The sequence below is a fragment of the Chiloscyllium punctatum genome, chromosome 19 (genome assembly GCF_047496795.1).
Source record: "Chiloscyllium punctatum isolate Juve2018m chromosome 19, sChiPun1.3, whole genome shotgun sequence".
In the NCBI taxonomy this organism is placed as follows: domain Eukaryota; kingdom Metazoa; phylum Chordata; class Chondrichthyes; order Orectolobiformes; family Hemiscylliidae; genus Chiloscyllium; species Chiloscyllium punctatum.
Genome location: NC_092757.1, coordinates 65,235,776 through 65,307,864, shown reverse-complemented (window position 1 = coordinate 65,307,864; position 72,089 = coordinate 65,235,776).

Here is a 72,089-nt window from a genome sequence, read left to right as displayed (position 1 = left end):
CTGTTAACATTTAAAACAATGAGATTAAGATGCCAATCCAAAAGCAAGTCAATACAGTGACCTGGATCAACCACAGAGGTGCAGTGTGACAGACCTTGATGCATGATATTGCTCTTACCCATCAGTGATTAAACAGCCAGAAACCAGTTATCATAATTTCAGAAGGATCTTTGGTCTTCTCAGAGAAGTTGACTATTGGTCTTGGAGTTGTGGTTTAACTTGAAAGAAGACCCAAAAAGTATATTTTAAGTAGGCCTTGTGATTTATTTCATGGAATTTTCAAGCCTTTAAATTTGAAAGGGTTCCTTGCTGTACTTAGCAAAACTGAAAGTGGGGTGAATGCTGCAGAGATAGGGTTTAAGGAATATATAAATGAGCCCATGATGTGGTGTGTTGGCCTCAGCTTTCATGAGCTAGTACTCTATGAGTTTAGAACCTGTACAGTACAAACATGCTGCTGTCTAGCCACCCCATCATGTACGGTCTGATCATAATTCTTGCTTAAAGGTAACGTAAATTCAGGTCTGAATCTTGACGAAGGTCTGAATCTTGACGAAGGTCTGAATAACTCATTCTCAAACAGTTGCCACAGCACAATTCTTTTTGAATTTGTTTGTGGAATGTGAATATTGCTGCCTGTGCCAGCATTTATTGCCCATTCCTAATTGCCCAGTGGGAAGATAAGAGCGAAGCGCATTGCTGTGGACTGGGGACAAGAGTGAACGGGAAGGATTTTTAACAACAAGCAACAATGGTCATCTGGTAGCCATTAGGCTATGTCCAGTTACTTTTTAAATTAAAATTTCACCCTCTGTTACAGGGGAATTTGAGCCCGTGACCCCACAACAGAAGGCTGAGTTTCTGAACTACTTGTCCAGTGATATTACCATAATACCACAACTTTCCCCAAGATGGAAAATATGTCAGACAAAGTATTTCCATGAAAATTCACTTCTTCCAACCGTACATTGTTGAAAACATTAGAAACTTCCAGCAGGGGAATCGCCAATTGAGTGTGGATGGAGAAGAGCCAGTGGACTGGTTTGCACAGTGCTGTTTTCATTTCACTGGAGTTGCTTAGATTTTACTCGGAGTTCACTGGCTCCAACAGAAAAGCTCGACTCCTGAGTCTTGTTTGGATTAGATTATTTTCCTGAATAGGTAGGAGCTACTTTAAGCATTGCCTTTTAATTGGTAATTAGCCATCATCCACAAGGGATCTCTTTCTATTTGGAAGAGTCAAGTGTTAGATACCTTGTGAGGCATCACTCTACATCAAGCATAGGGCAAGGCAAGGAGGGAGATCTTGAGCTAGCTCAACAAGGACGGAGATGGAACATGAACTGTAATTGCCATTCTGTAACACTGCCTACCTATCAAACTAACTGAGTCCAACATACTGCTCTGTATCTTATGCACATTTTTTGAAAAAAAACTTCTTTCTCTCTATAACAGGTACCCACATGTTCACTTAAATCTCTTTATCATATAAGGCTGAAAGGCATCAAAAAAGTTAATATTTAGGAGCGCAGCACCCACACCGATAATGTCATATAGATCAGGTGGGAGAACAGACTAGAATCTTGAAGGAATGAGATCATTCACTTGGTCTTTCTCACAATCTTTATAATAATGTCAATGTCATCAATATACCTTGTACATTATTGCTATCATGTAACAAACAACATCATGTTTAAGGGAAAAGCCTTTTCTCATTCAATAACCAATTGGTTTTCTGCCTATCACATTTGACCAAGCAGACCCTGTAGATCCTTCACCTGAAAGAGAATAGTGCTAGGAAATCTATAGTATTGAGTGCTCATACAATATAATAAGCAGGAGTCGGTTTGCTCGTATTAACATTCATCATTGCTAAACTTGCAATTTGGCCCATAGTATACTAGATGAAACCAGAAAGAGCAGGAATCATTTTAGCTTTATATCCAAAAATCATGGCACAAAGGAGATTTCTATTCCAAAATATTTTTTTTTAAATGAGATTGCATTAAAACAAAATTGAAGAATCATAAAACAAATGCATAACTCTTGTTCACACAACTGGAGTCTTGGCTGAAAAATAACATAGTTAGAAGTGGACCATTTACTTTTAGAAGTAGAATGGTTATATTATACATAATATTCACCCTGAGATGTTGATTGTTTACCGGTTTATAGTCTTGGAAAAGATCTTGGTTTGTAAGAATGAAAGGAGAGCTCAACTATCTGAAAGTTGAACTGTACCAAATGTTCTTCAAAAGAGATTCATCTTCAGTTTTATTTATATTCCCAGAGCTGAGAAGATGGATGCAAAAATAGGATGAGTTTTTCATTTTTTGAAGTTTTCATTACTTCAAATGATCTCCAGCTAAATAGGTAGCTAAATGGAGACTGCCCTCAGTAATAGATGTTCCTAACCTGGTATAAACAGACCTCACTTCACAAACAGGCCTGTGAGCAGTCTTATTGCTTAACTAGAGATTTGTTCATACCTCACCTTAAAACATTTATCTTTCATTCTGTACCAGAAATAATGGTCACTGAAGGTTAAGTAAGCAAGTACAAACAACAAACCTGTATCATTGTAAATCTGCGAGCCTGCCGGGATTCCAATTGCTACTTAGAACAGTCTGCTTTTGATAACAAAGGACAACTGGCCATTGACCAAAGGATTATTGTCAATATTATCTTCATTCCATTGTTTGTAGCTCATTGCATTCTTTTTTAAGAAATGTTTTACTTCTAAAGGGCTGAAATCATTAGTTTAGCTCATGACTACTGTCATTATAGCATTATGACTTCATTGAATTCGGGCCTTCTATGTTGAAAGGCAACCCACTGGAAACCTTTTTTCAATTAAATCTTAATTATGACACATTAAGTATCAAATGACAATTGGGGAAGAAACTACCTCCAAGGCAATAAAAGCCCAAAATGTACAAATTCACTTCATTTGCCAAGAAGCACTCCAAGCTTTGAAAATTCATGGCAATTCAGTGAGTTTACATATTAATACTTAATCTTTCACTTTTTTTAAACACAGTGTTTGCTCATTTGACCTGCTTCATACAGTATAAATTAATATGAGCAGCTGACTATGAAATAAGATTTATGAAGAAATATTAGGAATGGAAAAACTGCAGCCATTTATTACCTAAGAAAACTTATGATTACTGAATAAGAATTGTTTTCAGTAACTACTGGTGAGTTATTGCTATCAGGCATTACTTAGGCACTAAATTCAGAAATTTTGGGAACATATTAGTGATCTGTAAATTTAAGTTTTGCTTAATTGGTTGCACATATGTCAGAAGATCTTAAAATATTGGGTTGAAGCCCATTTTCAGGACTGAGTTTAACTGAAGGAGTGCTGCACCATTGGAGATACCAGTTTGGAGTGACAGTAATATATTGTCTGCCCACCTAGCTGAATGTATAATATTTTGTACTATAAAGATATATTCAAATAATAGGATATTGATATCTGAAAGAAAAATTAGGAGTAAGCATCTTACTTGAAGAAGCATATAAAAAGAGAGGTCTTAGATTACATCAATGCATTGAATTTCATAACTTGTAACGCAAGTTGTAAACAAATATTAAGTATGTCAGGATTGGAAGAACTTTACTTTGAGGTAAGAAGCCAAAAGCTTCATGGACAGTATACATAATTAGATTCCCTCCAATGTGGAAACAGGCCCTTCGGCCCAACATGTCCATACCAACCCTCTGAAGAGTAATCCACCCAGACCCATTTCCCTCTGACTAATTAGATTACTTACAGTGTGGAAACAGGCCCTTCAGCCCAACAAGTCTACACTGACCCTCCGAAGGGCAACCCACCCAGATCCATTCCCCTACATTACACTACAGACAATTTAGCATGGCCAATTCACCTAACCTGCACATTTTGGACTGTGGGAGGAAACCGGAGCACCCAGAGGAAACCCATGCAGACACGGCGAGAATGTGCAAACTCCACACAGACAGTTGCCCGAGGCGGGAATCGAACCTGGGTCCTTGGCGCTGTGATGCAGCAGTGCTAACCGCTGAGCAATCTTGTCACCCCATGCAGACTCCCACAGCCAAGAGATACTGAGAACAAGTGTCCAAATATGTTGGTAGTAGTGTTTACCAAGATGCATACAGTAAAGCAACTTCCATATCTTCAAATAATGTGGAGGAGATCGCCCAATGTCCAAGCCAATAAGTACTTCTTAATCAGTTCTCACAAAAACAGCTTGTTCATCTCATTGCTTTTGTTAGGTCCACTTTGCAAAGTGGCTGCAATGCATACAGACAAAACAAAAGCTACACCTCAAGAGTAATGAATGAGTGTAAAATGTCTTGGAAAACTGAGGAGGTGAAGTCACCATATAACTTCACATTATTTCTTCGAATTGAATCCAGCTGTGAATGACATAGCACACAGTATTGTGTTCACAAGTGATGAAAGTCTGAGGCAATTATTAGAGTAGGTGATCTGAGACCTGGCAATGAGCAGTACACATATCATGGCATAATAGAACATATAGCAGGAATACAGTGAGGTCCAACAATCGCCCATTGAGGAATAGGTATTGTTTGTTTAGATCAAGATATTCACTCACTTGCCATGAGCACGGGTAGGGGGGTAGGGGGGAGAGGAGGCGAGATGGGGGCAGGGGATGTTTTGCAAGCAACATGGAGAGTGTATTCCAGGGACATATTAGATGACTTAAAGGTATGGAGCAGCCTGCAAATTGAGAAATTATGGAGGATATTAAATGGAGTTTGGAATAATTGGCCAGGCTTGGACCTTGGCTTTGATCCACCTTAATTTGTTCATACAAAGTAAGCAATTACAAAATACAAAATCTTTTCTTTAAATATTTCTTACAAATAGTTCAAAATAGCAATCATATAAACATACAAAGTAGGAGCAGAAGTAAAAGGTTTAGCCCTCTGCCATTCAATAGGATCACGGCTGATTTGATTATTTCAGATCCCATATTCCAGTCTACCCCTGATTGTCTTTGATTCTGTTACTGATGAAGAATCTATTCTCCTCAATCATTAAGTATTTAGTAACTCCACTTCTACCATCTTCTGAGGCAGAGTTCCAAGTCATGCAACCCTCAGAAAAAAAAACTCCCCATCTCTCCCGAGAGAGTGACCACTAATTTTATAAGTGTCCCCTAGTTCTGGACTGACCCACAAGAGGAAACATCCTTTCCATGTCCACCTTGCCAAGCCCATTCAGGATCTTATGCACTCAAATCAAGTCACCCCTCAGTCTTTTAAACCTCAGTGGAAACAGGTCCAACCTTCCTAGCCCATCATCATAACACAACCTGCTCATTAGATATCAATCCAGTGAACTTTATCTGAACCACCTCTACTGTATTTACATTCTTCCATAAATAAGGAGACCAAAATTGCATGTAATATTCATGATCTGGTCTTACTAATAACCTGGATAACTAAAGAATAACATTATTTCTTTTATGTTTATTCCTCTCGTAGAAAAGGAGAACATCCACTCACCTTTGTGATTATATGATGTACCTGCAGGCAAACATTTTTGGGTTCACACACAAGAACACCCTCAATCCCCCTGTCCCTCAGATGTCCATAGTCGTTCTCCATTTAAGCTAACCTCTGCATTTTCACTTTGCTTGTTAAAGTGAACAGCTTCCTATTTTCCAGCTTTATATTCCTGCCACTTTTTTGCCTGTTCGCCCAGTCTAGCTGTTTGCAATCTCCTGATGTCTTCTTTACAACATCATTTCCTACCTACCTTGATGTGGCCTGGGAACTTCGTTACTGTGCCTTTACTCCCCTTATCTAAGCAATTAATATAAATTCTAAAAACTTGAGGCTCCAACACAGACCTCTGCAGATCTCCACTCATAATATCTGGCCAATCAGACAAAGATCCATTGGCCATGCCGACCAGACATCCCAAACCAATCTAGTCCCATTTGCCAGCACTTAACCCATCTCCTTCCAAACCCTTCCTATTCATATACTCATCCAGATGCCTTTTAAATGCTGCAATTGTACCAGCCACCACCACTTCCAATGGCAGCTCATTCCATACACACACCACCCTCTGTGTGAAAAAGTTACCCCTCAAATCCCTTTTAAATGTTGTAATTGTACCAGCCTCCACCACAATTTTTCCCCTCTATCCTAAACCTATGCCCTCTAGTTCTGAACTCTCCCACCTCAGGGAAGAGACAATGCTCTTCATGATTTTATAAACCTCTATAAGATCACCCCTCAGCCTTCAACAATCCAGGGAAAACAGCCCTCCAACCTTGGTAACATCCTTTTGAATCTTTTCTGAACGGGTAGTGTTTTTTTCTCTGTCAGCCAGTCAATCGATCCATTGCTAAACCCTGAGGTTTATTTTCCACAAAAATATTTGATGCCTTAAATTGGTGTCTCTGTTTTCTGAGTCTTCTGTTCCTGGACTCTCCCATGAAGGGAAACATCCTTTCAGCCTGTCAAACTCCTTAGGAATCCTAAATGTTTCAATGTCATCACGACTTATTCTTCTAAACTCCAATGAGTAGAATCCCAATAGCCTTTGCCCATATGATAATCTCTCCATTCCAGGGATCATCCTCGTGAACCTTCTTTGAAGTGCCTCCAGTGAATTGGTAACTTTACTTAAACAAGGGGACAAAAACTGCTCACAGTACTCTGGATGAGGTCTCACCAGCACCTTTTACAGTAGCAGTATACTCTTTTACACCAACCCCCTTGAAATAAGGGCCAACATTCCATTACCCTTTCTGACAATGTGCTGCGCCATGTGCTAACTTTCTGTGTTTCGTGCACAAGTACCCCAAAGTTGTAATGTTTTGCAACTTTCTGAAGGTTTTCTCCATTTAAATAATATTCTGTTCTTTAGTTCTCTCTTTGAAAATGAACAACTTCATATTTTCCCACAGTATACTCAATTTGCCAACATTTTGCCCATTACTTAACCAATCTTTATTTCTCTGTAAGCTGTTTGCATCCTTCTTACAACTTGCCTCTCCACATATTTTTGTGTCGCCTGCAAATTTGGCTACAGTACATTCACTTCCTTCCTCCTGGTGATTAATGTACATTGTAAACCGTTTGGGTCCCAGCACTGACTCTTTTGGAGTCTGACTGATCACAGTTCGCCAACCAGTTATGTGCTTAGGTTTGACACTTGCCTAAACTTCTTTCATCACAAATTGTAGATCTTACTTTGAGAGCTTTCCTTTCAATTGGGAATAGACTTATTCTGAAATATCCTCTCAGACGTTTGCTACTGCATCTCTATTGATCTATCTCCTTGCCGAGTATGCTAGCTCGGCTTTCATATCCACATAGGTGTCCTTATTTGGACCTAAATGTTCCCTCTTCCCCTCAACAGGGTCTAAAGTTCAGTCATATTATTGTTAGTACCTAGAAGTGTCTTCATTCTGAGGAAATTAATTAAATCTGATACAATTCACAATGCTACATCTAATACAATCAACTCCAGAAAGTGCTGTTCTAAGAAACTCTCTCAAAAGCATTATACTAACTTCTCTTCCAGACTATTACTGTCAATCTGATTTTTCCAGTTTATCTATGGATTAAAGTCGCCCATGATTATTGGTGTCCCTTTAGAACAAGTATGGTTCAGGTGTAGACTGTCATTAAAGAACAGCTCCCACTTTCCCCAGTACTGGTGCCATTGGCATACGAACTGGTACTCACTTCTCCCACACCAGTCTGAGAGCCACAGATCCATCTCTTTAATTTTATGTGCCCTGTGCCAATTTACAATGTATCTCGAGTAATAATAGAGAGATTATAATCTGTGAGGTTTGGCCTTTCAATTTAGTACAATGCTCCTTGTACTCCCTATGCAGAGCCTCTCTCCTAGTTCTACCTATGTCACTGGTACCTACATTGATCACAACTGGATCCTCCACATCCCACTGCAAGCTCTCTTTGACCCTGAGAGATGTCCAGAAACTTGGTACCAGGGTGGCTACACATCTGTCTCAATTCTTGTTCCTTGCCGCAGAAAACAGTACAATACCCCTCATACCATCTTCCAGCACTACACACCTTATTGCTTCCCTCACTCAAATGGCTTGATGTACTGCAGTACGATGGTCAGTCTGCTCAACCCCCAGTAGCCCTGACTTTAAAAAGGTTGAGTAAACCTCAAAGATATTGGACAATTCAGAGGTAACACTTTTGAACTCCTGCCTTCTTGCAACCCTTTACCTGCCTTACTCAGTCACACAAGCTTTGCTCCTAAACTCCTTCCAAATCAAAAGACCCTATTATAAATAGTGTGACTGCTACCTAGGACAAAGAACCCAAGTAACTTACTTCCTCTCTGATGCATTGCAATGTCTCATAAACCCTGAACTGAATCTTCTTGAACTTCAAACGCTTACTGCCCTGGATCACAAGGACATCCAAGAACTCCGTCATATTGCAGTCCTGACATGTCATCTGTTGTACCAACCTTTAATGAGTTTAATTAATTAGATTTGCATTTTTCTTCTTTTTTTTAAAACTTTACCTAGCTAACGAGTTTATAACCCAGTTAGTTTTAATCTGTTCAGACATGTTATGACACACCTCTGTAGTAAGTGGGAATTGGACTTTGACCTCTTAGCTCAGTGGTAGGAAAACTCCCATTGTACCTCAAGACTCTTGTCATTCATTTATATTTTAGATTAAATCTTAAGAATGGAAACAATATTAAGCATTTACCAGAGACTCGCCGAACAATAAACTCCTTTCACTTTAGTAGAGCTGGAACCAGTTCCAGTCAGTACCAGTAAATCCAGCTTTGTCATGGGGTAATTTTCTTTCTTGCTATTCAAGTTGATGCGGATTGCTTGTCTCCAGGTTCTCAACCCACCCTCTCCTCATTTTCTGTTCTTGAACTTGTAGATCTATGGTATGAAAAGCTATGCATTTTCTCCCCTTCAGAAACTCAGCTGTTGACAGCAGCTCTGGATGTTTGTTCTCATAGAGCCCTTACAGGTCTAAAAGAAGACATTTTGCCTATCAAGTCTGCACCAACCCTCCAAATAGCATCCCACCCAGACCCACCTTTATAACCCTGCATTTCCCCTGACTAACCCACCTCGCCTGTACAGCCCTGGACACTATGGGCAATACCATCTCAACTGCACATCTTCAGACAATGTGAGGAAACCCTCACAGATATAGGGAGAATGTGCAAACTCCACACACAAGTCACCCAGGGCTGGAATCGAACCCAGGTCTCTGTTGCTGTGAGGCAGCAGTGTTAATCACTGAGCCACCATGCCACCAGCAAAGGTAGTCTTTTAGTCCACACTTGGAAATGATGCAGCAGAAGATGATTGAAATTACTTTCACTTTTCCCGCACAGCACATGATATTGACATTCAGAAAATGATGGAAATGCAAAGTAGATCCACCAGACCTGAGAAAAGAAAGTGTTTAAGGTTTAGACCCATGTCTAGAACTGGAAAACCAGCTTTGATTTAATCTCTGAGTACTAGACGTTGAAGTGATGAGCATAGACTTCCTTGACTGAGCTTCCAAGGACTCAATTCTTTTGCATTAACTGGACATAACTGAGAAAGCTATGAATCACAAAGTGTTAAAGCACATAAGATGTATGCGCTTGTGTACTGTCCTGGTCAAAGTGCAGGGATTTGTGAAAGACTTATAAAGCTCCTAAACAGACTTGCAATGATATATTGGATTACTGGTTAGTAAGGATCTGGCTCACTTTACAGATTTCTGCAACTGCATCACTGTCATATTAGCAGATACTGGAGCTAGTGTAACTGTTGATTTTACTGGCGATTGGTACTGGACTAGAATCTTCATTTTGATGATTCAGGAGCTAACATCAGGAGGGAGGGATTGTTCATTTTTATAATCTTTGCCACTAATTGCAAAAAAAAAAGATGTACAACCTGCTCTGCATGAATGATTAGTAAATCATCTTCAGAGACTTTAGCTTTTGTGTCTTTGTATTTGCGGCAATCTTCATAATTTGGACATAGTGTTTGATATTTGCTATTGATTTGTATCTTTGATCCTGATTTTGTAATTCATACAAAATTCATACAGTGCAAAGGGCAGGGAACAATGACAGAAAATATTGCTTAGCATGGAAGTTGTAGAACACAAAAGTATGCTTTCTTCACTAGATGTACATTCATCAATACTTGCTCCATCCACAATGCAAAGTCAATAAAATCTCCCAGTTTCCAGATCTACTGGAGTGTCACGTTAATTGCCATTGCTGAGTCCATCCATAGAATTTTAATAACTTTGCTGAACATCCAACAAGTTGTGCTCCCTCTGGCTGATTAAAATTACTGTATGCACTTCTGCTCAAGTAAACATTCGATCTTAGGTAGAAGAGCTTTCCAACAAGATTGTCTCCTTTTTGCAAACATTTCTTTGATGAATTATGTTTAGAACTCAAAAGAACTGCCTGCTCACATGAAGCAATTTTAAACACACAAACATGATAAGACGATTGCGTATCTGGGGACCAGCAATTAACTACTTCAATTATAACTGTATGTAGCACATCAATGTCAAGGTTAGTTCATTGGGTCAATACTTACGTTTGTATTTCAGGCAAGCCTGATCCCTAATAATTATTTTAATCTGTACTTTTCAAAAAACAAGTATTGAAAAACAGATTGTGGAAATCTGGCACAGAGCATCCAGAAGAATGGTAAATAAAAAACCGAAGGATTGGTATTGGTGGTAGCAGACTGCATTTAGCAGGGAATACATTAACTTTTCTTCACATCAAACAATCTCGTACGGCTAGCTTACATAAAGTAATAAGTATGTAAATCTGTTCCATTTAGCTGCTTAGAATTAGCTATGTGCAAGAGCAGGGCAGGTCATGCAATCTTTACTCAATCGATCAGGGCAACTGTACTCCCATACATTAATAAGGCAAATTAGCACTCATCTTGAAAGGTAACAGAATTAGGTTAAATACATGGAGCTCTGCCTACTGTTTATTGTTTAAAGTGCTTGCAACTGTCAATCCAATAATGAATGTTACTTGTTGTTTTACTCAATAAAGATCAGTGACTAGTAATGAATCAGTGTATTGCTGTCAAAGAATGATGTCTATAAAATAATACAACCACCATAATTCATTGTTAAATTCACTTCATAAAGTGAAATTTGAATGCACAACATTTTGATTCAGAGGCAAACGTATTACAGCTGAGCCAAGGCTAACATAGCATAATGATGAAATATAAAAGGATATATGCAAAGGTCAAGAAGGTATATGTAGAGTGGATGGTTTCAGCTGATAGTGGTAGCAATTGGTCAAAAAGCTTCTTTCCCCGCTTGTAATTTTATGGATATAATTCTACAAATTTCTGAATGTGATCTGAAGTGTCGGGTACTAATTTGCAAAGTACCATCCCATTAATCATCATAAAACTCAGCAGCTGGCTGAGTTACAGAATCACCAAAGTGTTAGGGCACAGAAGGAGGCCATTCAACCCATCATGCCTGCACTTGCCTATTAAACGAGCATCATTACCGAGCGCCAATCCCCTGCTTTTCCCCCATACCTTTTTGCATTTTTCTCATCCAAGTAATTATCGAATGCCTTCTTGAATGGCTCAGTTGAAGCTGCCTTCAGCAGACTTCCAGACCCTGCATTCCATAACCTAACATCTAATGAGTGCAAAAAGCTTTTTCTCACTTCACCTTTGCTTATTTTACAGATCACTTTAAATATTTACCCTCATCTTCATGTTCCTTTTATGAGCATGAACAGTTTCTCTCTATCTACTCTATGCAGCCCACTCACAATTTCACAAACTTCTATCAGTTTCAAAGAGGACAGTCCCAATTTTGTCATCTATTCACACAACTGAAGTTCCTCATCCCTGGAACCATTCTTGTAAACTGCTTTTGTACTCTCTCCAATACATTCACATATTTCCGAAAAAGTGATGACCAGAATTGTACACAATACTCCAGCTCAAATCTTTCAAGTGCCTTCTACAAGGCATTTGTAACACTATATCACTCTCAAATTGTACTGGTTTAGAAAACAATAAAACAGCAGCCTCCTTTTGAAATGCCCTTTCATGTTCCCTTGCCTGGAAGAATATTACTGCTGATCTTAATTTCAGAAAACAGGACATGTGCCACAAAGTGTGGAAATTGTTTAAAAAGCTCTAACCTTTGCTGTTGAATCACAAGAGACAGTATTTATTCTCATTCATAATGGGATTGTAGAAATGATACTGCTTCACGTTAATACTTGAAGCACAGTGGGGTATAAATTTATCCAGGCTGGCTTTTCAGCCCTAACTCTGGTTCTCCAAGTCAACAGCCAATATGAGGACCTCGCCTCATCTATGTCATGAGGATGGTTTGCCAATGCTTGCTCAACTCCATTGGCAGCTGACCTCGTGGTAGCCCTTGGGGTGGCACTTTGTGGTTGGATTTGACAACATCATAGCCAATTGGTGAGCGAGCTGTTGGAATCTTCCTTGCTGACTCGACAGAAGAGGGCCACGGAAGAAATCTGAGTGGTGTCAACTCAAACCCTGCCCCAGGTGGCCTGGACAATTTTGGTATTGAGGTCCTTTAGCAGGCATAAGGCTTTCCTAATGAAGGGCTTTTGCCCGAAATGTTGATTCGCCTGCTCCTCGGACCTGCTGTGCTTTTCCAGCACCACACTCTCGACTCTGCTGTCCAGCATCTGCAGTCCTCATCTTCGTCTACGTTTTAAAACAGACAACCAGCCCCTTCTTTGTGTTGGACATCTGCCAAGGGCCCACGTCCTGTACCCCTGACCCCTTAGCCTATCCCAAACAAACCACCCACACCCGTTGCAGCCTTAAGCAAGCTATGTGAAAGCTAAGCAGAGTGTCCTACTGTTAAATTGAAAGGCCCATCTCTATTTTGTACCAGAAAGATTAGATTAATGCATGTTGCTTTCAATCCTGAACAGTGTAAGTTATAGTCATTTGGTTACTGTAAAATAATCCTCTATAGATTCCAGTTCTTCAATTTGATCATCACCCCTCCTACTGCTCAATAGGATTTGACTTGCAGCTCATAAAACAATGTTTTAAAACATTGATTGAAACATTAGTTTATTTCAGTCCTCATAAACTTAATGCTTCAAGGAAGCCATATAGTTTTAAAGTAAAACTGTCTTGATTCAGACCTACCCCAATCTTCTGGTGATGAGGACTCTAATCTCTGAAAACAAATGTCTCACTGAGATTACGCATTGCAATGGTAACTCCATGTGAGGTGAGCTGTGCTGCCTCTGATTCAGTTACAGCTTACATCACTGTGCAACAAGATTAGCTCGACTGCACGTGGCCCTTTGAAATATCTGGCACTTTTGACAACATCTGCGCCAAATCCAGTTTGGAGGTCACACCAATGGTCTTATTCTTATCCTCAAAGTGCAAAATTTCATTAGGTCTCTCTCTCCACAGTACATCATACACTGAGTGAGAGAATGGATAATTATTTATGATCTTGCTCTGTCGACAAGTGTTTTAAAGTGTGTGATATTATAATAGGGGGATGGATGCTCTTTTCTACCAGACACGTCAGTGGACTATCTTATCTCTCCACGTAATTCATCATAATATCTTGACTAAGATCCAGAAAAAACTGTTCCAATTCTGTATTTGCTATTTTTGCGGTCAAAATGAATTACTGATAATACAAATGACCTGTCTTCCCACTGCTCTAAACCTTACCGTCTTCAGTAATTTGCTATTGCAAATGCAGTGAATGAGAATTTAAAATACCCTTTTTACTGAAGTACCTCACTCCAAATTGCCGACAATGCATACACCTTTCTAACTGCTAGCACAAAATGATGCTTTAAGCTTTTATTATTTAGACTAAATCTACAGACTGATTCATGACCACCCTCAAAAGCTCTGAGGTTCGAGGGTGAAAATAGCAAATGTTTAAGTATGGCACAAGAATTTAAAAGACCTCAATTATATTCCAGCGTGCAATGAATTGCTGATATTTTTGTACATGGCGACAGTGACACTCTTATCTTTCCCCCAAAGTGCATTTCCTATAGCACAGCTAACACTGTCTCAAAGAGTGGATAACAGCCCACAACTCCCACCCCACCTGAGAAGGATCAGAATAAAGGTCTGTCAATCAAGTCAACTAAAGTAAAACTTTCACACTTGATCTGTTCCTTCAAAGATCGCTAGATTCTTTTTCAACATGCTGTTAGTTGTAATATTAACTATTTCTATCCCAGAATTTTATGAATAGCAATCCAGTTGCTTCAAAGAGTAAGAGCTGGTTACTGAATAAAACCAAAAAGGCCTTTTGAAGTTTCCATTTGACTGGACATTCTCTTGATGATAATCTGAATCAATTGAGATTTTGCCTCAATGATTAGCTTGCATACATTAGCTTTTTTTGACAAATGTGAGGTAATAGTAAACTACTCTGATCAAATTAAGTTTAGAATCCTGTGTAAAATGAGACAAATGTCCTCTTTCAGAACCGAGTTCCATTTTAAAATCCCATATTTAAGCTGCTTACAAATGCATCTGAAATGATATGACAGAAATTCTTTGGTTTGAATTGTGGCAAATGTTGCTTTGAATAAAGAACCTATTCCCTGAATAGAATGCAGATGTTAATAGCTCAGTTACTTTTCAAGAAAGAGTTATATACCATTCTTAGGGCTAAAAGAATCAAAGGATGTGGGGAGAAAGTGGGAACAGGGTATTGAGTTGGCTGATGAGCCATGATCAAATTGAAAAGCAGAGCAGCTTCAAAGGGTTGAATGGCCTATTCCTGCTCCTATTCTCTACTGTTAACACTGAAACATAGATTGGAGATGCACAAATCTCCTTTTGAATAAATATATTGCATAAAGTCAAATACCTATAGTCTGACAGTAATGCAGCTAAATTGCCTTAATTATAATATTTTATTTTGTACATTTGTCTTTCACCATCAAAAAAGTATATCTTGAGAAGACGTTAATGTAACATTAGAAGTTTGTTTTGTCATTCAATGGTTCTTGTAATTGGAATTATTAAGGCACATTTGCTGAGTGAAAGAAAGCCTGTCTAGATTCTTGGTAGAAGAAGATTTTTTTCCTTGACACTTTGTCCCAATAACCATTACAATCCAAGTTTTAGAGAATGATGAGGAGATGCAGCCAAGCATAAATGATTGATCATTAAGTTACCATATTATGTAATTTATTATCTTTTTTTGTAACTGACCATTTTCAGTAAAACTGACTGCCTTTAATGTAGCTGTTTTTCAGTCAATATCTTGATTCAGTTTCTGCTCAGTCAGTAAACATGATGATAGATAGCCTGCTACTACCTTCCAAAGCATATTAATTCCTTGCTCACATTCTCAGCACTTGTCAACATTTCCTTTATTCTATTAAATCTTTGGTCATAATCCAAAATCCTAACTATATTGTCATGGCTGGTGAATCAAGCTTACAGAAGGAAGTAAAGACAACATGTGAAGCTTTTGAATTTATTAGAGGATATCAGTTTAGCAAACCTACCAAATGCCAGCAATGCAAATAGTCACCTCTTGTTAAGATTCTCAGACAGAGTCTGCGAACAGATGGGCAGACAGACAAATCTGTTTGTACAAACTAAATCAAGATAAGGCACAAAAAAGAAATTTAAACATTGACTCTGTAGAATCCTGAACTCAACGGCACAGATCTGGGCTTCCCAAACTTCATCTGATGAAACAAATACTTCCTTGGCTCATCTCACAAGGGATGGGCATACACAAGTAACCCTATTGCCACTTTTAAAAAGCCTTTAAATTGGCAAATGAAACTTCCGGTTCTTAAGCAAATTAATTCTGTATAATACTTTTCAAACAATCTTAATATGGAATTTTGCCCTTGCTATTCAAGGTAGTTAGAGCTATGGGGCATTATGGTTTGCTCAAGGAATCTAAGTTACTGTGAAAGCATGCACCCTTGCAAGTACATTATATGGGGTAGTGGTGATAAAGTCTCCAACATTTTTTCCATCATTTGACTGACGAGGAATTTCTCCCACTCATATGAGTGCATTGTCGGGGCTTGACCACATTATGAATATATATTCTTTGACCATCAAGTCCTGGGATGGGTCTTGAACATTTGGCTTAGAGGCATTGTTCCAGGTGGCCTCCAGTTTAAGCTGCAGGCTTCAATGTTTTGAATTCTTCCATAAGGTGGGATATAGCAGTATCTTGGGAACATATTTGTTTGTAATATATACAATGAGCTGTGTGTTGTTTACCCAACTGTTTTTTTGAGGTTAAAGAACAAACAAATCGCGTTCAGCAGACAAGGAAGAGTTTTAACAGAAATCAGAAGTGTTTTATGTCTGTCACCAAGAAGACCAAGTCAATTTCTGTGCTGGAATAAATGGATTATGATGTTACCCACCCTGTCTAACCGATAAAGATGTCAAATTCTCTTCAGTTGATCTTCAGAATTGGACAGACAATTGGATTATTCGATGACTGCCAATTCATGCCAGAGTTTATGTTCTGCAAGTTTAAAATGTGTGTGTCAAATCTGTTCAAGATTGTAACTGACTCACTTCTCGTTAATATAACCATTGGAGCCTCTAGGTTTTCTGTAGACAGCTTCAAATTCAATTCCAACTTCCAAATTCAAGCCAAATTTGCTGAAATATTAACTCAGTTTCTCCCTTTACAGATGCTATCGGAGCTTAGTATTTTTTAAACAGATGTCATTGGAATAGCTATTGGCCAACATTCCCTTTAGGTACTGCAGTATACTAATACTTCTTAGTCTCTCATGCACATAGTTATCACAACATTTATGTTCCTGCAACCTCTATTATAATTACTTTAATCTTCACAACAATATTTTGCCACCCAGTTTAGAAAAAAGCAGAAACAATCCCATGCCATACCTAACTAATGAGAGATGCAACAGATCTTCTTTATAGTGCAGGGACATGTTACAGGTGACTGGAGTTTATGTGAAGCCTGGGGAGTGGAAAGATGTTTCATTTCAAGAATTGAAATCCGTCATCTTGTTCAAAGGAATATCAGCCATTATGATTTAACGTGGATCCCAGAAATTTCAGATTCCAAACAACCATTTATATTTAAAAGAACATTCCCTCAGTGTTTACCTTCCTGGATTAGTTGGTTTCTTTAATAGTTTTACTAATGCAAAACAGGAGCTAGAAAATGAGTTTCCTACTTTATTAAGGGGGAGTGCCAGCTGATGCTGCTTGTTCTCTCAAATCAATAAACATGGATAATTTAAATAGTTTCTGTTTCAAATGTATATCATTTCTGTTTCACTGCTGCTCTGAACGGCCACAGATACCAAGAAAAAAATGCATGGTGTGATCGAAAGTCTATTTGTGTGAAATCAGCCATAAGAACACTCTGCTATGTTACCATTTCAATTTTGCTACAATTGAATGTGATAAATTACAATGAATAGTATATGCTTAAACTGTTTCTTAACAGTTAGCATTTCTTTGAAATTGTGCATTAACTGCTGTCGGGTAATTTAAAAATGCCCATTTCTCCTTCTCACAGAAAAGTTATGATGCTGAATAAACTGTGCTGTCCATGCTGAATGAAAGTGGTTGATTCTGCAGGGAAACAGGATAGTCTAAGTTTGATTGCAATACATCTGCTTTTTTTATGGATGTAAAGTGGGCACATAAATCCTCAAAATAATGAGCAGGAAGCACCCACTCATTCCAAGCAAATGGTTATGAGCAAGATAAATGCATTCCGGACGCCCATCCCTGGTAGGTCAGAGTCACAGAGATGTACAGCATGAAAACAGACCATTCAGTCCAACCCGTCCATGCCGACCAGATATCACAACCCAATCTAGTCCCACCTGCCAGCACCCGGCCCATATCCCTCCAAACCCTTCCTATTCATATACTCATCCAAATGCCTCTTAAATGGTGCAATTGTACCAGCCTCCACCACATCCTCTGGCAGCTCATTCCATACACGTACCAACCTCTGTGTGAAAAAGTTGCCCCTTAGGTCTGTTTTATATCTTTCCCCTCTCACCCTAAACCTATGCCCTCTAGTTCTGGACTCCCTGACCCCAGGGAAAAGACTTTGTCGATTTATCCTATCCATGCCCCTCATAATTTTGTAAACCTCTATAAGGTCACCCCTCAGCCTCTGACATTCCAGGGAAAACAGCCCCAGCCTATTCAGCCTCTCCCGATAGCTCAAATCCTCCAACCCTGGCAACATCTTTGCAAATCTTTTCTGAATCCTTTCAAGTTTCACAACATCTTTCCGATATGAAGGAGACCAGAATTGCACGCAATATTCCAACAGTGGCCTAACCAATGTCCTGTACAGCTGCAACATGACCTCTCAACTCCTGTACTCAATACTCTGACAAATAAAGGAAAGCATACCAAATGTCTTCTTCACTATCCTATCTATCTGCGACTCCATTTTCAAGGAGCTGTGAACCTGCACTCCAACGTCTCTTTGTTGAACAACAGTCCCTAGGACCTTACCATTAAGTGTATAAGTCCTGCTAAGATTTGCTTTCCCAAAATGGAGCACCTCGCATTTATCTGAATTAAACTCCATCTGCCACTTCTCAGCCCATTGGCCCATCTGGTCAAGATCCTGATGTAATCTGAGGTGACCCTCTTCGCTGTCCACTACACCTCCAATTTTGGTGTCATCTGCAAACTTACGAACTGTACCTCTTATGCTTGCATCCAAATCATTTATGTAAATGACAAAAAGTAGAGGACCCAGCACCGATCCTTGTGCACTCCACTGGTCACAGGCCTCCAGTCTGAAAAAGAACCCTCCACCACCACCCTCGGTCCCCTACCTTTCAGCCAGTTCTGTGTCCAATGGCTAGTTCTCCCTGTATTCCATGAGATCTAACCTTGCTAACCAATCGCCCATGGGGAACCTTGTTGAACGTCATACTGAAGTCCATATAGATCACATCTACCAGTCTACCCTCATCAATCCTCTGAGTTTTTGGAAGAAGTAACAATCAAGTTTGTGAGAGATGATTTCCCATGCACAAAGCCATGTTGACTATCCCTAATCAGTCCTTGCCTTTCCAAATACATGTACATCCAGTCCCTCAGGATTCCCTCCAACAACTTGCCCACCACTGATGTCAGGCTCACTGGTCTATAGTTTCCGGGTTTGTCCTTATTACCCTTCTTAAACAGTGGCACCACGTTAGCCAACCTCCAGTCTTCCCACACCTCACCTGTGACTAATCGATGATACAAATATCTCAGCAAGAGGCCCAACAATCACTTCTCTAACTTCCCACAGAGTTCTCGGGTACACCTGATCAGGTCCTGGGAATTTATCCACCTTTACCCATTTCAAGACATCCAACACTTCCTCCTCTGTAATCTGGACATTTTGCAAGGGGTCACCACCTATTTCCCTACATTCTACATCTTCCATATCCTTTTCCACAGTATATACTGATGCAAAATACTCGTTTGGTATCTCCCCCATTTTCTGTGGCTCCACACAAAGGCCGCCTTACTGATCTTTGAGGGACCCTATTCTCTCCCTAGTTACCCTTTTGTCCTTAATATATTTGTAAAAACCCTTTGGATTATCCTTAATTCTAGTTGCCAAAGCTATCTAATGTCCCCTTTTTGCCCTCCTGATTTCCCTCTTAAGTATACCCCCTACTGCCTTTAAACTCTAAGGATTCACTCGATCTTTCCTGTCTTTATCTTACATTTACTTACTTCTTTTTCTTAAATCAAACCCTCAATTTCTTTAGTCATCTAGCATTCCCTGCACCTACCAGGCTTTCCTTTCACCCTGACAGGAATATACTTTCTCTGGATTCTCGTTTACTCATTTCTGAAGGCTTCCCATTTTCCAGCCATCCCTTTACCGCGAACATCTGCCTCCAATCAGCTTTCGAAAGTTCTTGCCTAATTTTTCCAATTTAGAACTTCAACTTTTAGATCTGGTCAATCCTTTTATATCATTATTTTAAATCGAATAGAATTATGGTCGCTGGCCTCAAAGTGCTCCCCCACTGACACCTCAGTCACCTGCCCTGCCTTATTTCCCAAGAGCAGGTCAAGTTTTGCACCTTCTCTAGTAGATACATCCACATACTGAATCAGAAAATTGTCTTGTACATACTTAACAAATTCCTCTCCATCTAAACCTTTAACACTATGGCAGTCCCAGTCAATGCTTGGAAAGTTAAAATCCCCTACCATAACCACCCTATTATTCTTACAGATAGCTGAGATCGCCTTACAAGTTTGTTTATCAATTTCCCTCTGACTATTAGGGGGTCTTTAATACAATTCCAATAAGGAGATCATCCCTTTCTTAATTCTCAGTTCCACCCAAATATTTTCCCTTAATGTATTTCCAGGAATATCCTCCCTCAGCACAGCTGTATGCTATCCCTTAGCAAAAACACCACTCCCCCTCTCTCTTGCATCCCTGAAGGGACCAAACACTTCCTTGAGATCCCCTCTGCAATATTGCCCTGAATCACCCAGCATTAATGCAGGTTCATTCAGGAAAGCCAGGTTTAAATGTCTGTTCTCCATGTTGTGATTTCTGTAAGAGAATGTGCTTGAGTCTAAGTTCTCAGTATTTTCAATAAAAAGTCATCTTACCATGAATTGTGTGCAGTCTTAGATTTAACACAGTCTCCACAGTAGAATCTCTCCCCATATGTCGCTCATGTGATCTCTTGCAAAACTATTGATGGTAGTTAGCTCTTTACATGTTTGATTATTAACTCTTTACTCTAAAGTCTAAAACATGGATGTTAAAAGAATTGTTGTGATCAGTAAAAAGATAAAAAATCTCTCAACACCAGATTTACACGTATTTGGAAGCACTGGCTTTCGAAGCGCTGCTCCTTCATCAAGTGGTTGTGAAGCTGGTCGATAAGACACAGAATTTATAGCAAATAAATTACAGTAATACAATGACACATTGAACAAACCTAGACTATTAAGTCTTTTCCCTTTTAGTATGGATTGCAGGCTTCAGTTCATTAATCTGTAAATCCTAGAACTTCTTTTAAGTCACATTCTCAAGATAATTTAAGGTTTTATAACAAAAGGTGAGGAGCTCATCCTCATTGAGAATGTGTTGCAGGCTGCAAAAAACATGGCAAAGAACATGTGAAGAACACTTCAGTGGTCAGGAACATTCAGCCTTGAACCTTTGGGTGACCAAGGAGGACTTCGGGACAGGCAACAATGCAAAATAGCCAAGCAGACGCTGATAGCCAGGTTCGGTACCCTCAACCGGGACCTTGGGTTCATGTCACACTATAGGTGATCCCATTGCACTACACACACACACTTACATACTCACACACTTACGCAGAGCATCTCTCGTACACAAGCTCTCTCTCATACACACACATACACCTCCCACACTCTCACCCACACACATACCCTCTCATAGACTTATGCCCCATCACACTCACACACACTTTACTAAGCTTGCACACACACACTCTCTCATGTGCACTCACACTCACATGCGCACACACACATTCTATCTCTCTCCTGCACGTGAGCACACATAAGTTTATGGGATGAATTTGTATTTGCAGAATTATATTTGCAGATACATTCCATTTTGCTCAAAAAAATGCAGAACCTGTAGGCAGTCAATGCAGGCAGTGTATCCATATAATATTTATAAATTCTACTTTGGAAATAGAACCAGTCTGACTCAAGATTGGTCTGATTCACACCTTTAAGGCATTGTCTGAACTGAGATGTCACATCTTGAATTATCTTGAGAATGTGGCTTAAAAGAAGTTCTGGTATTGACATATTAAAGAACTGAAACCAGCAAACCCATTTTAAGAAGGTGAAAGACTTAACAATCTAGGTTTGTTCAATGTATCATTGTATCACTGTAATCTTTTGCTATAAATTCTGTGTCTTATGGTCCTGCTTCACAACCACCTGATGAAAAAGCAGCGCTCCGAAAGCTAGTGCTTCCAAATAAACCAGTTGGAATATAACCTGGTGTTGTGATTTTTAGTTTTGTCCACCCCAGTCCAACGCTGGCTCCTCCAAATCATAAAAAGATAAAGAGTGTGAAGCCAAGGGAAATCAAATTTGCTCCTCATGGCCTCACATTAAAATTGGTAGCTGCCATGCACTGCTCCCCACCTAAATAATAACCACAGCTCTCTCTGAAAACCCCTATCTCCATGCTCCAACCCCTCAGCCATTTTCATTCATGGCTGCTGCTATCCTCTTTGTTGTTTTCCACCAGCTCATCGCCTTCACCTCCCCTTTTAAAACTAACCATTTAGATCATCATTGTTCTGTGGCTTTGTGATTTTTCTTCATTAAGACCCTGTTATAGGAAGGTTATTATTAAACTGGAGAGGGTTCAGAAAGGATTTACCATGATGTTCCTTGGAATGGAGGGTGCATTATAAGGAGGGGCTGTACAGGCTGGAACCTTTTTTCACTGAGGTGTAGGAGGTTGAGGGGTGACCTTGTAGAGGTTTATAAAATCACAAGGGGTAAGGTGAATGATTGGTGTCTTTTCCCTAGTGTGCAGAATTTCAGGACTGGGGAAATATTTTTAAAGTGAGAGGAGAATGATTTAACAAAGATGTGAAGGGCCATTTATTTTTACACAGTTGATCGTGTATGGAATGAACTTCCAGAGGAAGTGGTGGACACGGGTACAGTTAAAACATTTAAAAGACATTTGGATAAGTTCATGAATAAGAAATGTTTGGAAGGATATGGGGCAAACACAGGCAAGTGGGATATATTTAGTTTGGAATTATTGTTGGCATTGACTGGTTAGACCGAAGAGTCTGTTTCCGTGCTGTATGACTCGCACTCTAAAACATTGTAAGACAGACCTACCTGATAAACATAGCAGCATCCATCATGCAGAGATGGTGTCAACTTTTAATGTAAAAAGAAACTAATAAAATAGATTGAGTACAAAGTTTGCTTTAAAGGAACCAATAGTGAGTCAAGCTGAAGTTTTCCCAGCCAATAAAAGTTGCAAAAGAAAACACTGATGTGGAAGTTTAGATATTTATCTTTGATCCAGTAACTGCAACCCAGGACCAGACCACTGTCTCCGCTTGACGACTGAACCAAGAAACCATGACTCCACCTTTTGTGTTGAACTCTGAGCTCCCACAACATTGGTGGTCATATCTTGACTGAACGTCTCTGGATGGCTGATTGGTGTGTTTTAAAAACATAAATCTCAAGGTGTGATGAAGATTAAAGCAAGTGAATAAACCATCAAAAACTGTCAGCAATGCAGTATCTCCTGCATCTTTTTTTTTTAAGTGCACACTACAGCAGTCCCTAGCTAGTTCTAAAGTCTCTGCCTTGGATAGTGAGGGTCAGTTGACAAAACTGTCAAATTGTCAGTTGACAAATCAGTAATTGCTGTACAAGTAACTGCTGAGACATGTAGGTCATCTTTCTAAGCTGCTGTGCTACAAACAAAGGTCCACAAAGGTGGGTTTCCTTTTCAAGGAAAATGTTTATTTAAAATGACACCTTTTTAATTTCCTTTTTTTGTAATCTGCAAGTTATATATCCAAGTTTGATGTCATCCATTCTCTCCTACACAGAGATTTCATAGATTAAAACAAATTGGGGTGAATTCATAAAGGTCCTTCTTCTCCCCCTTTAATCTCCCAATAAATCTGAATTACCACATCGAATCAACTGTGTTCTTAACCTATCTGGATAAAATTCAATCCCATGAAGCTCCTTAACTTGATTTTCAGCCCTTTTCACTCAGGGAAATAATTGACATGCCATGGATTGGTTTTGATTAGAATCAAGACGACATAATCTACTTTTATATTGAATGGGGGGAATTAACTTTGTCTCAGCATTGGACAAACCTAACATCAGACTCAGTTCAACAATCACAGGTCTCTCCTGCCTCCTTAATGCAGCTGTTTCCTACTTCTGCTACTTGTGCTCAAACTTAAATTGGGAGGACACATACTAGAGAGCTATGTTAAGAGTGCCCAGTTGGTGTCCACAGTGTACTGGATTTATTTTTGTGAATAAAGCATTAATTACTTTTTGTATAATATCCAAGTGGTTGATTAGAGGAGGGATATAAAAACAACTTAATGGCAAGAAGATTATTACTACATAAAAGGTTTACAACAATGAGGAGATATTTCAGAAGTTAAGATATTTTGTCCAATGTTTGCAAATTTCCATGGTGATCTACCACAGACTTTCAAGATTCAAGGTGTGATAAGGTCAGATGTGACAGATTGTTTCTAGTGGTTAATGAACAATGAATAAAGGACAGACGTTTGAATGGGTTTCTTCTGATGAGGTTGAGCTTTTGATTTAAAAAAAAAGCTCCTACACAGGGTGAATAGAAATTGAATTCATTGCAACAACACCTTAGAGAAAGCACTTTCCATGACAAGATGTCTTGAAGCATTTTAAGGCCAATGAAATGTACTTACTGTTGTAATGCAGGAAATACAGTGTAGAAATGGAAATGTTTCCATTCAGTGACCAGCTGTTTGAAAAGAAAGCAAGTTAGGGTTAGGGTTAGTACACAGGACTGGAACCCTTCACACTTGCAGTTTAGTAGCCTCTAAATCTCCCAATTACTCTCATCAGACCATTTGTGATGTGTCAGGATGAATGGGAAATTGTTCAACTTGCATCAATCACTCACAGGCCAAACTCCAAACTTGCATTGAAGCATTTTCAGAGACAGATGAGAGACTAGGACTCAGACTAAACACCCGGAAGACAATGGTCTTTTACTAGTCTGCTCCTGTTGTACAACACTAGCGAACAGCTAACAAGATCCTTGTGAACCTTATCTCAGTGAGTGCAGATTTAGATGAAATTCAACATTGCCTCCAATGCACCGGTGCAGTGTTTGACCATCTGAGGATTTGATTCTTTGATAACAAAGATCTCAAATCAAACTCTAAGCTCACAGTCTACAAAGTACCAGCCCTTCTGCATATGTAGAAGACATGCACAGTGTACAGCAACCACCGGAAATTCCTTGGGAAATATCACCAGCAATGTCTCCTGAAAACCCTGCAAATCCATTGGCAGGATAGGTGCTCCAATATCAGTACCCTCAGTTGGGCCAGCATTTCAAGTGTCAAGACACCAGTTACAGGTAATCAGTTTCATTGGATGGACCATATCATCTGCATTCCTGATCAATTTCCAAAACAAGATCTCTGCTCCAAGCTTCATTATGACATGTGATTACCAGGGGGTCAGAAGTACTTCGTGAAGCACAACCTCAAATCCTCAATGAAAAATGGCGTATCCCTATCAATCATTGGGAATCTCTAGCCCAACACTATCTAATTTGGAGAAGAATTAATGAAGAACCCAACCAGTTTGAGTATCTCTGACAGGTCCAGATGCAGAACAGGCTTAAACAGCAGGAGGGGAGTCGGAGAATACAGAAATCTGGGATGTCACCCAACCACTTCAGAAACCACCACTTCCTACTAACTGAAGAGTATGCACATCCAGCATTGGTCTTGAGATGACCGAGTAGTCCGATGAGTGGAAGATCATCCTCAATCCTGAGAGATTGCATGAGAAGAGCAGGAACAGGCATTTGGTGACATGTGCATGTAGACTTGATGGACCAAATAAGATGTTTTATGAGAAGACAGAGCCCTGAAAGCCCATACGAGGGCTGCAATGGATTCAGTACTTGCTTCAGCTGAGATATGCACCAGTTTGTCTTCAAATCAATTTTCTACTGGTCCTGTCTTTGAAGTTATTTTTACTCTTTCATTACCCTTCAATTAATCTCTATTGCATGAATCATCAAGATTGTATAACCATGTACTTATCTTTTAAAGTCTTGCTAACCTAGCTCTGTTGGTTTATTCATTAACCAATCAGGCTGAATTGTAATTTTGTTTTTGGCTAAGTCCAAGTTGCATTTGGTTTTTTATGGAGACTGTTTTGCTCCAAGTCCCAACAAGTTTTCTCATCCATTTTATCAAATTTCTCTCATCAGTTGCCTATCCAGCCTGATGACACCTCCCTTGTCCAGTTTCTGCCCTATCTTACCATGTGTTCTTCCGGAAACAACTCGCCATTCAGTTAATATCCAACAAAACATGCATTCCTCACCCCCATGTCATCGTTAAAAGCCTGATGTGTGCATGGACAAGCATTGGCATTCCAAAGCTGCCCTGCTCAGTCAAGGGCAGGTTCTGAACATGCCAAAGAAGGGCATGATAGCACTATGATTCCCCCACACAGACCAAAAGCATGGTGGGCAGGATGATCCAGAGTCTCTTATCCCAACCCCTGAGAGTGTGCCTGCAGCTATTCCTTACCTTTGCACACTTGTGACATTCAGCATGACCGAAAATGACAGTGAACATCCAGCCCAGCCTGAACACGCTGGTGAGCACCCAGATATCCATATCCCCTTCCTTGTAGTCCAGCCCAAATAATCTCACAGGCTTCACACATTGCAAATCCCCACCCAGTGCATCGGAAGTGGAGCCAGGATGGTCGGGGTGGACTGATCGATGCGGACGTCAGCCTCCCTGATGGAGTGATGCGTGCATCTAGTATTCATTGATTATTCTCTGGCTCTCATCCGATTCTACCACACATCTCACCATAACCTACATTGCTCAGACTCCCAACGAGAAGACTCCACCCAACATAATTAACAACCAACATTTATTCTTGTCAGCGTACATCTTGTGCTCCAACGTTAGAGCAATAGTCAGGCTTTGGATCTCCAGCTAAACCCTTCAAGTAATAAACAGACATAGCATAATCTCAGCAAATCACACATCACTGGACTTTGAAGCTTCTTTGCTAGGACCAATCGTCTACCAAAAGATTAGATTCCCTACAGTGTGGAAACAGGCCCTTTGACTCAACCAGTCCACACCGACCCTCCAAAGAGTAACCCACCCAGACGCATTTCCCTCTGACTAATGCACCTAACACTATGAGCAATTTATCATGGCCAATTCACCTGACCTGCACATCTTTAGATTGTGGGAAGAAACACACCGAGAATGTGCAAAGTCCAAACAGTCACCCAAGGCTGGAATTGAACCTGGGTTCCTGGCACTATGAAGCAGCAGTGCTAACTAGTGAGCCACCGTGCCACCCTGGGTGTTTGTGTCCAGTTCCATTGATATATGTGCCACTACCTAAGAAGCTTGACTTCAATAATAAATTGTTATGAAGAAAAATGCTTTATTGTGCACTTTAAGCCAATATTATTTTCACATTGTGATACCAGTCTGGAGTATCTTCGCCTGTGGGTTTCTCTATATACACTATCTCGGAGGCTACTTGCAACTTTACATAAAGAGTTGAGGAATTTTGGAGTTTTGTAATGCATTGACCCTCCTTTATTTAGGCCTCCACACCACACATGTTTTCAAATGGAGCTCTCTACAGTAATGTCTAAGACCTTTCTTTTCACATGCTCATTGTGAAAGACTGTTGTCTTCTCTTGAACTGACTTTTCAAAGTTGTGATTAGTTACATCATATTTACATGAGTTTTATTATCTACCACAAGAAGGTTCTGAAGAAATTTGGGGCGGTACAGTGGCTCAATGGTCAGCACTCCTGCCTCACAGTGCCAAGGACCAAATTCCAGCCTTCGGTCAACTGTTTGTGTGGAGTTTGTACATTCTTCCTATGTCTGTGTGGGTTTCCTCGAGGTCCTCTGGTTTCCTCCTACAATCTAAAGATGTGCCGGCTAGGTGAATTGGCCATGTTAAATTGCCCATAGTGTTCAGGGATGTGCAGGTTAGGTGCATTAGTCAGGGGTAAATATAGGGTAGAGGAATGGGTCTGAGTGGGTCACTCTTCAGAAGGTTGGGCTGAAGGCCCTGTTTACACAGTGGAGGGATTCTCTAAATGTCCTTGGTCTGAAAAGTTAATTGTTTCTCTCTCCACAGATGCATTTCTCTCTCCATTGAACATTTCCAGCGTTTTCTGTTTTTAACTTCAGATTTCCAGGTGTCACAGTTCTGCTTTTGTCGTAGTAGTCTTGTCTGTAAAACAGGTTTATCTGTGTGAGCACAAAGACTTTGTCAAAACTCCACAACTGGATTAATGAACCTTTTAACATTTCTACAGGTTATGTGGCTCATTAGCTGCTTGAGAATCAGCACAGTGGTATATTGTTCCAAGTTTGTTGTGATTAACTGTTACTTTTCAGCAAATTAAGCTGCATTTGTACAAACGGAGACTTGCTCTTTATAGTTTGTTTCTTTTTGCAAGAGGAATATCAGATCAGATCTTCCAAGGTCCAGATCACGAGAGACCCACATATTCCCCAAAATGAATGTCAGGATCCCACAGAAATCCAAATGCACTGACTCCATGGGAATTGCTCAGGTAAGTTTGAATTCAGTCAGTTCATTCTCCCCAGGGCTCTGTGAAAGTTTTCAACTCTAAATACTATTCCAATAAACTTCTCTGGATAGTCACTCAGGAAATGTTAGCCAGAAAAGTCCTAGTCTAACTCTGAAGTAACTACCCAAATCGATCCTTCAATTGCTCATGTTGATCACTCACATCAAACCTCGACCTGACCTGATTCATTCCCCTATCCTGACCAGCCCAGCCCACCTTACCGGACCCAGCTGCTAACCCACCCACTCACTCATCTATCACCATTCTGTAATAGTTACATTGCATATTTAAGCTTGAAGAAAGCGAGGACTACAGATGCTGAAGATCAGAGTCAAAAAGTGGCACTGGAAAAAACACAGCCAGTCAGCCAGCATCCACAGAAAAGGAGAGTCAATGTTTTGAACATAAGCACTTCATAAGCCCCACACGCTTTGACATACTTAAAACACTGACTGCCAAAATTAAGCTTAAGAAGTGGCCATGTCTTCTGCACATATTCTCTTTACTGTTGTCTGCATGTTGTTTTTCTACATCAGGGACCTCATGTTTGACCAGAAAAACATGCATCCAGGTAAGCAGGCAACTTTCTGTCCAGTGACTGGGAAATTTGGACACAATTTCCTCCAAGAGTATTATGCAAAGAGGATTCTCTACACCCAGGGTTGTTGACAAGATATGTGATCGCAGTTCGAGGAAAATTGTCATTCAGGCTTTTTGTCAGAATAAATGTTGCTACTTTTCCCAGACAGGATTGTGGAGTACATGGGAATGTGAACAGTGCGACTAGCATCTGTTACAGGCTGGCGGTTTGTGATTTTTCTTTCAGAAATGAGGGAAGATATTTAATTGAATATAGTTGAGAAAAGTTAGGATTCCATCAGAAGTTTTATACATGTATTACTTTCAGATTTTGTGCATTAACTTGCCCCTAAATTCTCCTGACCCCCTTGCTATTCTTGCACCCTTGAATCCTACCACTCTGACACCATACCCACAGCACACTCCCCTTTACTCAGGTGGCACCTTATCCTACTTACCTCGCACCCTGGCATCCTACACATTTACCATCCTACTTACCTGGCACCCAAGAAGTCACAAGAATGAAATACTTGCAAACATGTCAGTTGAGTAACAAAATAAAGAATGAGAATAAGAGAGTGATATTTCACTATAGATGAGTGACTTTGGAGACATTTGCTTGGAGAAAGAATTGAATCTTTGATTTTGCAGTTTACGCTCCGTAAGACCATTTGGAAAGTTTCCCTTTCTTGTGTGTAATAAACATAGATTCTTTCGTTACAAGTATGTTGGCAGCCTCTTTGGACATGGCGGAACTGAGGACTGCAGATGCTAGGGATTAGAGTCGAGAACGTGGTGCTGGAAAAGCACAGCAGGTCAGGCAGCATCTGAGGAGCAGGAGAATCGACATTTCGGTCAAAGCCTGCTCCTCGGATGCTACCTGACTTGCTGTGCATTTCCAGCACCACACTCTAGCCTCTTTGAATATGTTGAATGGCAGACCATCACCATAAACAAATTGCAAAGAATGAAGCTGGGTTTCTCATCGGGAGCTAATGGTGGTACGTGTCTGGAAGGAGCTTCCAGAGGAAGTGGTGGAGGCTGGTACAATTCCACCATTTTAAAAGGAATCTGGATGGGTCTATGAATAGGAAGGGTTGGGAGAGATTTGGGCCAGGTGCTGGCAGGTGGGACTAGATTGGATTGGGATATCTGGTCGGCATGGACGAGTTGGACCAAAGGATCTGTTTTTGTGCTGTACATCTCTATGACTCTATAACCTGTCTAGTATTACCATCATCTAGGATCATAACAACATAACTAAATCATTTGTCTGCCCTTTTGACCTGGCATGTTTAGTAATTAATTATAGCTTATGGATGATCAAATGAATTAGTAGTGATTGGGAGAATTGTCACTACCTGGAACAAATAATTATAAATAGAGTTCTGTATTTCAACTCAATAGTAATCAGCACTAGTAAAATGTTATATCCGGTTAACGAGTTCCAGAAATGCTACTGGGCGACAAAGAGATTAACCCCGGCTCTCTGGATATCTGCAATAATACATTGTGTAAGCAAAGTCAGAAAGTAGCAAAGAAGACAAAATTATATTTGACATTCTTTGTCCTAACCTTTCAATATCCACCAACTTCTGGGGATTTGGTGTTTGAAGAGCAATTAAAGTAGAATTTGCTGATCCATGAAGGATTTAGCTGTAGGAGGCCCTATCAGTCTCTTCACACTTCTGTCAGTCTCAGGGAAATTGTAAAGTAGATTTGCATGTCTGTGTTGTTTTCTCATGTCAAAAGGTATTTGAAATTCAATCTTTTATAAGAAATGAAATAACTGGCATGTCAGACTCCACACTTCAATCAACTCAGTTGGAAGTTGTAATATTTCATTCTTACAGTTTGGCTGGAAAATGAATACTGATTTTTTTCTTAAGTCGTGACATCCCTATCTCTGGAAAAGCTTTGATTCTGAAATATGTAGATTTAGATACGTATGAAGAATATTTTGCACTTACCTACTCAAACAAATTACTTGATTAATAAAAAGGTGGGTGGGGCTGGCGGAAGGTAGCTGAGAATGCAATAGGTAGATGAAGTTGGGGGTGAAGGTAATAGGTTGGAGAGGAGGATGGAGCAGATAGATGGGATGGAAGATGGACAGATAAGACTCTGGTGCGGCCGCATCTGGAGTATTGTGTGCAGTTTTGGTCGCCATACTATAGGAAGGCAGTGGAGGCACTGGAACGGCTGCAGGGGAGGTTTACCAGGATGTTGCCTGGTATGGTAGGAAGATCGTATGAGGAAAGGCTGAGGCACTTGGTGCTGTTTCCATTGGAGAAAAGGCGGCTTAGGGATGACTTGATAGAGGAGTACAAGATGATTAGGGGTTTAGATAGGGTTGACAGTGAGAACTTTTTTCCACATATGGAGTCAGCTATTATGAGGGGGCATAGCTTTAAATTAAGGGGTGGTAGGTATAGGACAGATGTTAGGGGTAGATTCTTTACTCAGCGAGTCGTGAGTTCATGGAATGCCCTGCCAGTAGCAGTGGTGGACTCTCCCTCTTTATGGACATTTAAACGGGCATTGGATAGGCATATGGAGGATAGTGGGCTAGTGTAGGTTAGGTGGGCTTGGATCGGCGCAACATCGAGGGCCAAAGGGCCTGTACTGCGCTGTATTTTTCTATGTTCTATGTTCTAGGTCAGGAGGGTGGTGCTAAGTTGGAAGGTTGGATCTGAGATAAGGTGGGGGAAGGGGAAATGAGAAAACTAGTGAAACCCACTAGTGGTTGGAGGGTCCCAAGGTGCCAGATCCAACCTTCCAACTCAGCACCACCCTCTTGAACTGTCCTACCTATCCATCTTCCTTCCCACCTACCCACTCCACCCTCCTATCCAACCTATCACCTTCACCCCAACTTCATCTACCTACCGCATTCCCAGCTACCTTCCCCCCCCCACCCCCCCCAGCCCCAACACCCTCCCATTTATCTCTCAGCCCCCTTTGGCCATCCCTGATTCCTGATGAAGGGCTTATGCTCGAAACATTGACCCTCCTGCTCCTCAGATGCTGCCTGACCGGCTGTGCTTTTCCAGTACCACACTCTTCGACTCTGATCTCCAGCATCCGCAGTCCTCACTTTCTCCCTCTTAGTGGTATATGGGCCAAGTGCTGGCAGAAGGGACTAAATTAGTTTGCGATATCTGGTCAGCCTGGACAAGTTGAACCAAAGGATCTGTTTCTGTGCTGTACATCTGCATGATTCTATAAATATTTTCTAATCAACCTGTTGCAGAGATGTTATTACACACCTCTGGAACTGATGGTACTTGAACCTTGCTGATGAAATGAGCAGGAAAATTGGGCCCAAGAATATACTATAGTTTATCATTAAAATGGGAATAAATTGACACAGCATTTAACATAACAGAAACAACATAGTTGAAGATTCTCTCCAGTCAAGATCAAGCCTATGCAATAACATTTCTGCATTACCTATCCTGTAAGTCAAAAGATGCAGGGATCAAACTCCTGGCAAATGAAAACTAGTATTTTCTAAATATCAATTGTGAGAAAGACCTTGAACTGTCCCCTTCCATCACACCTCACAGCCAATCCTGCCTCTCTTTTTGGCTGCATCCCCTAGGCTTCTACCAGCAAGGACAAATCAATCCATCACTTGTGGATTTATTCTGAAGACAGACAAGTAGAGCCTGGCAAGACTGTGTGAAACAACTTAGAAATAAACTTTGAAGGATGAAATGAGTCTGAAGGAAATCCCCTGCAACCTCACCAGCAGCCTGAATGGTCAGGCCAGCCACTAACCCGGACGTATCCTTTTAAATACTAGTTATGAACGTCCTTGCTATCTGCTTGCAAAGCAAGTTGCCTCAAAAATTGATCATGTGTGAAGTAAATGTTGGGACAGCCTGATTTCACAAATACATTCTAACATGCGTAGAACCAATATTTAAAAGTGATAAATTGTTAAATGCATACAGCACACATGAAAGCTGGCAGATGAACCAAACCAATACAGTAGGTGGTACATTTTCGATGCAGAACAAAAATGCATGCCTGGGCATCCATTTCATACTGAGAAAACAGGCCGGATACTGGAGAACTCTGAGGCCATCACTTTCATTTGAGGTGGACTATGGAATACATTGCGGTCATGGGTAGCTTTTCTGCTCTCTTGGCAAATCATAGAAGATATTTAATTTTGGACTAATTGCAGGTGCCTACCAATTTAAAATAAGTCTGGAGTATGGTGCATTGCAAATCAGCATCAAAACCGAAAACTGATCAGAAAAGAAATGTAAGCTATGGAATATCACTTAGCAAATGAAACTAAACTAAATACTTCATGAGTAGGAATCGTCTCCCGGCCTGGACACCAAACAGAACCTTCTTGCTCTTTAAATGTGTGCTGGAGCACATTTACTAAGGAACAATTGGACTCTCGGTTCAACATGTTGTCTGAAGACATTTTTAATCACCATGTTCAAAGATGTTGTAACACAATTCTGGAGCAGGTGAAACTTGAAGTGGTTTGTCTGGCTCAGAAGTAGGGACAGTATCAATGTATCACAAGAAAGATATCACTCCCTCAGTAGTGTATCAAAGATTTTGTCCTTGACTCTCTGAAGTGCTGGGATTCTAAAGGACATGTGCATAAGAACTGTCATGTTGTGATTTTTATCCTATAAAGACAGGATAATTCTCATATCATTGGGTTAAGCAGCGATTTCAAGCGCTGCACTTCCAATTTGCTTCAAATTCTGGGATTTGATGCTTTTTTTAAAAATATCATTCACTGCTCTCCCTCAAGCCCAACCTCTGAAGGCACAGTGACAGGAAAGGCTTGCCTATCAACCACACACAATGGGAAACTGCAGGTGTATTGCCCATTATTTTCTATACTTTCAACTTCACTGGTAATAACTTATAGATAGTGGGCTATGATTTTCTGATAGGTAGAGGCTAGAAGCTAGGTTCTCCAGCTGAGGCATGCATTTACTAAATGTGTCCCTTTCATGTTGGCTCATTTCCTTCTTGGATTATAACTATTTACCATTGGTTCCAGCCCCCTCACTTTAACATTATAATTCTAGGAGGTTTCACTTGCTGTATGGGTTTTTGGGTCTACCTTCAGGTTGTAGTGCCCATAATTTGACACCAAAACTATTTGCGACATCAGTGCCTTTATTGAACAGCTTTGTCCGTGAACTATTTACTTGGTTCGTCTTTATTTGTAACAGTAGTTAAGAATTAGAGCCCATAGTGTGAGCAACAGGCAATTCAATTGTCCTCACGTACCATCCCCACAGCTTCCGCAATCAAAGGATCATGTGATGCTGTTTCTACCACCTCCAGTAAGTTTCCAAAACCAGACACATTTCTCCTCCTCCTTTCTGGTCAGCCTTCCCCAGGGAGCGTTCACTTTGGGACACCTTGGTCCACTCCTCCTTCGCTCCCAACACCTCCCCCCTCCCCCCTCCCCATCCACATGGCACCTTCCATTGCAATCACATTTGCCTCCTCCCTCCTCACCATCTAAGGCACCACACACACTTTCCTGGTGAAGCAGTGATTTACCTGCACTAGTTTATGGTCTTCGCTGCTCACAATGTGGTTTCCTCAACAGTGGGGAGTCAAAACGCAGACTGGGTAACTGCTTTACAGAACACCCAATTCTTGTCCTATCTGCAACACAACATGGAGTTTCCAGTTGTCTGCCACTTCAACACACCCGCTGTGTTCCCACACCAACATTTTCTGTCGCAGGCCTGCTGAGGCATTCCAGCAAGCTTCACCAGAAGTTTGAGAAATGACATTTCATTTTCCAAGTGGGGCCCTGCAACCCCTAGGACCCAATATCAAGTTCAAAAACAGTACAGCCTGATTCCATCCTTCCATGTTTTTTACCCACCGCAAGCCCTGGTCTTGTTATGACATGGCCTGCCTATTCTCTCCGATTCTCAGCTGTCATTATCACTTATTCAGCTTCTCTTCTGGTTTATTATCAAGAATCTCCTTGCCTGCTACCCCTTTCACACCTCTCTCTTTTCAGTCTGTCTCCACTTATCTGCTCTCCTCTCCACTACCTCCCCCACCCCACCCCCAAACCTCATCTTCAGCACTAACGCAACTTTTGCTAGCTGCTATCACTTCTGATGTAGAGTCACCAGATTCCAAACCTTAACTCTGCTTTCTTTCTCCACACCTGATGACTTTTGCCAGTAATTACTGTTTTTGTTTCAGATCTTCATTTTAATTTGATTATTCTGTGTTAGGAAAAAGATTCCAATGTAGCAGCCAAAGTTGCTATGAACACTCCTTCATATGATAATTTTTTTCTGTATTGACCCTTCGCGCAGACATTAGTTTGTGCATCTGTATCCTTCATGCTCCAATCTGATTTTTCTTGTTTCGTCACTTTGTTGAGTTGGTGTATTCATCAATTGCTTGAAAAGAACACCCTTGTGTTTGGCTCATTTTCCCCACACTTATCGCAGTTAACACTTGTGACTGGGCTCGATAGGCTGGGTCTATTTTCTCTGAAGCATCAGAGTCTGAGGGGTGACCTTAGAGGTTTTTAACATGAGGGACATGGATAGAATAAATAGACAAGGTCTTTTTCCCTGTGGTGAGGGGGGAGTCCAAAACTAGAGGACATAGGTTTGGGGTGAAAGAGGTAAGATGTAAAAGGGTTCTAAGGGGCAACTTTTTCACACAGAGGGTGGTGCATGTATAGAATAAGACCAGTACAATTACAACATTTAAAAAGGCATCTGGATGGGTATCTGAATAGGAAAAGGTTTAGAGGGATGGGGCTAAATGCTGACAACTGGGCCTAGATTTGTCTGGGATATCTGATCAGCTTGAACAAGTTGAACCGAAAGTCTGTTTCCATGCTGTATATCTCTAGGACTGTATGACGAGGCATTTTCCCTAGAATTTTGCAGGCCAACTCCACTATTACACATTCCACACTTATTTCCTTATTCTATCAACTATGTACTTTCTTCTGTGTGCTTGAACGCATCTCAAATGTTGCTTGCAATGAGTTGCTTTCTCTCAGGAGTGACAATATCTCGATGTTGAATTCCCATCGAAGTTTTACATGGCTCTGTCACAATTGTTTCATTATCTGTCACATTGAATGAGGCAAGAATATTTCTTGCTTTGTAATGCATGGAATAAATCACTATGCTTACATATCTTCAACTCTTATCAAGTTTGTCTTCAACTTAACTTCAACTTTTATCTGCTTGCAATGATGTGACAGTGGCAATCCAAATGCTACTTGCAGATCAATCAGTTGTCAGACTTTAAATTTTGTTAGACAGGTTATAGCAATTTCGGTTCCTGTCATATGTAGTTTAGCACATTGCTTCACACGTATGATAGAACATTTAAGATAATCCACACTTAACGAACATGAGCGCACCATTTGTGAACTTTGCTAGTTCCCCGGAATTAAAGTCATGTTTTTAATCTACATGTCACTTTCTTCATATAATCGCCATGAGTGACCCTCACACGGGTTCCAGGTGGCAAGCAACATTAAAAAGTCAACGTGATGAATGAGTTATTCTGTAGGTAAAGATGCTGGTTAAAAATAACAGACCACAAAATATATTGATTCATACAGATAGTTGCACTGCAAAAATCAGACATGCGGGCCAATTGCTTGGCTAAATGAACAGCAAAGGAGGCAATGACAAAGCAGACTCAGGTTACAGACCAATCCCTGTCAACACAATTTGCATGTCAAAAAAAGGAGTTTTACACTTTCAGGAGCATGATAACCCAGGATTGATGAGACAGCTATAGTACTTGGATGCACATTTTTCCAGTTAGCTATTTATTCATCAGAATTATCATGTTCCTCGTGTTGCTACTCTGTCTATAGTTTAAAATGAAAATTTAAACCTGACAGTGTTAGGTTATTTCCTGTTATATGGATCACATCAACAAAGTAAGTTTATAATCCATCATTTTTATGTAATGATAGTTATACACCTTTTTAAAAATAGACTGTCTTTCCCTGTCAAAGACCCATGCATACATTAATGGACTGTTATGCTCTGTTATGTCTAACGTTCAGCTCCATAATTGTACTAGTTTCTGAGATATGGCAGCAGATGACCAAAACTTTACAATGAAGAAATCATTGACTCAAAATGAGCTGAACTTCTCCTGCACCTGATTACCTTCTCTTCAAAGTCATTAGGTATTGCAACCTTACTCCAAACAAACCAATTCGCATTCAAGAACCGAAAATACTCTGAAATGAAGCCACACTGCATCAAGTTGTAATTTTTGGCCAAAAAAGTGAAAACTGTGCTCCATCTTTATTAACATGAATGCACAATTCCTGCAGCTTTGGAAGGCTTTCTATAGAGAGACCACTGAATATAAAATGGAATATAAATTTGTTGAAAATGGACCTACTTTTTCGCTCCTTTGTACATAACAGTACAAAAGAGCAAAAATGTAGGTGTATTTTCAACAATTTTTATTCATTCATGGGAGATGGATATTGCTAGCCAGACCAACGTATGTTGCCCATCCCTAGTTGCTCTCAAAAGGTGATAGTGAGCTGCCTTCTTGGTGTTGAAGCCCATTTGGTGTTGGGAACCCACACAAGAGAGGCTGTGGCCCACCTTGTGTTTCCAGATTATTTGTTCTTCCTGTTTTCAAATTCACTGGGGATGTCTGACCAAACCTACACCAGCATTAATGGTTCTCCCATCCACCTTTGTCTTATTGCAAGGAAAATATCTCACAGCCAGCCAAGATGGCAAAGATCAGGGTCGAGGTGGCAGTCAAAAGGTTTCTTACGTGTGTGAAGAAAAATTGCTCGATTTGGCCAGAGAAGAGCACAACTGCTCATGTGGGGTCTCAAAGACTTCAATGGGTAGCCAACCCAGAGTGCTTTATTCTGATATACTATGCTGCTTTCCCATCAACACCAGTGTTAACTCAATGTTAAAGTTGCATAAGCTCTTCCCATACCTAATTCCTCTCTTCTCAAGTGGCACTCATCAAAACTTTGACAAGAATTGGCCACTGCCTGTAAATATCAGGTATCCATTCATTCCACTTCTGAGAAGGAAACCACTGGACCCTCGGGATGCTCTGGCCAGGCTTTCACTTGCACTGTCTCCCAATTTACTGACTTGTTTTTCTAAGTCAGACACAACCTGGGGAGTACATTACTGATGTGTCTTCACTGCTGGCCAACAAGGAACCGTTCCAGGTCAGTGGTACACAAGAGAATTGCTGGAGACCAGGCACCTACTCAACTCCAGACAGAAAAAACATGTTCAATGCAAGGTCTGGCTTCCTCGAGGGGTATTTCAGAAGTGCATAGCCCCTTTACCTTCCTCCGGCCGATAATGCCAAAGCCTGCAAAACTGCAAGCTGAGAAGAGCGAGCCTGCATCTGGGCAGAATACTCCGAAGAGTTTTGGGTTCCCTTTGTCCAAATGCCTTTGAAAGTAACCACCAAGTAGACCCAGCTCCACCCCAGCTGCAAAAGGGCACTGAGGTGGCATAGGTGCCATGTCATTGAAAGTAAAATTGCGCCTTTGTGTGGGTATATACATACCCTTGCACACTTAAAAAGTCAACTTTAATATCTTCACTGCAGTCAGAACTGGTGAAGTCAAATTTAATCGACATATGAGCTCCCTTTTCAGATGTCCCAAGGATGAAAGAAGTTGTAATATAGCTTAACATTACTCATCTCTCAAGAGCAATCAACTGGTTCACTGAAGATAGGATCCTTGAACCATGACGTTGATAACTTACAACCAAGACTTGCACATTAATGTGGAGAACACTGCGGCCACCAGAAACATACAGTGAGCCAGCCCTATACAAATCATCCACACTTTCACCCACCATTTATGATTCTGCCAATGTCTGGATTTGCAGGGGCTTTTCAAAGGAGAGTACTGCCATTCAAGGCTGGGAAGTGTATAATATAGTCCTCTTATGTCCATTCTTCCTCAGAGTGTAGTGACCTGTTGAGCAAAGCTGCCTCTCTCAGATTTCATACTGTCTTACACGATGCTCAAGTATTTCAGATCAATTTAATAGTCTACATAAACTGAAACAATAAAGGCTAACTGACATTGGCCATTTTTGAGACATGAGTGATTGTCAGTAATAAGAACACCCTCCTGCAGTCTGCCAACTATGTTCTAAGAGATTGCATCCTTCTATCTTGAATTGTCCTTTTGAATTTAATAATTCTCTCAATGACCCAGCTGAATGAAGACCATCCTCAGATCTGAGCTTTTGTTTTCCCCAGAAACTCCACTGACTGCCCTAATCAGCCCCCTGACCATTAATGCCCAAATACCCAGGAATGGTCATGGCCAACCCACCAGACTGACTTGCCAGGACAGCCCAGATAAACATGGCATACCCCCCCAGATTGTTGCCCCTGCAGCAATCCAAGTGATGTACTGCAATCACCTGACCGGAACCACCTGACCTGCTGGGCTGACCACCACCCAGTCCCCAGACTGCAAGGGCAATGATCCCTGGACTCTGATCCAATCAAGTGCTTGACTGACCATGGTCAATGCCCTGGACTGGAATTGGACGAAACTCTTGACTGAGCATGGTGGTACCGTATGATTGACCGTAGTTCCCCTTCACCTCATGAAGGACTGGTGTCTTTGTACTTTCAAGCAAGTGCGTTTGGCTGAAACGCGTGAAACGTGTTTTGCAGTATAAGTGCATGCTGTAGATGTGACACTGGCATAGCATAGTGTCATACAACAATATGTCTACTCTCATGACTGTTCACTGTTCTGAAATTTGACAAGCTGATTGCAATACATTTTAGGGCAGAGTGAGAAACAAACTGCAGAGCCTGACAACCTGTAAGCTCGAACTGAAAAGCCTATCCACTGAAAAGCAATGCAAGCCACAGAGGCTGGCAGCCTTCAAGTAATGTTAAAGTGTGACAGTGCAAAGAGAAAAAGATCCATAAGTTGCATTCTGCGGAAATGCATGAGATAAATACATGCTCAAATCAACTTGGCAGAAGCATGCAAGTCCTAAGTGTCCCTGAGCTCAACGTGAAATCTAATGGCTGAAGCAAAAGGAGCTATGGGGCATCATGAGACTGGTGGTTTGGTATTGCTCATTCATATGGTCAAACAGAAGAAAAATACAGTGTGCGTGGAATATTCAGCATTGTTGTGGTGAATACAGAGTTGGCCAAAGGTCAGTGAAACAAGCAGCAAACTGCTGACAGGTAACTGTTCTGACTTTCATGTTGGGAATTGATGCTGTCAGTTTGGAAAGAAGAGTACATTTGGGAGCTACATAGAAATGAGGTGAGTTTAGCTGATAATGAGAAGCAAATGCATGAAAATACTGTCGTCATTACTCGTTAGCAAGATTCAGAATTTGCTATCGAATCCCACATGGAAAATCAGAAATTCCTTTCTGGAGAATTAGATTTTGTATTTTTGCCACATTTTCCTAACTTTCTCACTGGTACCCATGTTCACTGAAGGGAATAGAAAATTCCTGGCCTACATTTCCATTCACTCATTATGGTATTGCGCATTAATGCCACCCCCGTCCCCAAAATACCATTGAATTGGTCATAAATAATTTCTTGAGAATTTTACAGCATATGCTGCAAACCAGAGGATCAACATACGGCTCTCTTATCTGAAAAAAAATGGATTAGTGCTCAACCAGAATCCATTAATTTATACTCAATGATTGGTTGAGTCATTTGTGCAAATTAACAACAAAATTGTATTCTGGCACTTGTTAAGATGCATGAAGGAAGTTGACTGTTAATAATTGCCATGAGTTCTGATGAATGTCCAACATGATATTGACAGCTATGCGTGTATAAATCATCCAATATTCAAATAAACAGAAATACAAAGTTAATAAGAGTCTGAGAACATATATCAGCATTGAGGAGCCTGTGGCATCAAAGTAATGTATTTAGCAACGTTGGAACAGACCTTCCTCAAGTGCAAATAGCAGTTAGTATTATGCATTTTTGGTCATTTCAAACCAATTAAGCTTTGACATTTGAGCATTTATAAAATGACTTTCCAGATATGAATCAATCAATTCTTATGCATGTTCGATATTAATTATGTGAATGCCAAACGAGTGTAGCATCTACGTATATTACACATTTCTCTTCCAGTAAAGACAAACTTCCTGCAATGCCATTGGGTATGACAGGTGGAGTTTCAATACTTAGATATGCTCAGGGAAAAGGAGGCCTAGAGGGATGGAAATCTATGTCAGGAGGGTAAGCTTTCTGGTGCTTTAGTTCTAAACAGCCAGGGCATTGACATCTGGCCTCTTGCTGTAATCAGTGTACAAGCATGGTCACAGCCCACATATGAGTGGTAAATTCTCTTGCTATTTAAAGGAACCACAGCAAGAGTCAGAATGAATTGAACAAGGAGTGATAATGACTAAATGCAATGACAGAATCTCAATTTGCATCAAAATGAGATGCATTAGCAAATAATGAGATACAAATGCATTAACATAAATAAACATCTCACTTTGAGGCATTCCTGGAATAATGCTCTGGAATGTAAATATTTGGATGGGAGGAGGAAGTCATCCTCTGAAATCAGGCAGGCATGACTGAAGTGGCTTAGGAGATCAGCAGGACTGTGCTATGTCACACAGCGATACAACAGCACAGAGGTTCAATGACCTCAGTAGGGCAGGAAAGATCAGTGGCATTCCACATTCAAGAGCCAACAACACCATCTGACTCCCCTACATTTTCCTGTACAGCACTTACTCCTGTTCTGGAGCAGCAACAGCAGCACATTAGGTCATGCGAGCATTTCCCAAGGTATTGTATACGATTATACAGATTGTAAGAACTTGTCTAGAGTATTAGTGCTATATTACCTCGTGCTAGTTTTTCATCTCCATGGATCACGTGGCCATCCGCAAGAAGTAGCAGATCAGGCAGACAATTGAGTATATCCTGGTCCTCTCCTACAAACTCACTCGGTCAGTATTTAAAATTGTGTGGAAATAATGGCTTTTGTTATTCCGTACATCATTGAAGTACTGCCATGCACTCTCCAGCTCATGTCCAGTAGGAAATGCAAGTTAGGCCATGAGAAGGATGACGACAAAAAGACACGTACAAGCACAACTACTTTCAAAGTATTTCCACTCCATCATTTCCTGCTCCTGTCACCCACAGCCCACTTGCTGACTCCTGTCTCAGTAACTGCTGTTACCCTTGCCCAGGTATAGTTGGGGACCATTGTGGGCACCAAAGATGTCAGCCACCAGCATCACAGCTGTTGGAGCATGGACAAGCACCTTTCTTCAGAATCTGTTGAAACACTGGGATTGTGGCACCAAGTAAAAATAATTGGAAAATGAAGAGAAAAAAATCTGGAGCTTTACAGGAGGAATCACTTGGATGTCAGCAAGTCACTGATCATCAATTTTTATTGTCACTATTTACGAGCCATAAACTTCCTTTCCGGTCTCCATTATTCAGTCAACTCCATTGCTACCTCTCATCTAACATTGAGCTTTAAAGATAAATAATAGACCAAAGTAGAGGACAATCAATATGTGTCAGTGAGATGGCAGGATCATTGACGGAGGGAATGCCTTGTGTTTTCTGATCAAGGTAGGGCCAGGTGATTTACTCAATGGGTTACGCAGTGCTGTGCCAAATTTAAACACTGCCTCAAGCCAGCTGAATTAAGCCAGTGTACATCTATTGTGGACATTTCTGTCTGAATATGAAGCTTCAGGAAACTTTGCCACATCAGGCTCCATTTTCTGTTTATTCTGTTGCATTTCTTTTTCCTCTTGACTTCTTGTAACCCCGACTATACCATCTTGCATCAACAGACTTGAATACATAGCAATGGCTACGTACCAGCTAGATATAGTGATGGTTTGTGGGAAAGGAGGCTTGTCAAATCCTGCTCGCTAGGTTCCTATTCACACTAGCTCTGGAACAATATTACCAGCTCAGCACTGTCCCCATGACTTGTCCTACTGGCCTATCTTCTTTTCCACCTATTCACTCCACCTTCCTCCCTGACCTATCACCTTTGTCCCCTCCCCCACTCACCTATTGTACTCTATGCTACTTTCTCCCCACCCCCACACTCCTCTAGCTTATCTCTCCACGCTTTATTCCTGATGAAGGGCTTTTGCCCGAAACGTCAATTTTGCTGCTCCTCAGATTAGTGGTGCTTTTCCAGCACCACTAATCCAGAACAATATTATTTGCTGACTATTGCCCATTTAACTAACGCTTTTCAGAGTTTCAAACGTTTTAATACAATTTTTGTGATTTGTAAGCACATTCCCTGCTATCCTAGCCTCCATTTGTCTTCTCTTCAATTTGAAGAAGATGTCAATCTATAGTATTTGCGATATTTGTAAGAATTTTATTCAGGAATTGCTGGACAGAGGAAATTTAACAATTGCTGCAAAATTGGGTAGAAGACTCGACATTAGCAAATCACAAATGGCTTTATAACAGTGGGAACTTAATATGGGGAGCAGTTAGGAAATAATCTGAGAATGTTATGATCTGTACAGAGAGTATTTGAAGAAAATAACTGTCACTGTTGCTGAGGAACTAGATATCTCTCTGAAAGAACATTATCTTCTAAACTCATTAAGAAGAGAAAGCACTGTACTCGTGTCTTTATAAGGACTAAATATTGTCTGTTCAAATACATTTAAATTGATTTGTGAACCATTTTCTGCCTTTATGGATGCAAATTAGTATATCAATTGATATATGTTCACACACTGAGCTTGATAATGAACTCTGAAGTTAAGATTATCATGAAATTTATCATTTCAGAATTGCTTTCAGCAATCAGCTTTACTTTATGTCAAAGCAAATCCTGCCATGGTACTGTTCATGAAAATTCACAGCACCGATACCATTACTGATGGACCAGGACATGATTGGTGTGTAACTGATTAGGTAAGCGCATAGGAATTGGATTGTGCAGCAATTGTCATGTGATGGTAATGTCACTGGACTAATAATTCAAATGTGCAAATTGTGCGCTGGGAGTTTGAGTTCAAATTCCAATATAACAGCTGTCAATTGGGGGGAAGTGATGGTTATGGTATTATTGCTGGATTGTTAAGCCAGAGACCCCAAAACTGTTCTGGGGACCTGGGTTTGAATCCTGCCATGGCAGATAGTGGAATTTGAATTCAATTTTAAAAAAATTTGGAATTAAGAATCTCATGTTGATCATGAATCAATTGTTGGAAAAACCCATCTGGTTCACTAATGGCCTTTAGGGAAGGAATTGGGTAGCATGGTGGCTCAGTGGTTAGCACTGCTGCCTCACATCACTAGGGTCCCAGGTTCGATTCCGGCCTCAGGCAACTATCTGTGTGGAATTTGCACATTCTCACTGTGTGTGGGTTTCTTCCGGGTGCTCCGGTTTCCTCCCACAATCTAAAGATGTGCCGGTCAGGTGAATTGGCCATGCTAAATTGCCCATAGTGTTAGGTGCATCGTTCAGAGGGAAATGGGTCTGGGTGGGTTACTCTTCAGAGGGTTGGTGTGGACTTGTTGGGCTGAAGGGCCTGTTTCTACACTGTAGGTAATCTAATCTAAAAATAAATGTCATCCTTACCTAGTCTGGCCTACTTGTGACCCCAGACCTACAGCAACATAGTTGATTCTTACCTGCCCTCTGGGCAATTAGGGATGGGCATTAAATGCTCAGCCAGCAATGCACTCAGCCTGTGAATGAATAAAAACAATTGAATGTTGTTGATAAATCCAGAATATAAAGCTCGACTTAATAATGGTAATATATTGTTGTTACACAAAAAAAAACCATCAACTCTTGTTCAAAGAAAATCCATCTGATTCAAAATTCCTTTTCAGCCTGCGTGAACTTGCAGACACACACAGCAATGTGGGTGATTTTAAAATATCACAGCAAGCCACATTTTGAAGTCAACTAGGCATGGGCAACAAATATTGGCCGTGCTACTGCTGCCCACAGCTCACAAAAGAGCAAAATTAAAAAAAAAACTGGTTTATGCTTTTCACAGGCATAGCTAAAAATCACACAACACCAGGTTATAGTCCAACAGGTTTATTTGGAAAAACTAGCTTTCGGAGCGACGCTCCTTCATCAAGTGCTGGTGCATGTAGAGCCTAAAAGTGTCCGCAATTTGCATTTGGAATGTGATATCTGCCAAATGTTTAGAGTTCCCTGTAGTCTTCCAGGCCACCTACCTGAAACCAGCTTTAGTCCCACAACAAAGTAGGAGGTCTGATTGTGTATTTCAGAAGCCCTTCTGACATTTTTTGTTGCCTGAGTGCAGTAGGCAGTTTTCTCAGACAGAGCAGCCAAGCCATCAAAACCTCAATTTGTCAATTTGCTTGAATGCATTTCTGGCTTTGGCTTCACACTTAAACTGTGGGCCCGTGCCAGCTTCTGCTTGCGTCTCATGGTTCTCTTGATCATCAATTTCAGTGTGGCAGTTCAGGTTTTCTAAGCCAAGAAGTTTGCTGTGTACATTTTTCTCTTACTGTTTAAGTAAATATGTGCATGTAGAGTCTGGGTCGCATTGAGGCAAAAGGAACAAGGCACTGCTTTCAATAACCTCAAGATCCTCCTTTTAAATTTTGCCTCATCCTGATTGATCTCCCATTCATAGCCCTGTAACAGCATTTAAATGTCTGTTTGTATACAATGAAATTTATGTAAATGTTACTTGTCAAAATATTGATGTTAACTTTGACATGAGCAATACAGAAACCTGAATTGTTCAATAGTTATGAATCTTTGCAAATATTCATTTTCCCTGCTTTCTGTGTACGCAGTGCTTTGTTGTAAACTGGAATGTTCTTTGCTATTAACAGCCATTGCATAGTCCACAAATCAACTAGGAACTTGGAACATGGTGCTGTGCTAAAATGTTTTTTTTACAGATCGTTAAAGAAAAATCACTATCAGGAATCACATTCACACCTGCGACTTCATTAGCAGTTCATTTATTTCAACAGAAAACAGACATTGCGCATTGAGATCCAGCATATTCATTATGGTCTGTCAAAAGCCAGTGGTGTTAACATGGTAAGAAACCAAACCAAAAGCAACTCAAAACTCATTTACAACCTGGTTCTTGTTGGTGATTAATGCCACTGCTGGGATAAGGGAATTAGATTTAGTTCTACAAACATTAACAATGCTGAATTGCTTCCCAGACTCCCAGGATCTGACCTGAAAAAGAGCCAGTGTCAAAGGACTTAAATCACTCGACTGTAATCATTCATGTATGCAACAACACCACAACTTCTAAATTTTGTGTTGCAAGCACCTCACAACCTTCATCCATCCAGCCTGTATAACTCTACATGACAAGGCGGATTGACTTCAAACACATCTGATTGAACACAACTGCCTGATTGAAAATGAAACAGAAAGAGTGATAAGTCAATTAATGTCTAATTTATTGTTTTGTACACTTTAGGGTCAATGCTTGACCTCATTTAGTCTCTGTACTCAAGATCACATAAAACAGATTGTAGGATTAAAAAACAATTGATCGTATTCATATCATTGGTGGGTTAACACATCACACTTTAGAATGCATCCAAAACTCTGATATGCTCAGTTTACACTCTTCCTGCAAGGTTACCGTTGATCTACCATCAGTTACACTAGGTGATCAAGAGATTCAGTAATGCCAAACACTAGGCTCTGTGGGAAAGTCCATTTTTCAAAATATCCATGCATATTTTTCATTATTGAAATGTCCAATTGGCAGCGCTGCAACTGAAATTGGAATTAAATGTTTTGCTTTGGGAACAAACTTAACATGACTCATTCAAGTTTTGGTGATGCACGAGTTCCCTTCACTGCTGTTCACACCAAATCATTTTAAATAAACTGTGTAAATAGAGTTTGTTTCCTTCCTTTCCTTGAAAAAGCATTTGTTTTCTACAGGCCCTTCCATTAGCCTGCACACACCTGCAACTTATTGCCTGATGTAAAGATGTCACTCAGTGTCATATGGTTTGACAAAGCAGGGATCAGGTTTAACCAAAAAGCTCAATTTACTTTACTATTTAAATTGTTAGATGTTCTATCTTGCTCCCACGTCTGACTCGCTCTGTGATCTCCAGTTGATAATTCCCCAAGATTGCTATTACACCTTAACGTCAGTCCCAAACACCACCTCCCCAATCAAGGTCATTTCCCATTTTCCATCTGCAAACATTCCAATCACGAATGCTTAGTAGTTGTTATGGTTTTACCTTGGTATCTGCTTTCATGTCAGGCTGATCATTCCACACTATTGCTGTTGGTCTACTTGTTTCCTCATTCAGAGTGTAGCATTGCCAAATGGCCATAAGTCAACACACTGTTCACTATTTTCATTCTGGGATATCCTCTATATCTATCCTCCGAGCACCACTGCCCTGCAGCAGGCAAAAGAAAATTTCCAACCACTGCAGTAGTGAGAACCACTATCACTTTCCCACATGCACTGCTTACAGCTGACAAGTGGGATGCATTTGAGGTCTGGCTTATTTCAGGATCTGGACCTCAAACTGATAGCAGTTAGTGGGTTTGATATCCTCTTCACAATGCCACTGTATACCCAATGACTGATCCTGTTAAAATTCCTGAATAACACCCTCAACCCCTCCAACCACATTCTGGAGACTTACTTTGAATGTTTGCAAAGAAATGTCATTTTGTACATCAGCATACAATTGCTTCATCTAGGCTTCTTGTGGGTGTACCTGGGGTGCCACAGTCTTAACAGTCCGTTGGACTGCTCTGTCATTTGAGAGAGATGACTAAATTGTGGTTTTACAAGAGAGTCACAATGTCTCAGGCAAGGGGGGAGGTTGAGAAGAAGAGTCCCTCATTGTAACCTTAGCTGGTGTGGGAATTGAACTCACGCTGTTGGCATTACTTTGCATTACAAACCCATCATCCAACAAAGCAGATGACTCAATTCCAGACATCATCAACTAAATTCTTAAATTTCCCAAGAATAACTTTCCATTTAATTTTCCTTACTCTGTAGTCAAGTTGCCGGTTCGGTCTTCAAAACCAGGAATTCTTGGTTCTTAAATAGAATCAATTATTCCTAATGGAATAAGCTGACGTCTGTTAAAAAGAAAACTGAGCCAATCTCTATAATTAATTTAACTTTCTCAGGAGTGCTCATGGGGTCCCTGAGACGGTTTAAGGCCTATTGTACGGATAGAATCAGAGAGGTTTACAGTGCAGAAAAAAAGTCCATTGTTTTTGCACTGGTCAAAAACAATCACTGAACTATTCTAATCCCATTTTCCAGCACTTGGCCGTAGCCATGTATGCCATGGCATTGCAAGTCCACTTTTCATTACATCTAGGATCTCTGCCTCCACCATCCTTAACAAGCAGAGTGCTACAGATTTCTTCCAACCTCTGGGTGAAAATGACTTTCCTCACATCTCTTCTAAACCTTCTGTCCCTTACCTTAAACTTACACCCCTGGTCATTGTTCTCTCCATCAAAGGGAAAACCTTCTTTCTGTCTATCAGATCAATGCCCCTCATAACTTTATACATCTCAATCATGTCTCCTCTCAATCTCCTCTGCTCTGAAAAGGAAAATAACCTGAATCAGAGTCATAGAAATGTACAGCACAGAAACAGACCATTCAATCCAACTCATCCATGCCGACAAGATATCCTAACTAATCTAGTCCCATTTGCCATAATTTGGTCCATATCCCTCCAAACCCTTCCTATTCATATACCCATCCAGATGGTTTTAAAGTGTTGTAATTGTACCAGTCTCCACCACTTCCTCTGGCAGCTCATTCCATACACGCACCACTCCCTGTGTGAAAACGTTGCCCCTTAGGTCTCTTTTAACCTTTCCCACCTCATCCTAAAACTATGCCCTCTATGTTGGACTCTCCCAACCCAGGGAAAATACCTTATCTATTTAACCTGTCCATGCCCCTCATGATTTCACAGATCTCTATAAGGTCACCTCTCGGCCTTCGACACTCCAGGGAAAACAACCCGGCCTATTTAGCCTCCTCTATAGCTCAACCTTAGACCCTGGGAGCATCCCTGTAAATCTTTTCTGAACCCTTTCAAGTTTCATAATATCCTTCCTATAGGAGGGAGACCATAATTGCAACAATATTCCTAAAGTGGCCTAACCAATGTCCTGTGCAGCTGCAACATGACCTCCCAACTCCTGTACTCAATACAGTGACTGCTTCACATTTATCTGGATTGAATTCCATTTATGACTGATCAGCCCATCTGACCTGTCCATCTATATCCTCCTTTAATCTAAGACCATCATCCTCACTATTTACCACACCACTAATTTTTGTATTATCTGCGAACTTACTGAATGATTTTCCTACTGACCCCTGTGTGATGTCACACAGCACAGACTTCCAATCAGAAAAACACCCCTCAACTATTTCCCTCTGATTCCTAGGCAAAAGTGAGAACTGCAGATGCTGGAAACCAGAGTCGAGATTAGAGTGGTGCTGGAAAAGCACAACAGGTCGGGCAGCATCCGAGGAGCAGGAAAATCGACGTTTCAGGCAAAAGCACCTGCTGTGCTTTTCCAGCACCCCTCTTATTCCTGCCAGTTAGACAATTATGGATCCATTTTTACAAATTTCTTTGGATCTTAAATGCTAACAGCTTCCCATGTGGAGCCTTATCAAAAGCCTTGGTGAAGTCAGAGTAGACCACATCAAACACATTGTCCTCATCTACACACTTGGTTAGCTCATCAAAAAATTCAATCAAGTTACTCAGATGACTTCCCCTTAATAAAATCATGTTGACTGTTCTGAATAATTCCTGCCTCACATGGTACAACTGACAGAATTCTAAAGGTAGAGTAAAAATGTCTCAAAGATCTCAAAGTGGGCAGGGACGTAGGTGTGGAAGGAGAGCTACCAAAAAATAGTGAATGGAAGACAAAATCCGCAATTCTTAAAAAATTTGGAATGTGCTTCAAAGTTCAGCTCCAAATTTCTATTCCCTCTTCTTTATTCAACCCCATCACCGCAAATGCTTACTCTGCCTTTATACTCTCACTAGAATTCTGCACCCTGAAATGTTTCTATATTGTTACAATAAGTTACTATTAATTTTCTGTCTCTCAGTCCGTCTTTTCCTCTGAAGTAAAAAGAAGCAATGTGTTGTCAAGTGCTAAAACCTCCTTGATTACCTCTTCTTCTCTCCAGTTGTTTTTAACAATACCACTAAGCCAGAGGAGGCTGATGTTATTTAAACTTGAACAGCATATGCACTGGACTAGTTATTTAAGGTTCTAACAGTGCTTGAACAACAGTACAGTGTAAGCTCTGTTTGCTATTTAATTAACAGAGACCTTCCATGTCATGGGAACAGAATTCCACTCTGTCTTCAGAAACCACACTGCAATTTGTAACTGCCAATTGTGCTTCTATGATGATTATACAATGTTTGCTGTTGAAAACTCATTATTATAAAATAATTTCAACACTAAACTACCAGGAGTGTTGCTTCTCCCTGAGAAACATTTGAGCTGTGTGCAAAAATTTAACATACTAATATTGGACAACAGATGAGAAAATGCATGCCCACATGAACGATTTTAGCCAATTCCTGATCTTTACTATGCTATTGCAGAAAAAAAATGAAGATAAAGATAAAAGGCAAAAATTATACATTGGCAATGACCCATCAGTATCTAGGTACAACGAAACAGGAGTGTCGTAGTTATACAGACAGGATTTCATTGATATGTATATGAACTTCTGAAGTATGCAGTGATGTAACAGACCTCAGTAGATTTGTGACAGGCCTCTGCTAGAATCACAAGATTGTTATTAGCAAAGAAGTAGCCCTTTTTAGCCAATCTATGCTCACTCTCTAATGAGCATTTCCCTTGATGTCATTCTCCTGCCTTCTCTCTATAACTGTGCATGTTGTTCCTTTCCAAAATAATCATCTAATTCCCTTTTGAATGCCTCAATTGATATGGCCTCTGTCATACAGTTAGGAAGTACATTCAAGACTGTATGTAAAAGCCTTTCCTCAGTCACTTTTGCTTTTACTTTTACCAATTACTTTAAAGCTGTGTCCTCTCATTTTCAATTCTTTCATGAATGGGTATTATTTTCCCCTTATTTTTTCTGCCCAGGCCCCCATGACTTTGAATACTTCAATCAGATTTCCTCTCAGACATCTCTTCAGTCCCAACTTTCCCAATCTATCTTTGTAAATGAAATTTCTCATCCCTAGAATTATTCCTGTAAACCTTTTCTCATCCTTCCTGAATTGTGTCACCTAGAACTAGACACAACACTTCAGTTGAAGCTGAAATACTGTCTTACACAAATTCAATATAACCTCATGCTCTTCTCCTCCATGCACCAATTAATGAAGGCTAGGATATCATATGGTTCATAAACTGCTTTCTCAACCTGAACTGCCACTTTTAGTAACTTGTAGACATATACACTCAAGTCCCTTGGCATTTGCATCCCCTTTAGCGATATACTTTTTAAAATTGTTTCTCTATGTTTCTCTTATCAAAGTGCATCACCTCATATTCCTCTGCATTAAACATAATCTGTCACTTTTGAAATTGTGTTCTGCGCATCAAGGTCTAGATCATTAATATGTATCAGGAAAATCAAGTGTCCCAAAACTGAACACTGGAGAACTCTACCACAAGCCTCCTTCAGCCCAAATAACGTCCATTAATAATTAGCCTCTGTTTTCTGTCAATTAGCACCTTACCCAAACCCTGAACATCTGCAGAGCCTCTAGTCTGTGCAATTATTCCAGATTTCTCCCAGACTCTCCCTTTACAGAATTAACTCAAAATGGGGGATGGGTGAGAAATGGAAGCTGGGAATGTTCCATCTCACATTAATGTCATTCTTACCCTATGTCTCTAGCGGTCATCCAATTGTGTCCGGCTATTGGGAAACACAAGCAATCCAAGGGTGTGCATGCAGGGTCAAAGGCTCCAAGCATAGCCCCTATCCTCATTTCGCTTTTTACCATACTTGGAAGCTTAACATTACCTCGAGTCAAGGTAAAGCTCTTTTCTTTTGTGATTACTTACTAACAATCATTCATGTCCAACCTCGCAGATTGGAGTGGACGAAACAAATTGTAGATATTTTCCCCACAAACAAAAGGAAGATAAACTCAAAGTGCAAATTTACCCGAACCAAAGCCTCTGGTATACCTACATAAAACAAGCTAAGAGCCTGAGGCTGTGATCCTTGTTCACCCACATCAATGGCAATAGAAGGCTGCAGGGAGTGCACCTGCAGTTACTTTCCACATCTTGACGAAAATTAAACAACATTTCAACTGAGGATCGCAGCTGTTACTTAAAGAGCCTGAGATGTATCCATGAAACTTTGATCTCACCAGGTATCTCTAGTTGCAGTAAATCATCCTTGCAGCATACATGGGACATGAAATCGGGGAAAGCTGCAAGCATTTTAATACAATTAAACTTCTGAGCTGAAGGGTGTGCAGTAAATCTGACGAAAGACACTTGCTGCTGCAGGTCAAAGTGAATGCAGGGAAAGTTTGTACCTTTTGTAAATTAAAATAGTGAAACAGATGCTTGTTGATTAATGGCTTGCAGGTGATGACAGGATAATGCTGGAACAGCCCATATGCTGCTATTCAGGAAACAGCTGTTTCACTCATTCAAGTGTCTAAATTATGTGTAAGTGGCAGAATATTTTTTAAAACCTGAACACAGAAAGCATTTATCAAGTTTTTTTTTGATTAAAAATGCACAATACAAGATGGATATAATAATCACACTTCACAATTGAAAGCAGGGCTTATTCAAAAGTCAATTATCTGCTCTTGTTAAGTACAATCATGTTTGTCATAAAATTACATTAATTATCAGGAATTTGCAAGGAAATACAATTGATGATTTAGTGGTACAATTTCTTGCATAGTTTAATTATAGCAGAAGATTATTCTGTACTTTGCTGTGCATTAGTACAATGTAGAAGGCGAACACTGAATGAGCCTGGATTATGTTCAGATTTAAATCCATATGCATTAATAGTCTTAATGATATGCCTGAGACTTGAAATCACAGAAACTGCATGTTTCTCAATTATCACTGAACCAGCATTCTCGTTTCACTGTCCAGTGACTCCGAAGAGTTGGTGTCAAAGGTAGTTTAATACTTTTTACAATTCTTGGCCTGATTGCACACTTCCACTTAACATTCTTCAGCATTTCCTGGCATTTTTCTTTACAACCTGAGTCTCTCTCCTGAGATATGGATTAATCCTTCTCTTTCCTTCCTTCCCATTCTTATGATTGGTGCCACTTCCTTTCTTCCTCCTGAGAATTCCTTTGCATTTTCACTTTTGCTGCCAGACTTCCTGCAACAGATATCGATCAGATCAAGTTTCTCGCTCTTCTTTCTTTGACTTATGCAGTACCCCCCTCCTTTAGCAGCTTCCAACGTGCAGATTATAATGCTATTTCACACATCTCTATTGATCCAGAATCCCTTAACTAAGATCAGTAAAACAGTTCTGGGATTCTTATCACTTTGCAATTTGTGGTATCTTGCTGCACTGAAATTGCTTGCCCTGTTTCCTACATGATAATAAAAGGTAAACTGATTGTAGTCCTACTTGGCTACTATCTTATTAGAGAAATATGACTAGTGGTGATTTAACCTGAGGGTCATCATGCCTCAGGTAAGTGGAGAAGTTGAGAAGGAGAGTCCTTTGTAGGACCTTGGCCAGTGCAGAAATTGGATCCACGCTGTAAATATTTCTCTACATTAAAACCAGCCATCCAGCCAACCGAGCTAACCAACTCAACATTAAAATAATTGGTTACACTTATAAGTATTTAATTCTCAACAAAGTTCTTTAGGAACATATGAGCAGGGTTCAGCATTCAGCTTCTTGACCCTGTTCCAACATTCAATCACAGCTGATTTGTATCCAGAATCCATCTACCTACCCACCTTGGCTTAATATTTTTTGGTATTCGTGGCCAGCAAATGTCTATCATTCTAAAATTCAAAATTAGTAAGAAAGCTAGTATCTACTGCTGTGGCAGGAGAGATTTCCATCCTTCATGTAAAGGTGTGCTTCCCTGCTGTATGACCCGGCTCTGATTTTCAGGTATGTCTAATTGTCCTGGTCTAACCCTAAGCGCAAAGAAAGGTTTCACTTGATCTACTTTATCAATTTCTTTTACTTTCCTAAAAGCCTCAATCAAAAATACTTTCCTTCTGTATTTCATGTAAACTTCCTCATCACCAACTTTAGAGTCTTGGTAATATTCTGCTGAATCCATTCTGCACATCTTCAAGGCCAACAAATCTTTTCTAGGATGTAATGCCCACTCCTGTGATCTTACTAGGGCTTTGAATAGATTAGATTCCCTACAGTGTGGTAACAGGCCATTTGGCCCCACCAGTCCACAATGACCCTCCAGAGAGTTACCCACCCAGACCATTCCCCTACATTTACCCCTGACTAATGAATCTAACATGATGGTCAGTTTAGCATTGCCAATTTGCTTGACCTGCACATCCTTTTGACTGTGGGAGGAAACCAGTGCACCCGGAGGAAACCCGTACAGACACGGGGAGAATGTGCAAATTCCACACAGACAGTGGCCTAAGGTGGGAATTGAACCCAGGTCCCTGGCACTGTGAGGCAGCAGTGCTAATCACTGCGCCACTGTGACACCCCAAAACAGTCTCCCCGTTACATTCTCGCCCTTGAAATACAAAGGTTAATATTTCCCTGAAAAGAAACAAAATTGAAGCCTCCACCATCAGAATCTATAACTCAAGACAACAACATGCATGTAAAAGTGCATGTTTCCATGACAACTCAGTTGAATGTTTGACCAAATCAGTGCCAACTGTATGAGGTTCAATCCTCATTCCACCTCTGGCAGACTCAGAAACTACCTCTTTGACCTGACCATGGTGCATAATGTGGCATCATGGATCAGAATCTGCGTGCTGCTGTAATTTATTGATCTGTGAGCAGGGACACCTACACCTCTTTGGAGGTCTCATTCCTGGCTATATACCATTTAAAGATATATAAATCTGCATTAACTTTTCCATTTTTTTAGTTATTCATTTGTGGGATGTGAATGTTGCTGACTGGCCTGTATTTATTTCTCCATCCCGAGTTGTCCTTGAGAAGTGGTGGTGAGGTACCTTCCTGAACTGCTGCAGTCCACCTGCTGTGGGTTCACCCACAATGCCATTAAAGGAGGGAATTATGGACAACAATTGAAATCAATCTGACTTAGATTGAGTGAGAGGGAAATCAATGGCTTTTTGTAGTTGTCAGTTCCCATCTAGTTACCTCCTGTGCCACCAATCTCAGTTTTATGAATACTTTTGAAAAAATGTGCCTCCCTGTACTGTTTTCTAAATCCATAATACATTTTGTGGACGGATGTAGGCCCAGCAGAAATCAATGTGGGGCATCAAAAGTCACAACACGTATCAATTAATTCCACCTTCTTTCCTCTTAAACAGTTCAATGTAAAGATGGCAAGGTGTAAGGAGTGGAGGTCTGCAAGGATTACTGCTTGGGCTCCCTCCATTTACAAATTATAACAATGTTTTAGCAGAGGATGCCATGTTATCTAGTCAGGTTTGCTGATGGTGCAAAGCTTGGTGTGGATGTTAGCTGTAGCTCACTCATTTATCTGCTGCTCAACCACTTTCACCCATCTACCACACACCCTCTCTCCTAATCCTCTGCTAGTCTACCCCCTCATCTGCTGCTAAGCTACCCTTTGATCCCACTTGCCTTGCAAACTCAGCTTCTCTCCTTACCTTGTCCTGACTTGGAAATATATTGCCATTCCTTCAGAATCTCAGGGACAGTATCCTGGAATTCCCTAACACCACTATTCCTACATGCCCTCTATTCTGCCCACTCATTTACTCGTGACCTCTCCCACCTGCATCAAAAGGAACAGCTGTGCCACTCACTTTCACCTTCTTTAATACTTGCCTCTCATTTGAGGAGGAAAACAGCCTCGGAAGGTAACAGAAAGAGTCAAGATGGGTGGTGGGCTGCTTGCTGTTCTGCTCCTCAACCCTTGCAAGGAGAAGACCCTGACTCCACCCAAACAGCTGACTGACCATGTCTAAGCATGGCTGTCCTTGTCGTCTCTTGACTAAAAGCTATCTCCCTTGACTTGACTAAGGACTGGGAACCATAACCAGTTTCTAGTCTCTATATTCACACTAAGCAGCATGCCAATATAGCAGTACTGTGACCTTGGTATCTCTGGCTGAAAGGCACAATGCGAAAAGGCCAAGCAGGGCAAGGAGGTTGAGAGCATTCATGCAGGCTCAAAGTGAATGAGTGCTATGAGAGCATGTGCATAGGCGCAGCTGGTCCAGTCTATGAGTTGGTTATAAGTCCCAGAGTACAAAGTGTCCTTGTTACAGCATTACAGTGATAGTTACAATTGCACTCTAAGGTGCAGCTTTGAAGTATGGAAGCGTTCTCTAAGTGAATCGAAGATGTGCTATGAGGCTGGAATATGTCTGCCAATGTCTGTGGACAAGTCAAGTGTATGGTAGTGCCCTGATATCCAACATGGCATTCCTTTGGAGCAAATTGCCAGATACCCGCTCTGACTTCCATGGTGAGACTTCTCAGTGTCTTGGTTGCTCACTGTGGATGGTATGATCGAAAGCTGCATAAGGATGAGCCAAGATCTGCAGTTAGTAATGTTTGGGACACGTAATAACCTCCCTTTATAGTCAAACAGCCACTGCCTGGCAAAAATATCACCTGACATCTGCAACTTAGTTAAAAGGTACTGCGAGTTATTCCCAACATCAGGATAAACCTCTTTAAATATCTTGCCCAATTCTGCCACGTTTCTCACAATAGATCACATCACTCAGGCCCCTAATGGTTCAGCCCAACGTATTTAACCCTTAAATACCGTTGCTAAGACAGGTATTGATCACAGACATACTTAGAGTCACAGAAATGTACAGCTCAGAAACAGACACTTCAGTCCAACCCGTCCATGCCGACCAGATATCCCAACTCAATCTAGTCCCACCTGCCAGCACCCAGCCCATACCCCTCCAAACCCTTCCTATTCATATACCCATCCAGATGCCTTTTAAATGTTGCAATTGTACCAGCCTCCACCACTTTCTCTAGCAACCCATTCCGCACACGCACCACCCTCTACGTGAAAATGTTGCCCCTTAGGTTTCTTTTATATCTTTCCCCTCTCACCCAAAACCTACTTAATTGCCAGAGAAGCATTAACTCAAAGTTATTAGCTCAAAATAGATTTTAGGTTTCACCTCTGTTTGCTCTCAAATTTCTAAATTTCAGTTTGCTCACTTCATCAAGTTAAAAAGGAAAACTAATATTAAATTTTTGTTCTAGTTTTCTTTGATCCTACCAGTCTTTTCAGACATAGGAACAACTTCCATAGTTACCTAATGGCTGCAGTACTCTACTTTCAAATAAATAAAAATAAATGGCAGAAGTGTGTAACAGGAAGAACTGTTGAAAGTGGATAAACTTTCTGACCACTGCAAAACTCAGTTTTCTCCAGGACAAATTCATCCACGGTACAGTAAGGGTTAACTGACATTATTCTCAATGGACTGTTCATCTCACCATCTGAAAAACAAAGTCAGTGACTGGATCAATGCAGGCAGATATAGACAGCATTGAACAGTGGGTGACAAATTGCATGTTGTCTGCAGCATTAAGAAAACCAGTGAATAACTGTGAGAAGGTTTGGCTGTGATGTTATCCATCCATTTTTCCTGCCTAGCTATCCTCAATCAAAAACATCTTCTTGGCTTGGTTAAACCATCTAAAGTTGCCATAGGATACAAAATGTCCACAAGAAATAGCTGTTGCAATTTACAGCACAGGAGGAGGTCATCTTCATGTCATTTCTGTATGAGAACTTTCCCAATCTGATCAAACTGTTGGTTTCTGCATCTTCCTCTGCTTTAGAATTTTATTGACTTTTGCCCGAAATAAGCAATTGTCTTTCTCTCGTACCTTTTTCCCAAGACAAAGTGCTCTAAACTCCAACAATCAACTCTGGAAAGAGATTTCCTCTAAACTTTCTACTCATTCTCTAACAAATCAGATGCCTCAACACTGATCCTCCACCTAGATCCTTTCGGTTGATCCTATCAAAATCCTCCATAACTTCAAAAGTCCCTAAAATCTTCTTGCTCCTCTCTGATCCAGTGGAAATAACTGCAGTGTCACTCTCATAATTAGGAAAGTTATAAGCTTGAAAATTTTCATCCCTTGTTCTCATAATCATTGGTGACAATGATCAGAAAATCAATGATTGACAAATGCCTTGTCATGGGTGTGGTAGTCTTCGATCATTGAGTGAGATAAGATTATCCTAATCTCTGCAGATCGCTCCTCTAAATCATACCCAAAATATGGTCAGTTATTTTGACAAAGGGTGCTGGCTGGGAGCTCACCAATGTTTCTACACCTTCTGCTCCCTTTCTCCCTGTGGCCTTCAACCCAAAAATATCTCCACATCACTTATATTTGTCCTGATCCTCTATACCACCTCTCTTGTGGCGCTGTTGAGTGAAAGAGTGGTCAATCTCAGGTTTGTTGACCGCTCTCTCTGGGTGGATTCTCTGTCCTGGGATCTTGATTCCAGAAGAAGCGCTGCCACTGACTGACTGAGCGTGAAATGGCAGACCTTCTTCAGAAGAGGTAGCTCTCCAGTCAACAGGCGAGAACCCAAATGCGTCAGCGAGGTTCCACCCATTGTCTGAATTTCAGTTCCACGAGTTCAAAGCCAATGCACCATTAAGGAAGGGTCACCACAGCTGAAACATTAACTCTGATTTCTCTTCCCAGATGTTGTTTTGTTGGCATCATTAACAATGCTTGGTGAAACAGGTCCAATAAAACATACACTAATCAGTAAGAATGGTCTGGAATAACAGCAACAAAATACAAATCCTCTAACATACTGTCCTTTCAAAACTTTCAAATATATCTGTCCTCGTTACTTCAGTTACCTCTGGTTGCACCCTTCTACAATTCTCATCAATAAACATTAGCCCATGTTTGTGGGTCACCATTGTGAGTTCTTAAATTGTTGATATTTCTTTCATTAAATCTTGAGAATGTAATGTTCCCAGGTTTTCCAATTTGGCATCAACTTCACCTACAAAACAACAGCAGCAACTATACTTCAAAAGTAATTCATCAGCTAAGAATGCTTTGGGTTTCCCTGAAGATGTGAAGGGCACTATTTAAATTCAATTCTTTTAAGTCTATCCCAAAGGTAATTTACAGATCTTGTTTGAATTGAAAGAGCTTGTTTAACCAGATGTGCATGGACTACATCAACAGCAAGTCAAAGAACAATCACTACAACATGCAGTCCCTATAATTATGTCAATAATGTGGAAACATATAAATCCTAATTGCATTATTTAGAACAGAGACTGGGTAGCAAACCATTGCCAGTGAAAGAGAGTTTGGTTGTAATTCAATTTGTTGTATTTGCTAGTGGATAAGTAGAAGCTAATGATTCGGTTACATCAGCTGTTGTTTAATTCACTTTTATTCCTGTACATGTGTTTTGTGAGCAAGATATTTTGTATGGACATCAGAACAAGAGGAATCAATTCCTGTGAGTAGTTTAAGCTATGTTGGCGATGGAGGAGCTGACATTCATTTTCCCTTAGATGAGTGTGGGAACCTTATAAATAATGCATATCAATCATACAAATGTTGTAAGTGTTTGCTATGAAATACATCCACATCTATCTCAGCTTTCACATAGTAATTGTATATTTGTCCTTACTCTAGTCTCCAGTATATCAATAAGCATTGATTATTTACTAAATAGTGATAACTACAGAAATAGTATTTCTTTTAATGTGTTAAAGTGGTAACTTCACAAAAGACGTGAAATGGACAACAGAAAGGTAGAAACAAGTTGCGATGCAAAGTTACTGAAACATGTTAAAATAAAACAAAGCGGATGCTGGAGATCTGAAACAAGTTGGAAAGAAGGTCGACTCGAAATGCTAACTCTGCTTTCTCTCCACAGAAGCTGCCAGTTTCTCCAACAATTTCCTGTTTTTGTAACTGAAACATCTTGCTCATGTATTACTACCTGGTCAAGATTTGAAATTTATGGAAACTGTTGTTAACTGTGCCGCTGATGGAGTTTCCAAACCATAATTTAATTTCAATAAGCTTTTCAGTGTGTGTGTTTTATGCACTTATTCAATTTCAATTTGAATGAGTTTGTTTACCATTATGTTTATTCCTATTTTTTAACCAATCTCATTTTGCTAAAAGGATCTCATGTATGCTTTAATTCATGACTGTTGAAGTGGCCTTTTACAACAATCGTTGCTCAATAGCTGAAGATGTACAGTATGCAGATATCTATTTATTCACCTGGAGACCAGAGAAGGCTGATAAAGTTTGAAGAAAGGCAGACTTCCACACAAATAGCACGATTCATGACCTCAGAATGCCCCAAAGCACTTTACAGCTAATGAACATTTGAACTGTTCGAATGTAAGAAACACATTCATTTACTCTTCAGATGCTTTTTATGCCCAACACCAAAGTTCTATTTCCCCAGACAAATCCTGCTTCCTATGAATTTAAGCATTTCCTTATGTGCAAAGTAACATAAGAGGCAGCATTTCCAGAATGGGCAATTAAACTCCCTTGCATATCAGGCAAACTCTCTGGTGCTTCTCTGTAACTAGTGAATTGACAGCTCATATATTTTGAGCCCTAAATTACAAATCAGATTAACTAGTAAATATAAAATATGTCAACTAATAGGAGGAAGATGAATCACAGCCATTCATTTAATTTACAAACTGATTTCAAAATAACAAGATGTTCAAAACATCAATAATTCCTGGTAACTTAGAGCATGTCTGTGAGGCAAAGTTGATTTGTGAACCGAGCCAAATGTAAAATCTTCATTCTACTCCTCATTATTATTTCCAGACAAGAACTGAAATGAGTTAGTGATTTGGGAGAAATTTTAGTCCAGTTTCTATATGTGCCAGACCCACTCAGCTTCGAGAAGCTGTTATTCAATACCAACTCCAACCACCCGGGTTCAAATGCCAGCTGAACTAGAATCAACTCACATGCAGTCCAGTTGTATTAACGGTCTGAAACAAGAAGCTCTGTCTCCTTTCCTCAGATGTCTTGTGATGCTTTCAAACAAGATAGTGTTGTGGGAGTCAAAACAATTGTTAGTCTTTTTCTTTTAACCTATTAATTGACTAAACAAAGGATCATAACTGACACAAGGATGACAGTAGCGTGTGAACCGTAAGCTGAGAAAACTCCCCTTCATTCCTAGTAATAGGCAAATTGTAATGGGCACCATTCCATAAGCTACTATAAAGGCATAATAGAAATATACAATTTATTTATGCAATTGGACAATAGCAATCTCTGGTCACAGCTGGCCTTCAGTTCTAACACTGCATCATAGCAAAAACTTAATGAGCCATGTGAACAGAACTGAGAGATTTCCATGAAATATCTAGCCTGCACCCAATGCATAATGGTGACATTACTTATATAGGTTTTAGAAATTCCCCACATTAATGCAAATGATTTTCTATCCTCTTGCACCTGGGTCTTATGTTTCTTCGAATTTAGTTTCCTTTCATGTCAATTACTATTTTGTATCAATTTCTCTTTCTTTCAAGTGGTTTATTTACCTGTTGGGTTAACTAACCCGCAAGGAGAAAGTGAGGACTGCAGATGCTGGAGATCAGAGCTGGAAAAGCGCAATAGGTCAGGCAACATCCAAGGAGCAGGAGAATCGACGTTTCGGGCATAAGCTCTTCTTGAGGAATGAGGAGGGTGTGCCAAACAGGCTAAGATAAAAGGTAGGGTGGAGGGACTTGGGGAAGGGGTGTTGGGAATGCGATAGGTGGGAAGGAGGTTAAGGTGAGGGTGATAGGCCAGAGAGGGGATGGGGGCGGAGAGGTCGGGTAGAAGATTGCAGGTCAAGAAGGTGGTGCTGAGTCCGAGGGTTGGGACTGAGATAAGGTGGGGGGAGAGGAAATGAGAAAGCTGGAGAAAGCTGCATTCATCCCTTGTGGTTGGAGGGTTCCTACGCGGAAGATGAGGTGCTCTTCCTCCAGGCGTCATGTTGCCATGGTCTGGCAATGGAGGAGGCCAAGGACCTGCATGTCCTTGGCGGAGTGGAAGGGGATTTAAAGTGTTCAGTCACGGGGCGGTTGGGTTGGTTGGTGCGGGTGTCCCAGAGGTGTTATCTTAGCCTGCTTGGCACACCCTCCTCATTCCTGAAGAAGGGCTTATGCCCGAAGCGTCGATTCTCCTGCTCCTTGGATGCTGCCTTAACTAACCTGCAGCCAACATTGGTGCCAACCAGTCTGGCATCTGTAACTGAATAACTCTGAAGACCTATTTAGTAATTAAGTGCTGGGAATGTCATGACATTGCTACTGCATGTGAGATGATTTTAGTATGAGATCTTTCAGAGAAGAAGTTATTCCATGATAAATGGAACCAAGTGTGTTTCTAAACAACATTTAATTAAAAAATGCTTTCTTTAATTTCCAAAATATTGCAGAGTACCAATGTGTCTCCTGTGAAAAGTTTCTTTGTAATTTTTGCTTTCAGCCATGAAAAACTGCCTGGCTTTGTGTCTATACTTAGTAGCAACAGAAGATAAATGTTTTGGGAGAAAGTGAGGACTGCAGATGCTGCAGATCAGAGTTGAGAGTTTGTTGCTGAGAAAGCACAGCAGATCAGGCAGCATCTGAGGAGCAAGAGATGGGATTCCTGATGAAGGGCTTATGTCCAAAACGTCGATTCTCCTGCTCCTCCGAAGTTTTGGGAGCATTGAAGTTCTAGCTGAGGGGACAAAGTTCAAAAAGGCAAAAGAAGGAAAAGTGAAAATGCTGTGAACAGCCAAATAGGCACAAAGTAAAAAAGCAGCAAGAGAGAAAGCAAGGAACCTTCAGATTCTGCCTGATCAAATCCATGAGCTGGGACTGCCTGTCCCTGTCCCTTGGAAATATTGGATGCGAACTTTTGCAAATGAATGCAAATAAGCACCACAGCACCAACAAGCAAGATTCCTGACTCGATGTTCAAAACGTGCATGCAAAATGAAGTATCTTTTCTCAATGTCAAGAATCTCATTTTTCCAATCTTGTCATACTTTCTGAATGAGTTCTGCAGTGCCCATGTCATTCAGGCGCTGGGTAAATTCAGCCCACCTGACCTCAGGGTCGAAGGTCAGATAGCATACATTGGAATTTGGTGGATTAAATTTTATATAACTGCAGCCAAATCCACAATGTAGACTGTCATTCTTTCAACCTAAGATGAGACCTTGGTGCCCGTGCCGCAGATAAATACGGAGATGTTTAGCTTTGTGTTATGGCATTTACTAAAGCCAATATGAGTGCAGTCTGGGGACTTGGGCTATCCAATCTAATTGGTGGTGCCAGTGTGAAATAAAAAACGCGACTGGAGGAGCTTGAGCCATACGCAGACAATAACCAAATGTTTTTTGGTTGGAGTGACCATGGTGTGGGGAGCACAGTGATAGATCATGTTGCTGTTCATTAGTGGGGGTTTCAGTGAAGAGACTTTCAAGATATTGCCTGACATAGGAGAAGAGACGGATTCGGAACATGCATTTGGAAGCTCTGAAGGACCATTATGTGGTGCTGCCAAATGCCACAGTGCAAATACAATTCTTCAAATGTGATAGAAAGTGGTGGAACCACAGCCTAACTGATCATTCCTTTGTGGCAGGCATGGATGCAATTATTGCAATGGATCTGAAGAATCAGATAACTGATCAGGATGTCCAACATTGCAAGTCAGATAACTAAGATGAAAATTGCTGGAAAATGAGGTGACTAACTGTTAGCTAACACTTTGAAAAGAGCAGCTAAATTGAAAACAGTGGACGAACAATTCCATCCTATGAAACTTTGCACACTGCTGTCTTTGGCACAACACAAGTTGAGGTTGACTGACTGACAGGATGGAGTCAGGTGCATGTAAATGTAGCAGCAGGACTCTAAGAGAGATTGAATTGGTTCTGGCAACTTGGGGTACTATGGAAGGGTTTCCGACTGCTCTGGCATAGAAATATAGAAAATATGAGGATTAGCTTATTTGTCCCTTTGAATTTGGTCCACCGTTCATAATGATCATGGATGATCAGCTAACTCCAATAGCCTGTTCCAACTTTGTCCCTATATCCTTTGGTCCTTTTAGTCCAAGTGCCATATCCAACTCCTTCTTGAAATCCTGCTATGTTTTGAATTTGACTGCTATTTGTGGTAGTGATTTCCACAGGTCACCACTCTCTAGGTAAAGAAATTTCTCCTTATGTCAGTCCTAAACAGTTAATCCTTAGACAGTGACGTCTGGTTCTGGACTGCCCCACCATCAAGAACGCCCTTCCATCATCTCCCCTGTCTAATCCTGTTAGAATGTATAGCTGTCGGTGAGATCCACATCCAACCCTCCACCCCACCCCTACCCCTCCCCCCAAAGTTCTTCTGAACTCTGGTGACTATAATCATAACTGATTCAACCTCTCCTCAGACGTCAGTCCTGCTATCCCAGGAATCTGCCTGGCAAATCTTCACTGCACTCCCTCTGTAGCAAAACCATCCTTCCTCAGATAAGGAGACCAAAACTGCACACAATACTCCAGGTGTGGTCTCACTAAGACGGTGTACAATTGCAGCAAGCCATCTCTGTTCCTGGATTTGAATCCTCTCGCTATGAAGACCAACAGACTATTTGCCTTCTTTGCCACCTGCTGCACCTGCCTGCTTGCCTTCAGAGACTGGTGTACAAGGTCACAAGGCCTCGTTGCACTTTCCCCTCTCTCAATTTATAGCCATTTAGATCATAATCTGCATTCCTGTTTTTGCCACCAAAATGGATAACCCTACATTTATCTCTGGTATACTGCATCTGCCATGCATTTGTCCACTCGCTTATTCAAATGGTAACTCAGACTCTATGTTGATAAAGCAACAAATGAATGAAGAGGATGTGAGAGAACAAGACACAATTATCACTATGGATGCAATCCTTTAAGTTTTATAAACAATCAAGGCATTTTCCAAATTAGACCCAAAATGGGGATGCTATCAGCTTGGTCCTGCAGCCTGATTAAATCACATTGAAACAACTCTGCATCATCCACACAGCTCACCACCCTACTCCATTGACTGGAACAATCTCAAGAAATTTCCAGTAACATCTTGAAAAATATCCATATTACAGAGGAGGAGGCGCTGGATGTCTTAAAATGCATAAAAGTGGATAAATCCCCAGGACCTGACCAGGCAGCACGGTGGCTCAGTGGTTAGCACTGCTGCCTCACAGTGCCAGGGACCCAGGTTCAATTCCAGCCTGGGGCAACTGCCTATGTGAAGTTTGTACATTCACCCTGTGTCTGCATGGGTTTCCTCACACAGTCCAAAGATATGCAAGTTAGGTGAATTGGCTGTGCTAAATTGCCCATAGCCATCAGGATGTGTATGTTGGATGCATTAGTCAGGGGTAAATGCAAGGTAAAAGGGTTGGGGAATAGGTCTGGATGGGTTGTTCAGTGGAGGGGACCAAATGGCCTGTTTCCACACTGTAGGTATTCTATGAGAACTCTGTGAGAAGCTAGGGAAGTGATTGCTGGGCCACTTGCTGAGATATTTGGATCATCGATAGTCACAGATGAGGTGAAAGAAGACTGGACATTGGTGCCACTATATAAGAAAAGTGATAAGGACAAGCCAGGGAACTACAGACCGGTGAGCCTGGTGTTGGTGGTGGGTAAGTTGTTGGAGGGAATCCTGAGGGACAGGACCTCCATGCATTTGGAAAGGCAAGGACTGATTAGGGATAGTCAGCATGGGAAATCATGTCTCACAAACTTGATTGAGTTTTTTGAAGAAGTAACAAAGAGGATTGATGAGAGCAGAGAGGTGTACGTGATCTATATGCACTTCAGTAAGGCGCTCGACAAGGTTCCTCATGGTAGATTAGCTATCAAGGTTAGATATCATGAATACATGGAGAACTAGCCATTTAGATTCAGATCTGGCTCAAAGGCAGAAGACAGAGGGTGCTGGTGGAGGGTTGCCTTTCAGACTGGAGGCCTGTGACCAGTGGAGTGCCACAAGGATCAGTGCTGGGTTCACTGATTTTTGTCATTTATATAAATGATTTGGATGTGAACATAGGAGGTATAGGTAGTAAGTTTTCAGATGCAGTGGACAACCGAAGAAGGTTACCTCAGAGTACAATGGGATCTTGATTAGATGGATCAATTGGCTGTGGGGTGCAGATGGAATTTAATTTAGATAAATGTGAGGTGTTGCATTTTGGAAAGGCAAATCAGAGCAGGAATTATACACTTAATGGTAAGGTCTTAGAGAGTGTTGCTAAACAAAGAGACCTTGGAGCGCAGGTTCACAGTTCCTTGAAAGTGGAGTTGCAAGTAGATAGGATAGTGAAGAAGCCGTTTGGTATGCTTTCCTTTTCGGGACAGAGCATTGAGCATAGGTGTTGAGAGGTAATGTTGCAGACAGGACATTTGTTCGGCCACTTTTGGAATACGGTGTGCAATTCTGGTTTCCCTCCTATTGGAAGGATGTTGTGAAACTTGAAACGGTTCAGAAAAGATTTTCAAGGATGTTGCCAGGGTTGGAGGATTTGAGTTATAGGGGAAGGCTGTGAGCTGGGGATTGGGATGTTGAGGATGGTAAACATCTTCAGAGGAAGGAACCTGCCCTAACCTTGAGAATACCAGACTATAGATTAAAAATAAATGCTGTGAAATCCCATATAACACTTCGAAGGAATTTGACCGATGTTTCAAAATGTTTGGAAGTTGCATGGCCACACATTGATGTGAAGTGAAATCTGTAGCTCATGCTGAACACCTTTCCGATTTGACAGGGAAAGGTAAGGCAATACTCAAGGAACTGATCAAGCAAGACATCATTGAGCCAATTGAAGGACCAATACAGTGAGTGAACCCTGTTTCAGTCATGCCAAAACCAAATGGGAAATCAGACTCTGTGCTGATAATGAAGAAGATGAGAGAACATTACACAATTCCTGCTCTAGATGTACATCTTCAAGTGTTATAAATAAGCAAGGTATTTCCAAATGAGACCTAAGGTAGAGATGCTAACACATTGATGCTGCAACCTGATAAAAGGAAGGTGCCAACTTTTGACATCAATTGTGAACATTTTAACAATACAAGAGATTGCTACTTGACATCAATGAGATACCAGACATTTGCAAGCATAAAATCCATGGAATGACAAAAGAACAGCCAATATCTCAAAGGACACCATCATTGATGGAGTCAATAGAGAGGAGCATGAGAAAAGGATAAGGTTGGTATTGGCTTGATTGAAACCAGCAGGGATCATGGTGAATGCAAACAGGTGCTTGTAGTGGCCAACAGAATTGACATTCATGGGGCAAAATGTCATCAGCAGTGGAATCATTCCAACCAAAGACATGATCAAAACAATATGTGGACCACAAAATGCTAACAAAGTGAGAAATTTTCAGGGATTTGTGAATGGCTGTGTGAGATATGTCCCAAACTTTGTTAGCATGGCTCTTTGATGAGCAAGTTGACCAGAATGTTTCAGTTTTGATAAAGAAGAGAAAAGCTTTGAAAACCAGTTGCTCAAACTCTGGGATACTCTGGATAAATGTTGTAGCAGTTGCTGGTTAAGAAGGATCAGGAGTTGACACAAAGAAAATGCTGAAGGCCTGTGAAGCATTGCTTAGACAGAGAAAGAGGTCATAGAATCTGTCACACACCCACACTGATTACATATGTTCTTGTTGAGCATCATGTTTGAATTAGTGACAGATCACAAACCATTCGAGATGATTTACTCTCCCAGAATCAAATCATGTGCAAGAATCAAAAAGGTCCAAAGTAGTTAAATTTTTGGAAAGATGAACATTGTTGACACATTTCAGGAATGTTGAGAGAAGATCAAGCACAAAGATCTTCATTAGAGAAGGAAGCTGAATTGTTTGCATTATTTGTGACAGTTCATACTACACCCAGAGCACTGTCAACTAGAAAGATTAAAATAGAGTCAGACAAAATTCCAGAAATGGATCATATCAAACAGTGATATTAGGATGATTACCCTCTCAAGGTATTTTGGTATTAAATGAACTGTGCACAATTGGGAAGTGTGTGTTCAGAGATAGCAAGTTCATTGTGCCACAAAATCTTAGACCCACACTTGTGGCACTAACTCATCAATTGATGACACCAGCTCATGGAAGTGGTTGACACTACCAAAACCTTACAAACTAAAGTCTGCTGGTCATGGAGAGAGAAGATGATAAGACGTTCATCGAAATATTGTCAAGGATGTCAATTTGTCAGCAGACCCAAAACACCAGAACCAGTACACAATATACCATTACTGGTTGGACTATTGGAATATAAAGCAGTTGATGTCTTAGGTCCATTTTAATCAGGATTGTTCATATTTTGGTGATGGATGACAACATTACATGAGTATATTGTGATGAATTCCACAATAGCAGAGAAAATGGTGTTTGTGTCAAATGAAATATTTGCAAGGCATGGTCTATCATTTACTCTGCATTGAGACAATGAGCCATGATTTATTCGACAGACATTTGCAGATTATATGTAAGTCACTGGCACTCACCGTCATGGATGACCCATTAGAGGCCACATATGTCAAAAAGTATATTGGTGACTCAGATAGATCTACAGCTGATGAGAAGCTGACATCCAGTGACCCAGAAATCCAAGTCAGTGATGCCGATGGCAGGCAGACAGCATGCAATCCAAAGGACAAAATCATTCTGAGAGATGCTACTTCCTAATTTTAATGCAATGACCAGGGTTTCTGAGACAACACGCAAACTACAGTACAAAAGGAGAGCACCAAAGCAATCTGGAAATTTTATGTGATTTGGTGACAGAAAATGCAATTTGAAATCTGTTTGGGGCAATGACTTTGTGTTTTAAATCAATATAATTTTTAAGGATGAGAAACAACAAGTTTTGACTCAAAGCATGCATCGAGATGTGACATTTTATGCTGTAATTATGTTTGCACATAAAGCGTGTACACCAAATGCTGTGCTTGTGATGTTGATGTTTCTGTGTGAAATAGGGTTTAAGGAATTTGCAAATGAGCCTCTGTTTGCTATGACAGTAACACGAGGGTCATATGAGAGACACACTGCTCAAAGGTTTGAACTAAAGTAGCTGAGAACAGATGTAGCTACTGCAAGAATTTCATGTAGATAGTGTAAATAAATGCTGTTTGAGGGCTGACCTGAGCTTAGCTGAATAGCTGAACCCATACCCACACAGACTAAAGTACACAAGATAGCAATTGGATTAGATAATTGAGAAGCATTGAATTACATACACCACTCTGAAAATGGTGAAGTAAATTTTAACTGATGTGGAAATTCACACTCAGATCTGGAATGTTGTAAAGCAAACTTGAGTTAAAATGTTATAGTTAGATACTCAGAAGTCATGCCATTGTTTGGTAAGTTGTCACAAAGAATAGCTATGCAAGGTGATGAAGAAGATAAACAACAAAACAAAGATAACAGCATTTGATAAAAGAAAGATACAATGATCGTGTTCAGACTTGAGTGTTAGTAGATATATGGTACTTAGATGGTAGGTGGTGTCCCCATGCATAATGGTGGTATCCGTGTCGACACACTGACACATCTTGCAGCTTCTACCATGACAGGGTTGTATCGTGTTGTCCTGAAAGCTGGGTAGTTTGCTACGAACAATGATCTGTTTGAGGTTTGGCAGTTGTTTAAAGGCAAGAAGTGGAGGTATGGGGAAGGTCTTGGCGAGGTGCCAATGTGTTGCAGGCTGTGAAGAACATGGCATAGTTTTTCAGCTCCTGGGAAGTACTGGTCAACAAAGGGTACGCTGTCAGTTGTAGCTCCTGTCTGTCTCCTGAGGAGGTCATTATGGTTTCTCGAAAAAGATGTGTCAAAGTGTCGGCATGGTTACCACAATTACACGTGGGGACACTTCCCACTATGTTCAGGTACTCATGTGACTCAGCCAACATTGTCTATCTTATTTGCTGCAGGCAAGGATGTCCTGAGGCATGGTACATTGGTAAGACTGAGCAGAGGCTATGGCAACAGATGAATGGACACCACACAACAATCAATAGACAGGAGTATTCCCTCCCAGTCGGAGAATATGTCAGCGGTCCAGGACATTCGACCTCGGACCTTCAGATGACCATCCTCCAAGGCAGACTTCGGGACAGGCAACAATGCAAAATGGCCGAGCAGAGGCTGATAGCCAAGTTTGGTACCCATGGGGATACCTTGGGTTCATGTCACACTACAGGTGACCCCACTGCACTACACACACACACACAGACACACACACACACACACACATCGTCTCTCATACTCAGGCTCTCTCATATGCTCACACATAGACTCCTACACTCACACTCTCGCCCTCTCACAGACTTATACCCTTTTACGCGCGCACTCACACACACGTACACACACACCCACACACATATGCCTGTGGGGTGAATTTGCACTTGCAGAATTACATTTTATTTTGCTCAAAATCTGCATGAATCCATGCAAGATTCTGTAAATCTATCTTTTAGATTAAAATCAATCTGAACACTGGGAGCACAGACAGTGCCACACAGGGCACCTCACACCTTCAATGCATTATCTGGACCGACATGACATCTATTCTTAAAGTTCACTTGAGAAAGTAATTTTTAAAAAGTTCTGGAATTTACATATGAAAGAACTGAAACCAACATGCTCACTCTAAAAGATGAGAGACTTAACAAACAATCCGGGTCTCTTCCAATATATAATTTCAGTTACATCTCACTGTAAACTTTTGCTATAAATTCTGTGTCCTACGATCTTACATTTCACAACCACCTGATGAAGGAGCAGCGCTTCAAAAGCTAGTGCTTCCAAATAAACCTGTTGGACTATAACCTGGTGTTTTGTGATTTTTGATTTCGTTCCACATGTGGATCACCCTCTGTGTGAAAAGTTTGCCCCTCATGTCTTAAATCTCTTTCCTCTCACCTCAAAAACGTGCCCACTAGTCTTGATATCCCCCATTCCAGGGAAAAGACAACTACCACTAACCGTATCTATACCCCTCATTATTTTATAAACTTCTATAAGGTCACTTCTCAACCTCCTATGCTCCAGTGAAAAAAGTCTCAGCCTATTCAGCCTTTCTTTATAACTTAAACCTTTCATACCCAGCAACATCCTGGCTAATCTCTCCATCTTAATAAAATCCTTCCTATAACTGAGCAATCAGTATTCCAGAAGAGGTCTCACCAATGTCCTGTATAACCTCACCATGACTTCCCAACTCCTATACTCAAATAATTAGTGGAGTTATATGATATGGGGATGGATGTTCAGAAAGTATGGCGTTTGAAAGTTAGACAACTTGGCAGATCTGTGACTTTAAGTTTGCTCTTTAAAGTTGAGAGGTGCTGTTGCCCTATTCCTCCCAATTAAAATGTTTTCACCATCTAGTCAGTGGTTGCCCATAGGTTTGTGGGACCTCAGTGACGCAGACTATTCAGTTTGCACTTTCCATGTTGCCATACCACTTTTTATAGCTCCAATCGGTTTGACCAGTTCACCACCATCTAAATTGTGTTATTTTTGGTTTCACAATCTGGTCACCGACTACCAAAATGATTAACGGCGATAACTGAGCAGCAGTTATTATAGAAGTCAGGTGTTAAATTCAATTACTCTGGCAATTAGAGAGAATCCAGCAGACAATAATAGCCACAATAGCTGCCAGGTTGTCCATCCAAAAACCTAACAGAAAAGCAAAGCCCTACAGTTGCCGAAGACCTGAAATTAAGCAGAAATTGGTG